At 49.3% G+C, this 71,255-nt stretch overlaps 2 protein-coding genes across 2 annotated transcripts in view; one reads left to right on the top strand and one right to left on the bottom strand.

Annotated features, from left to right (window-relative positions):
- Nucleotides 1-23,191: 23,191 nt before the first annotated feature.
- Nucleotides 23,192-40,202, bottom strand: DIPK1C (divergent protein kinase domain 1C; the record flags this gene model as incomplete). The annotated part of the gene is made up of 4 exons (XM_082853060.1): nt 23,192-23,392; nt 27,682-27,846; nt 30,573-31,247; nt 40,011-40,202. 4 exons carry the CDS (start codon nt 40,200-40,202, stop codon nt 23,192-23,194), a joined length of 1,233 nt encoding a protein of 410 aa, XP_082709186.1.
- A 30,064-nt stretch (nt 40,203-70,266) lies between these two features.
- The window catches only part of CNDP2 (carnosine dipeptidase 2), a 15,450-nt gene continuing 14,461 nt past the window's right edge, over nt 70,267-71,255 (top strand). The window contains exon 1 of the mRNA XM_082853599.1: nt 70,267-71,255. This exon is cut by the window's right edge and continues 120 nt beyond it. The gene's annotated coding sequence lies outside the window, so the exon portion shown is untranslated.

The following is a 71,255-nucleotide window of genomic DNA, read 5'->3' as shown; positions in this document are numbered from 1 at the left end:
TTGTCAGTTATTTTAGTTCCACCTTGTTTTTGCGTTTCTCAAAATTCATCATTTTTAACAAACTGGGTCTTGCATTGCCCATTGTATTTTAGGGGTTTCACTTTCTTCTCACTACCCCTTAGTAATTCTCTCAGAGAGGGTTTGGCCTGGCAAATGTCTTAGACTGAAAACGTTATTTTACCCTCATTCTTGAATGATAAGGTAGCTGAATGTAGAATTCTAGGCTGACAATCATTTTCTCTCAACATTATTTACTGGCATTTATAATTACTGAGTAAAAGTCTGTTTTTAGTCCAATTGTCATTCCTTTATAAGGGATGTGTGATTTTTCTCTGAAGGTTGTTTATCTTTAATATACCATAGTTTGTTTATGATGAGTCTAATGTGTAGTTGTTTTTATTTTTCCTGTTCAGGACATTGTGTGCTTCTTCAACTTGAAGACTTAGATCTCTCTTAAATTCTAAAAATCCTCAGTCTTTATTTCTTCAAATAATTTATCTTCCCTGTTCTCTGCATTTCTTTCTTCTGAAGGAAACCTTGTGGGATCCTTCCTTTCTGAGCCAGTTGATATATTCTGTAGATATGTTGAAAGTTTTCATTCTGTCTTCCATGTTGCTTCTCATATCTTCATTCTCTTTAACTCTCTGTTCTGTAAGGTGACTTCTTCAGATCTATTTTCCAATTCATTAGTGATCTCTTCAGTGACATCTACCTTGTTATGTTGCCCACTATTGAGTTTCCATTATAGTAATTGTATTTCTTATTCCTAGAGTTTCTACTCATTCCTTTCTAAATCTTCCTGCACTTGTTTCATTGCCTCCCCTCCCTTTTGAGATTTCAAGCATATTTATGATGACGTCTCTTCCAGATTGCTCTGTCATTGGTGCTTCCTGGGAGGTTCTTTATCCCAGTTGCTACATCTGATTACTCTCAAGTGGTAGTTTGTTTCTTCACATCATGTGTACTATTTGGCTGTGAAATCAGCTTCAGTATGAGCTCTCTCCACATGCAGCCCTGCACCTACCCTGGGATGTGGGAACATCCCTTGGGACTCCCTGGATTTCATCGTTTCTGGACCAGATTCACATGTTAATTTCTCAGCTGAGGGTTTCTGCACCTCATAGGTGGTGTGATTCAGACTCTCCACCTGCAAGCAGCCCAGAACTCTGCTGACTCTTTTTGCACACATGACCCAGAGTGAGTGGTGTGTCTCTGAGCCATGTCCTCAGTCAGATGAACAGAAGTTTCTTACCCCTGCTCACCCCCAACCTTCAAGGTGATTAGCTCTCTACTGTAGGGTCCTTCCCTGGCTCCCCCGTGAATGTCAAATCCCAGCTCTGTGCCGAGAGTGGAAGAAGGGCACCTGTGTCTCCTCTCCTTCCTTCTTGCAGGTGGAAGCAGAGGTCTGAGAGCCTCACTAAGTTTCCATCCTGGTGCTCAGCTATGGCTTTGAGTTCCCTTCTTTCTGGCACTGGGGAATTTTCAGCCTGGATCTGAGTTTCCAAATGTGTTGTTGTTTTATCAAGCACTTTTGTGTGTTTTTGGAGCGGGGCCATCATGGAGGGGGGTGGTGTCTCCCATATCAGCTCCATCCACCATGTGTGTGTTGACCAGAAGTCTGAGATCAGAGGGCAGAGTTGGAATTTTCAATTAATAAAATAACCAAGTCCAGCTTGATATGAAAATCCAAGGATGCTGTCCTAGTGCCAGCAGTTTGCTCTTTAAGCCTGAAAACTGCTCTGCTCCCCTGGGCTGTGAGGAAGGGGCAGTCTGTGCATCTCCCTTGAGTTCCGGGGTCCAACACTCTGTGCCCAGCCTACGTACTCAGACAGCAGCAGCTGCTGTCTGCTTATGCTTCACAGATGTCTCCTCTGTTGCTCCTAACTTTCTGAAGTCCGTGTGTTTATAAACCCCACTTAAAAATGCAGAGACTATGACCCAGTGAGATTAAGTCACTTGCCCAAGGTCATTCAGCCAGAAAACAGCAAAGCTGGGAATTCTATCTGAGGCTTGTCTGAGCCCCAAGTCCATGTTTTTGACCTCTACTGCTCTCTGGAATCTTCCAAATGTTTGCTGAACAAATGAGTGTAGAAGAGGAAGGGGACCTACTCTGCACAGCCTCAGTGATAAAATGAGGTTAATGGGCAGAAGAAGCTAAATGGAAACTTACTTCTATTCACATTAGAAATTTTTATACCAGTTAACACATCCAAATGGGCCTCCTTGGATGGTAATGAGCTCCTGGTCATTAGAAGAGCTCGGATACTGACTGGATAACCTGCAGAGATACTGCCAGAGGGAATTCCAGCCATCAGCTGAGCTGAGTGATTAGACTGGAAGGTTTCAGGTCCTCTGCAATCCCTGGATTCTGGGACTCTGGGACTCTAGCGAAAGCTGTTTTCACATCTATTCAGAGCCGGCCATTCACTGGACTATAATGCCTCTTTGATGTAATTGATGACCCAAATAGCTTTAAGCAGCTCTCAGCAGGTGGCCCAGCCATTGTGCAGGGTATCCAGTTCAGGGAGCTGCAGACACAGGGAGTGTTTTCTCTCTACCGTGGGCACAGCCTGGCAGCCCCCCAGTGTCAGGCTAAAGGAGATCTTTGGCTGGTAGGGCCCCAGCCTGTCCCCACGTGACGGTTCACGACCTCACCAGGGAGCAGAGGGGAGTAGAACTGAGAAGGAGAAAAAGAAGAAAAGAGAGAAGGGGGTAGGGAGGGAGAGCCTTTTGGAAGTGTTTCCCAGCAACTGATTTTGATTACCTTCCACCTTCACCCCTGCGGAAGGAAGCTCACTTTGCTTGTGCTGACTCAGGGGCTCAGGTGACAGTGTTGATGCCCAGTTAGTCCCCAGTCCAACGAGAGAGATTAGCTCCCCGCTCTGGGGTCCACAAGGCAGGACGTGCCTATCACCCAGGTTGAGGGGGTGAAGCCCCGAGCGAGCGTAACTGTTCAGCAGACTTGTTTATGAGCAGGGTTGCTAGATCCAGCCCCAGCACTTTCTCTCAGCCACACACACAGCTCAGTGCCCTGTATCTGAGCCCCGCGGGACAGGGCCTTAGTGGGAGCAGTTATGGTTCCTCCACCGTGTCCTCTTACGCTGGCTCAGCCTCAATGTGGCTCCATGTAGCGCCTTCACCATCAGCCTCCAGGGGCCCTGGCCTCCATCCCTCCCCTCCCCCCAGGGTCGTTGACCTTGGGAGTTCAAGAGGAGGGCCATAAATGTTGCCATGGCTCTTGTCTTAGGAAGGCTGTCCTTCCTGAAACCTGCACATGGACTGACATTCCAGAATTAACATTTTAAAGAGGATATTGCTATGGTCTGAATGTTTGTGTCCCCCCAAAATTCACAGGTTGAAACCTACCCTTTAAGGTGATGAGGAGGTGGGGGCTTTGGGAGGTGATAGGTCGTGAGGGTGGAGCCCGCATGGATGAGATTAGCATCCTTATAGACTCCAGAGAGCTGCCTTGCCCCTTCCGCCTTGTGAGGACACAGTGAGAAGACGGCTGTCTAAGAACCCGGAGGTGGGTCCTCACCAGACACCGAATCTGCCTGGCTCTTGGACTTCCTGCCTCCAGAGCTGTGAGCAGTGACTGTCTGTTGTTTATAAGCCCCCACTCCGGTCAGTGGAACGTGTTCTCTACAGCAGCCTGAACGGATGCAGACGGCTATAAAGTGCCGACGACTTTATCCTGATCAGTGCTCATCTTCAGATCCGGGCTTTACTCTAGACGACTGCCTACAGCTACTTAAATAGCGAACATCTCCTTCTGCTCATGGAGCCTAAGATCTCTGCACTAAAAGTCGGCTTTTCCGTGTCATCCTGATCCAAGTGCTGGGACAGACCAGGAAGGAAGAACCCTAGAGAGAAGTAGACCCACACAGTTCCAGAGATGGAGATTCCCATTCTCCTGCAGCGCTCCCCGCCCTGGGGGCCTGCTGGGTTTGTCCCTTGCAAAGTATACTTTTATTCCTTTCAGGTAGACATGGTCTTGTGAACCACTCACGAACCATTTAGGAGTGAATCCCTGTGTTTTTGTGGGTGAGATTCATTTGTAATCCGATAAGCTCTCCAGGCAGCAGCTAAAGGGCTGGTACTGACCGAACTCCTTAATGATGCAGGTGGGCCCCAGTCGGTTTCTCAATCGGCTCCTAATGGCCCTGTAGCATTGTTCGTCTTGACCCTGCAGCCTGGCCTCGGCTTTTCCCTGACTTCTGTCATTTGACTTGGACGAGAGCCAGCCCCCTGGGCCTCTCTCTGATGTTGTTGGTGTCCAACCACAGGGCCACTTTCTGGCTAAAACCTCCAGAGCACCAAGCCAGGACATGGAAGGACCCAGATCAAGTCACTGCACACGGAGGCACGAGTCCCCTGGCTACTTTAGCCCAGGAGCCACAGCCCCTTCAAGCGACTCTGCGGGCCAGACCTGAACCAGGACAACAGGCGGGAGTGGCAGCTAGAGAAGGGGCCCCGGAGCCCCGCTCCCCAGCTTCAGAGCCAGTGTCAATGGGGGTGTGTCCCCCACCATGACTGCGTTGCTCGGTTTGGGTAACAGTCCTTGCGTTACCATGTTGTGTGAAGAGAGTCGTCCATACAGCCGAGAGACAAGTTAGAGGGGCCATTCCCAGGAAAACCAAGTCCTGGGACGGGAACAGCCGTCCATGGAGTGCTCTGGTTTGGAAAACACTGTCACAGTCGTTTCAGCACCACCCCTGTGCCAGGCACTGTGTAGCGCTGGGGAGCAGACAGCCACTCGCTCAGGCCCTGGCAGCTTGGCAGGCACTGTGCCCAGTGCCCTTCAGAGGTCACAGCTTCCGATCCCAGACCAGGAAACTGAGGCGCACATCCACGAGTGGTGACGTGCACACTTCAGCACTATACCTTATTGACTTCAGACCCCTATGAAGTTTGGGGGCACTGGATTCTACCTTATAAAACAAAAACAAACCAATCAAGAAAAACAGAGCTCAAAAAGAGGCAGTGTTCATTCAAGGTGTTGGACGGCACCCTGCAGAACTGCAAGCCTTGTAGTTGCCCAGCCTTGAGACCGAAGAAAGAGCCGGGAGACAACAACAGAGACATCAATGGCTTAGTGGACAGGGGACCTAACACACCCAAAACAAAGGGTCCTGGAGCGACTCCCCACCGTGTACGGTAGACGGCAGGCAGGACATGGCAGCAATCTTCGCTACTCTGGGAGGAGGCTACGGTTTACAGGGGAATTGATGTCAGGTGGGCTCATCAGTTACCAGGGAAACCAGCAGCTGGGGCACGTCCCACACAGCCCTGCAGGTTAATGACCATCAGGGCAGATGTTTCCCTTTAATAAACTAGCTGGTTGGAGTCGTTCTGGCCTGGGGATTAGAACAGTCACTAGCTGGGGCAGGGGACAAGTGGTTCCTGTGAGTAGTGTCGGTGAGGCAGGGAGTGGTTGGGCAGGGGATGTACAGAGAGCAAGAGAACAGCCATCTTAAGTGGCCTGACCCCCAGGCCAACAGCAATCTGGGTGCGGGTCTTCAGCGCCCTAGGCGGCTCCCCACAGCCATCAGACCAGCACGCGGTGCTAACCCAGGCCGCTCCCGCGATGGGTACGCAGGAACCAGGGCCAGTCCCCACGAATCATCCCGGCATCCTCCTTAAGGACACAGACTTGAGAGGGTTCTTTGAGAGACTCCACCCCGCTCCCCAGGGGACCTGCTGGCGATAACCTACCCGGGTTCTCCTCTTGGCTTTGTGCTGGTCCCACAGCGCATGTGCCCTTTGGGACACTCTCGAGAGAAGAACACATTCCCACACACTCAGGGTCGGGGCACGGGCGCTCACGTCTAAGTCAGTTCCAAGCATTAGCAGCTCAGCTCGAAGGAGCTTCTCATCTTAAATGACTTTATTTGGTGTCAAAGACAAAAACATTATTATTCAAGTATTGCTTTAAGGAAAAGAATGTCTCTTTTTAAAATACAGTTATTTAAGTTCCGTGACCTTCTATTCATAGTCTTGAGGCACTTTTTAAAAATACTCCCTTCCCTCCGACCTCATCAGAAAGACTTGTGGACAGGCTCTTGATGATTTGTAACCTGCTGGTCTCCATTTCAGTATTTGCAGCTGCGACGCTTAGCAACTCCCCCCATCGTTTGCGTTAGTGAACTCTTGCTTCATAGAAGAATAAAGTTTCTCAGAGCAGTGTGATTTTAAGTTAAAAGGCCAAAAGAAAACAAGTGAAAATTGAGTAGCTCCTTTGGGAACTTGATAGCTCAGCCCAGAAACGATCTTCGGAACAGGTTGAAGCAATGATGATAATAACTACCATGTGGCCCAAGACGTTCACGACCGTCCTTTCCCACGAGCCTCACTGTCACACGCGGAGGTAAGCAGAGCAGGACCCTCAGGCACATCCCTGCAGAAGCTGGGGGGCCTTTGTCCCTGGGGCTTTCCTGCCCTTCCCCTCCCACTCCCAGCCCTGAGCTTTGCTTTCTAGCCCGGGAGTCCGGAGTCCACTAAACTCCTGGGGAACCCAGCATCCTCTGCCTTTGTTTGCACAGCCCAGGCCTCCTCTCAGCTCTACAGTTCTCCTTCTCATCAAACAAAATGCTCATCACTCCGTGCAGCTGGTTTCGCTTATATTTAGGAAGTCAGTGAATTTGCTAAATGCCTGCGTTTGGTCCTTCACTCAGACCAGTGTTGGGGTGTGCTGACTAGTGACCACCCCCCCCAGAGGCCCACATCCTAATTCCTGGAAGCTGCGAACGCTTCCTGATGTGACAAAAGGCAGATGTGATCAAATTAAGGACCTTGCAATGGAGAGATTATCCTGGATTACCTGGTGGCCCTAAATAATCATAGATGTCCTTAAAAGAGGGAGGCAGAGGCTTCCCTGGTGGCGCAGTGGTTGAGAGCCCGCCTGCCGATGCAGGGGACACGGGTCTGTGACCCGGTCTGGGAAGATTCCACATGCCGCGGAGCGGCTGGGCCCGTGAGCCATGGCCGCTGAGCATGCGCGTCCGGAGCCTGTGCTCCGCAGCGGGAGAGGCCACAGCAGTGAGAGGCCTGCGTACCGCCAAAAAAAAAAAAAAAAAAGAGGGAGGCAGAAGGAGATCAGACTATGGCAGAGAGGGAGGCGAGGTGATAAGGGGAGGTATGCGGCCACAAGCCGAGGGGAATCGGCAGCCACCAGAAGCTGGAGGAGGTGAGGAAAGGGATTCTCCCTGGGGGCTCAGGAGGAGCCAGCCCTGCCGACACCTTGACTCCAGCCCAGGGAGACTGATTTTGGACTTCTGGCCTCCAGAAGTTAAGGGAATAAACTTTTGTTGTTTTAAGCCACTAGATTCGTGGAAATTTGTTACAGCAGCTGCAGGAAACAAATGCAGGTGCATGATATGATAGTTTACACTCCCGGAAATGCCGTATTTGCTTCCGTACAAGCGAGTCCTTGCAATGGGGAATTCATCTACAGGTGGTGGAGTGTTCGGCAGAAGAAGGGCAGATTGGTGAGGCGCGTCCTTCAGCCAGCAGACCCTGCCTCAGCTCACTAGCATACGGCTGGCCCCCCGGCCTCCACAAAAGACTGCACCAAGATCACTTTGAACAGGCCAGCGCCAGCCAGTTTTTAAAGACATCCCACTTGATTGTTTTTCTGTACCAACATTTGGCAAACCAACCTAGCTGATCATCAGAATCACACGGGGAAGCTTTTGTAAAAGGTCGGGGGGGGGGGGGGGGAGGATTCCAGAGTCGCTGCCAGAGACTCTGGTTTAGAAGGTGTGGGATGGAGCCTGTACCTTTGCTGTGTTGGAGAGTCTTCACGCTCAGCCAGCTTGGGGAAACACTGCTGTGCGTGCACCAATATTCCTTCTTCTGAGAGCATTGCCTCACTCTATTTTTATAGCTAACTGCGCATCTACTGCTTTCCCGGATCAGATAATACTTAAGAAACCGTTTAGTCACGCTGAACACCCCACACTTCTGGCACTCAGGAAATGCGTGTTCAGTCACACCCTCCAGAGACTTGATTGCCTCCTGAGGCAGGATTTCACCATCAGTTCCAGAGGCTGGTAATGGGCGCGGCATGGAAACTCTTCATCTCGCTCAGCTAAGTTCCCTATTCTTTAGTTTGTCTGGATTATTCATCCAAGGTGTTTATTGAGCACCTGTTACGTGCCGGGAACTCGGAATATAAAAGTGAATTAACACATACAAATCCCCGCCCTTTAATCCACACGGGGGCATCCCATCCTCTCACCCACCAATCTGAAAGGCCCCCTAAAGGGGTTGACCACTGTGTCTGATTTCTCCTTTCAAGGATGAGGAAACCCAACCCATCCTTTTATTCTTTGACCATCTTCCAGTCCAGCCCTGACTGCAATCCACCCATCAACCTTATGGCTCTTTCCTGCATCCCCCTCCAGATTCCCCTTCTTCCTTCGTGAATAGGTGGAGCACAGAGGATCTTTAGGGCAGTGAAACTACTCTGTATGATACTGTGATAGTGGATACGTGTCCTTGCACATTTGTCAACACCCATAAAGTGAACCCTAATATAAACCGTGGACTTTGGTTATAATGATAAGTGGATGCTGGTTCATCAGTTATAACAAAAGCACCACTCTGGTGGTGGGGGGGTTGATAGTGGCAGAGTCTGTGCTTTTGTGGGACAGGGGGTATATGGGAACTCTCTGTACTTTCTGCTCAGTTTTACTGTGAACCTAAAACTGGTCCAAGAAATAAAGTCTTTTTTTTTTTTGGATGTCATGGCTTGGTGTAGAGCTAGCATGACTCAGTTCAATGCAGACTAGCTCCCGCAGCTCATACTAACCCATGTTATCCCAGCTGGCACCTGGACTTTTTCTAGAGGCAATGCAGATTTTAAAGCCGAAAAATGATGAGATTAGTGGGTTTTAGGAAGATGGTTGAATGGGGATTAGTTGAGCTAGCAAGGAATCCGGGGACCCATCAGGACTGTGTGGCAGGCCTCCTCCTGCCTCAGTGCTCCCAAATCATTTACCTTAGAAACATGCGGGACCAGCAGAATTCCTTCACAGGCCCAAGGAAAACTCCAATCTACTTTCTCTTATCCCTGAATTTTGCCATAATAGATTCTAGGCATCCTCCTTTTGAGAGAGGAGGAAGCACCTTACCTGTGCTGGGTTATTAACAGAGATGAGTTCCACCCATGAGTTAGTGAACTTGGTCAGGAAGCCTTCAGGGTAGAGCTGGCATGCATGGCAAAGCACCCATGTATGACTGGTAGATACTTGGCCATCCCCCTTAGGAATGAGGGATAAACTCCAATCATTTTATATTAGGCATCCAGAAAGGGTGTCATACGACTGTTGGTCTTTCTCTATGGCATGCTTCTCTTTTCCTGCTCAAATGTCTGTCTCCACCATTTTTCATTTACTTTTTTAGTTTCTCTTTTCCCAACCAATTTCTTTGTTTAGGTCTCACTGAGTCTTCTTTTATTGATTCCCATTTATTTCTTCCAAGGAATCAGAAAGCTTAATGTCAATTTCAATTTCCAACCCTGGGAGCAATTGAGAAAAGTGCTTTCTTCAGATCAATACTTCCTCCTGACTTGACATTGAGCTATTAATGATTACTTGGTGTATGATTTCACTGGGAAAAAAATAGGAGCCAATAAATCCATGCAATCAATGGATATAAAACTAGCTGGTTTTCCCTGAGATAGATAGGTTTATGGAGAGGCCACAAATGCTCAAAAGAAGCAGAAAGGTACTCTAGTTCACTGCACTCCCATTATCCACTAAGCTTGTTATCACATCCAGAAATTAGGTCTCTTTGGCAAGAGTCCCTTCACGACTTGTTCTGCCAGCTGTGTGTGGACATCTCTTTTCCTCCCTGTGATGTCAAATGGACGGCTTTGCCGGCCATGTCAGCAATTTACTCAGCAATTGTAAGTTATTTACAGTCGCTAATTGACTTGTTGGGGTCCTTTCTTATTGGACCAAAAAGGTTTCGATTGTTTCCACTCTAGGTGTGAAGTTCAGTTATTCCTCTAGGGGCGCCCCGGGGTCCTTCTGCAGCTGCTCCTCCGTGAGCACCCCTCCCCCCTCAGCTTTCTCCCCAGAACTGCCTTCCTAGACTTGGGGACACCACATGCTCCTCTCCCAGGCAAAGCAGAGGGAGATGCTGGCCTGCTCCCCTGCCTCTCTGCCCAGCCCCCATTCTGCATACCACCTCCTGTGAAGTTGAGGAAGATTCTCCTGAAGGGTTTAGAACAACTAAAGGGAATTACACGGTGGAAAAAGGAGTTTTGGGGGGGGTTTGTGGGGTTTTTTGCTGCTTTGGGTCTTCATTGCTACACTTTCTCTAGTTGTGGCGAGCGGGGGCTACTCTTGGTTGCGATGTGCAGTCTTCTCATTGCGGTGGCTTCTCTTGTTGTAGAGCACGGGTTCTAGGTACGCGGGCTTCAGTAGTTGTGGCTCGCGGGTGCTAGAGCGCAGGCTCAGTAGCTGTGGCTCACGGGCTTAGTTGCTCTGCAGCATGTGGGATCTTCCCAGACCAGGGCTCAAACCGGTGTACCCTGCACTGGCAGGCGGATTCTTAACCACTGCGCCACCAGGGAAGTCCCAAAGAAGGAGATTTTTAACAGTACGAGATGGCATCACCTCCATAGGTCCAAGGGGAAGAGCACCCAAAACAGGCTAAGACCTTCACAGGCTCACCCCTTCTCTAGGCCACAAAGCTGCCCCGGGCACAGAACCCGTCCTCAACCCAGGGCTGCCTGTCCCCTTGCTAGAGTTTGCCTTCAGAATATGCCCTGAGGGTGTTATCGATGGAAGAACAGGCTAAGCTGGCATGGGCTCCCTCAGTGGCCCCCTCAGGTCTCTTCATCCTTTCCTTCCAAACATCAAGCTGGTACCAACTGGTACAACATACGGACACACACACACGTACACCCATGCGCACGCACACAAACACGTGCACACCCGCTCCCAAATTCAACCTCAGTGAGGAGTAACGGAATCACATCCAAACAGAGGAATGCAAACATTCTCCTAAGAACCCCACAGTTTTCAAGGTCGTGATGCCGTCAGAGGGGTGGGTGCGTTACTGCCTCTTGTCTTAGTGTGTTTGCTCACCGCCCCATCCCCCCAGCACCTTTTCCGATTATGCTTCCTCGGGCTGGAGAAATGAGCCCATTTCTTACAAAGGCATAGGGGGCTGGGCCATCCTCTCCAGCTGGGGAAGAGGGGAGGGAAGTGGGAAATTGAAAGGGAGTGTGATTTGTTCTTTCACTTATACACGGAGGGTTTGCATTTTAAAAGGAAACTTTCAAGATGGGGAGAAGGGTCAGGGAGGACCTCGCTCCTGTTCCCCTGACTCTTCTCATCTCTCCTCTCAGGAACACTGAGTGCTCTGCAAGCATGTTGGCTGAAAGGCTCCACCAGTGCGTTTATGAGGACTTGGCACCCAACTGTGAAAGGTTTCCAATTCCCGTGCTGATCTGTCATTTCTACTTTCTGTACAAGCTATTTTTTAAGGAAAGACTATCTTAAATGCAGTACATAGATAGATAGATAGATAGATGATAGATATAGATACATGATGGATGGATCCATGGATCGATGCATAGCTAAGGTAATAAATTCTGTCTCCTAATCTAACACATTCCAGCCATTTCCTTAGAACAGGCGCCTAACCCTTCTGGCTGTTTATTAGCTGAAACTGGGCCTCCCATTTTAATCTTCAGACTCAGCTGAAGAGGAGCTTTAGTGAAGCTGGAGAGGAGACGGCTGCGTTGACAACTTCATCAGGGATCTCAGGCCTGCGTGTTCCCAGGAAAACCCACGTTAGAACTTATCCTGAGCCCACGTGGACCCTGGGAATTGGCAGCAGGAGCAGCTGTCTTCTGAGGCCCTTGCCGATGGGCCTGAAAATTAGTTGCACCGCTGGCCTCTTCACCCACCCTGCCGTGAACTTTCCAAGTCACCATGTGGCGCTTCCTGTCCTCCCGTGAGCCCCTCCCATAATGGTCCCCCTGTGGGGAGGTTCCAGTCCCTGGAAGCTTTGGAAAACAGAGTCACAAAGATGGATCCAAGGACAAAGATATGGCCAAGACACAGATGTGCTGGTGTTCATTTCCAGCACACTCCTGCACACCAGCTAATGCTGGACCCAAACAGATGTGCTTAGTCATCTCTCTCCTCTGTCCAAAAAGTGCTTCAGAGATCACTATGGTACAGCCTTTGGGTTTGAAAGGAAATACATTTTCTCAAGAATCCTTAAGCAGAAAAATCAAAAACCAAACCAAAGCAAAATAAGGTATCAAAGGCCCCAAATATACTTTTGGTGAATTACCTTCAAAGTTTTACAAACCTGCTTTCTTTGTCTGCCATGTCTGTTTTATTCTCCCTGTATCTTGAAGATTTTAAGAAAAGGCTTCACAACGCCAATGTCCTTGATCCATTATGTTGTAGCAGCAATCAGAAACTTGCCACATCCTTGTGGAGAGAGAGGGATTTGAAAGGCACGTCTTTTATCTCTACTTATATTTAGGTATATAGTCTACTTGTCCCCCCAAAATAAAATAGGTTAATTACTTCAGAAAACTGCAAAACAAAAGAAGGCAATATCAGAAGTAAAGTCAAATTCCATCCGGTCAACATAGTTGAGTAAATAGTGCCTTGAATTTGAAAGCATTTCAAGAATGAACAGTATATTCAAATAATGCAGTTTTCTCTCAAACTACAAGCATAGCCTATCATAGACGCTGTGTTTATGTAGGATCGTATTCATAAATATAAATTCTAAGTTTCAGAAAATATGAAACCAAGCCCCTTCCATGAAAAGAAATATCCATGTACCCCTTATGTTATTCAATAGGTAGCACGTATTTTGAGTGTAAGAGCAGAGTTGCTTTGCTTCCCAACTCACAGAACAGTTCCGTACTAAGGATCCGAACAAAAATAACCTTGATTTTTATAGACTTGTATTTTTTTCTAAGGCCTTGGCCCATAATCTTATTAAATTTAACAGTTTAAAATAAGTTTCCCTGGGAAACTTTGAAAACTGACTCTTGGAAAACTTTGAAAACCTTGACTTTTAAAATATGTATTTGTTATGAATTTTTAATTACCAAACATGATTATTACCAAAATATCAGAAATAATGCAGAAGGATATAATTTAAGAAGTGAATATCTATCCTTCCCACCCTCTCTAAGAGATAATCACAATTAGTAGTTTTGTGTGTATACTTTTAGAGTTCTAAATACATATATTTGTATATACATATATTCTCAAATATTCGTATATACAGACATGCACACAGAGGTGCTTTTTATTCTTTAACAAAAATTGAAATGTATGCTAAGAGATTAGATCTTAATTATTCCTGCCACAAAAAAGAAATGGTAATTATGTAACATAATAGAATTGTTAGCTAACATGATGGTGGTAATCATAATATAATATATATTATATGTTGAATCATATATATTATATTATCAACATGTTGTATACCTTAAACTTACACAATGTTATATGCCAATTATATTTCAACTTTAAAAAAAAATTGGATTGTAATATACCAACTGTTCTGCAGCTGGCTGTTGTCATGTCAGGATTTATCAAGGCCATCTCTCCTGGGTGCTGGAGGGCAGGCAGGGCGGGGGCAGTGAGCCCCGCAGGCTCCACCCCAGCGGGAACAGAGCAGTGGGGTCACCAGGTGTGCTACAGACGCTGGCCTGAGGACGCGCTTTACAGAGGCTGCTGGAAGTGCTCATGCCCCAGTCCGGCCTGAGCCCTGCTGTCCCCACCGCCTGCTCCCAGATGCCAGCGGAACCAAGCAAACAAGGGCACACCCCTGCCCTCAGCAAACTGGGTTGTGAATACCCCCAACGACCCAGATGACTCTACTTTTAAAGTTACGCATTGTTGTGCTATCAAAGAAGAGAATGTGGCCCTTTTCCCTCCCGGAGGCTGCATAAGTTACTTTATTATGGATAGCAGAGCACTGTAATTTGTTTTCCCTCCAGGAGGCTGCATAAGTTACTTTATTATGGAAAGCAGAGCTCTGTAATTTGTTTTCCAGGCTACAGCCTTTCTTGGTGGAGTTGCATTAGCTTCACGCCCCTGTCTTCTGGAGTGTCCGCAGCTCTCATCACTCAGGCCAGCCGCGCTTCAGGTCTTTACAGATAGCTTTGCCTCTTTGCCCTTTCACCGCTGTCTGTGGTAGCTAAAGCCTCCTGTTCTAAATGATTGGGATGCCCTCACTAATAAGTAGGAGGGAATCGATTGTTCTTTCAAAGAAGGCATCTCCTCTAGAATTAGACAGAACTCCACCTGCACTGGGCATCCCCTCCCCCGTTTCTCTCAGACTCTTCCAAACAGAGCCCAGGAGTGGGGGGCCCCTCATGTTGGGAGAGGGGCCTCATCGTGTACCCTGTGTTCACCACAGCACGGCTGCCCCTGGCCGTGGTCCTACTCCCACTGTCCATCTGTCAGTATCTTTCAAAACCCGCTTGGAGTGATGATGCTTCTCCACCCCAGCAGGACAAACTGGCACCCCCACCTCAATACACCACTTGGGGAGATCCGCTCTTAACCCTGGAACCTTCTGCTGCAGCTCCAGGCTATGTGCTTTGTCCTACACTCTGAGCTCCCGTGACCACAGTCCCATCTTAATGACCTGGTACCTGGATCACGACGCCTAATTGTGTCCTGTCCTCGGTGCTCTCCATCCCGGACAGAGGGGCAGGGCCGGAGGCAACTGAAGACGCAGTGGTGAGAGGGGCCGTGATGGGCAGAAGCAGCAAGAGAACGTCCCAGCCTTCAAAGAGAACGGGGAGGCCCCTAGAAGCCCAGATTCCATGGGAGAGGACTCAGAACCAAAATCACACGGTACGATCGCTACAGTTATCCATACCACCTGGTTTTCTTCCTGCCAACTGAGCCTGGGAAGGCAAGCATCGCACACGGTAGAGCTCTCAGTCCTTGATCATGGGCCAGTCACACTTGGGCCTGTCATTCCTTTGTTTTCGGATGAGAAGGTCGAACCCCATCATCTCAGGAGCAGCATCTGGCAATGATTGCTGCTCAGTCTGAAAGCCTTGGAGCCGGACAGCCTAGGGCCCAGGCATCAACCCCAATCGTGTACAAGCTGCGTGAACTCAGGCAAATTATTGGCCTTTCTACACCCTAGGCTGCAAGTCTGGGTTATGTGCATGTTAGTCATCCATCCCTGTTTAGAATCGAGATGATTAGACGACATAACACATGTGAGGTGTTTACTTAGTGCCTGACCCATAGTTAGTGCTGAAACAATGTCAGGCGCTGTTGCTGCTGTGACATTTTCTTCCCATGTAAGAAGCTATGGTGCTGTGAGTGAGTGCAGAGAACTTGGTGGATGCAAACGGGATAAAAGAGGCATGATTTTGCAAGGTCCTGCCTGGTCCTGCTAAGCATGCCAGCCCGAGGGAGCCTGCGTCCTGCAGACACAGACCTCCTCCGTGCATGCCACTGGGTGGTCCGTGCAGGACCACTCTGGGGTCTTCACTCTTTGCCAGCCCCGTCCTTCCAAGCCTGGTGGTTGGTCCAAGCCTGCATCCTAGACCTGCCCGGAGTTTGGGCTCAGCAACGGTGCTCCTAGCGCCCTGAGCGCCCTAAACGTCCTGGAGATGCAGACAGATTCTGCTGGTCCCCCTGCAAGAGCGGCCCCTGAGCGAAGCGTTTACTCGCAGTCGCCTCAGAGGCCCCTGGAGTTCCCTGAAGTACTGGAAGCCCCACGCATGACGCGTAGGTGGAGTTTGATGAAGCGTTTGATCTCTGTCCAGTGATGGCCAAGGTCAAAAGACTGAGGATTTTCTGCCTTGGACAGAATTCGGATTTGACCTCACATATTGTTCTCTCATCTCTAACACGAGCTCCTTCCAGCCTCAGTGTTGAGATGAGAATTAAATAAGCCCATGTTCACAGAGCACCCACATGGCGCGGGACCCTGCTCTACAGTGGGTGTCAGGGAGGGTCACAGGAGCCACTGCTGTGTGCAGAGTCCCCACCAAGCCAGGGTCCACACTGCCTCGGCCCAGCAGCCCCAGAGCAGGCACGAGTCTCAATTTGCAGACAGAAACGGTCATACAGCATCGTCAGTGTGCATAATGCCACTGAACGGTACACCTGAAAATGGTAAATTTTATGTTATGTATATTTACCACAAGAAAAGAACCTATGGAGTGCATCGATTTCACTTGTCAAGTCCGAGCTACACGTTCCTGCCTGCTCTCTGCCTCTTTCTTTCTCAAGCGTTGCTGTAGACATTGGCCTCCTTTAGGAAAACGTGTGGGTATGAGACGAGGTCCCAGGTGCACAGCACCGCACAGAACGTGTGGGAAAGAAACGCAATAAGTCAGAATTGCCTGTAAACGCTTTGTACTTTGCCCTCCTAGAACTGAAAGCCTACAGCGTTAACACCCGTGGAACAGGACTCTCTGCAAGGACGAGGGACCAGAGGGCCCCTCGGCCCCTCTGCTGCTGCAAGCGCCCTGACCCCGAGAAGCTGTGCTCGTGGGATGCGGTCTCCCCTCCCCTCCCGGGGACCCAGCCCCACCGCCCACAGAGAGGCTGCCCCTCACAGGGCAGCCCCCGAGTCCCCTGGTCTCTGCACAGCAGAGCACCCACAGGGCCCAGGGTCCCGGGGGGCTCTGGGGAAGGCCGGCTTGCAGGGGGTTCAGCCGAGTATTTTCAGAGGAAACAGCAAGATTAAAGATGTGGCGGGAGCAGAAGGTAAGCAGGAATTCTTTATAGTGAGTCAAAGTATTGATTCAAAAAGCACTAATTTGGAGACTTTTGTAGCTTTCTCAGAATGACATGCCTCCTTGTTAGACGTCTCCAGTTTCTTCTCCCTGCCTTCAAAGGCCTGTCAGGAGGCTGGAGAGGATAAAAGGAAAAGTGCTTAGAGAGAAGGAAAACAGTAGCAAAGAATGAAGTTTTGAAAGTGCCGAAGAGTCTGGAGAAAGGAGGTTTGGGGATGATACGCTGCCTTCCGTTCGGGGAAGCAGTATGATGATGCAATACGAAGCGCTGCTAACGAGCAGAGCCTAGCCCACTCTTTCCGGCTCTGAAACCCTGCGGTGCCTGCAAGACGTGGTTTGAAGGAAGGCGAGGATCCAGGTCAGCCAGGTCCTCTCCAGATAGGCAGATATTTCTAGAACACCCACAGGTACCCTGCGCAGGGAAGGAACAGGTGAGAAGGGATGAATGGCCCCGAGTTTCTCATCATCACCACTGGAAAACCAAATCAAAACGCCCACAGTCTTCAGAAATGTGAGGGAGGAAACGTGGTCCTGCTAAGAAGAAGGGGAACCAAAGCACCAGGGAGAACCCTTCCACAGCCATTGAAAACAGTCATGCAGTTTCTTGAGATGTGTTTTTAAATGTGACAGCTGGTGAGTGTCCTAGACTCTGCTCGTCCCAGGCCAGAGATTTCTTTCAGGGCACGTCAAGCTTCGGCAACAAAGGTGGAGTGCGAGAGAGTAAGTGAGTTAGCACGATCTCAGTGGAGGTGGGGGGAACCTTTCTCAGCTAGCAGTCACACCGCGCGTGCGTGGCTGCACATCTTCTGTCCTGGCCCTGAGCAAGGGGCATTCTCTTAGGGCTGTGAGAGGGAGGGAGCAAGGAGCGGTCAGAGGGGGCGCTTCCCAACGAAACGGGGACAGAGCGGCACCTCCTCGGCCCGGACAGGCAGCTGAAGGGCCAGGGCGCGGCGCTTCTGGACCACCAGTCGGGAGTTTGGTAAACGGGCTGGTGACAGTTGGTGTTAAGGAAGCGAAGCTGGAAGGACAGAAGTCGTACCTCCGCGTCTATTACGCAAAAGTGATTGGTCAGCAGGCCGTTATTTTATGTAAAGATGATCCTTTGTAGAAAAACTGACTCAACGCCCTGCAGCTCAGAGGAGCTTGCTGGAGGAAAGACCTTCTGTAGGCGTCACACTCCAACCAAGGCCCCTGGGAGCCAACTGGTAACGGCCTCCACAGCGATAGACTTAGAAGCTATCCTCAAGCTTTTGGGGTGCATCGGAAATCATGGGGGCTGGGGGCAGCCTCAGCCCCAGAGACCCTGATTCCAGACCCAGGAATTTTCACTTTGAAGAAGCCTCCAGATGATTCTGGGACGACTCCCAGAGAATCACTACTCCACAGTTTTCTGTCAACCCATCTTGTTCAGATGGAGCTGCCATGGTGGCAGAGGTTCCAATGTCTCTGTCAGCAGAATTTTGTGACTGAGACCCTGCTTTGCGCCAGACTGGGTCCAAAGTAGAATTCTTCCCTCCAGGATTGTCTGGGGCCAGTTCTCCTTCGTAGTTGCAGTACGAGTGGCTTTTGTAGAAGTTGTAATAGTGATCGAATCATACTCGTAACCAGCTACACTTTCAGCGTGACTTCTATGAGCCAGGCCTTACTCTTGACACGAGAGAAAGAGTTCTTTCAGTTGCAAACTGAAAAGATGAGAGAAAAACTGACTTTGGGGAGTTTAAAAAATAGCGGTAAGTAGAGATGCTTTCTATGCCTATCAAGGAATGAATGCCTTTTCCCAGCTCTGCTCCAGCCAGCCCCACAAAGGGCCACATCCAGCAGACCCCACCGGCCTCCACCCCCTTCTGCTCTGTCCTGCTCTTTGGGGAGCCCTCTTCAGCAGCATGGGCCAGAAAATGGATGAAAATGCAGGTATTTTTTACAGGGAAACATTTGCATCTGTGCATGAATCTACCCTGCCAAGTTCACAGACTCTTTCACCTACTTTATCTCATTCAGTTCCCTGAAGAACATTTATGTCCCATTTTGCAGGTGAGAAAATTGAGGCAGAAGGTAATCGCCTCACCTAAAGTTAGCATGAGAACCAGAACCTTAACCCCAGGCTTCTGGCTCCAAGTTCGGGAGCCTTCCAATAAGCACGTACTTACTTTCATTCAAATGCCAGGTCAATTTGTATATCCTGACACACAGCAATGAAATAAAGCTGGGCCTAAAGAGAGAAAATAATTTTAAGCGGCTAAGAGAACTCACTCCTCTCGCGAAAACCTATCCAGGTGACAAGCTGCTTTGGAGCAACATAAAAATGAAGAGTGGGGTGTTTCTCACAGTGCTTTTCTCCAGAAAGTTCTCCAAATGTGCTTTGTTTCCTTGTTCTCCAGAAATGTGCTGACCAATCACCTTGCAGTTGCCAAGGCAGTTGTGATTTCCATTAAGCATATCCCTTTCCATAAAACGACTCGGTAAATGCTTTAATTGTGTACTTTTCAAGTTAGTACATCTTGAACATCAGGACTGACCATCTGTCCTGACTCTTGCTTCGTAACTACAATGCATTCCATTCCTCCTCTCAGGTTTCTATTGGGGAAAATAAAGGACAAAGCAACCAAGTGAGCCCAAATACCCCAGTTTAGCTTCTTAACCACGAGGCTCCACAAGCACCTCCCTGATCCCTGCACACAGCGCTGGCTACAGTGTCCTTCTGAAGCATTGAGCTCAGGGCACTGAGAGCAAACGGACACTGCAGGAAAGCAGCTGCGCACGGAGGCCTTTGCAGGGTCAGAGCCTCCCAACACGCGGAGGCACAGATGCTAGCTGGGCGTCCGCGCTGTCTGCACTGGGAAGCGGGCCCTAGGAGGTGAGGGAGAGACCGTTCCCGCAGGCACCCCTCCCACCGGCTCAGACTTACTGGGGAGCAGCTGGCTCCCTTCTTCACGGCCAATGCCATTATCAGCAGCTCTGCCCAGGAGGCACCTTGGGCACTCACAGGTAAGTGGGAGTTGGAGACCCTGGCAGCTCCGGCATTGCTCCGCTCACACCCTAGCAGGCTCTCTGCCACGCACCCCGGCACTGCTGGGCCCACCGCTCTCAGGGAGGGTCAAGGACAGCGTCCAGGGCAGCGTGCAGGGCAGGGCAGTCTTCTTAGTCAGCCCAGGCTGCTATAACAAAATACCATAGACTCGTGGGAAATACAGGGGATGCTGGCAGTTTTAGAAGAGGAAAGGGAGAAAGGCTGAACCCAGAGACCACGAGGAAGAAGCAGAGAGAAGGGGGCTCATGGAGACTTCTCCCAAAGACAGGAAGAAAAACCGGAACTCCTCACCCATCAGGTGCCCCACCAAGGGACTCAAAGTGGGCCCAGCAAATGTATCTGCTCTTAACATTTTCCCATGGGATTTCTCATGACGCTTCACTTCAGCGATCCTTAAGAGGAATGAAATACAGTCCACTGGAAAAACACAAGGAGTAAGATTGAGGCCAAAGTCAAGAATCAACGTCTTCAACACAGATTTCAGGACCCAAAAGGTGGGAGAAATCACGTATGTTACAGAGCCAGAGTGGCGTTTTTCCCCTACACTGCAGTTACTAGCACAGTAAATGTTACAGTTTCTTTATGTTCCTTGGTTTCAGAAATTTCCAGCCTAACTCTCCCACCCCAGCTGCTCAAAAAACAGCTTCCAAATCAAGTTTTTAAAATAGCTGCTCTTCCAATAATTAAAGTTAAAATGCTAGGCGTTTGTCCTGGGTGTTCCCAGATGGCTGGTGCCGAACATGGGGGCAGACCCATGGGAGGCAAGCCTAGAGGACTTCTTGGAGGTGGCACATCTGTGAACTGCTTGCTACTCACTTCCTGTGAGGAGATAAGAACTGAGAGGAGGGTTAGAAACATTTGTGGCCACTTGACATCGTCCACGCTTCGTGGAACAGTTCAGGCATCATGCGGTCATAGCATGTGGCCTGAGCTGCCTACAATTTCTGTGCAGTTAAGGTTTGTCACCTGTAATCCAACAGGGCATAAAATCTGGAATCATTTCATCAAAAGATCATTTTAACTGTAATTTATTAAGATGAATTGTGAAAATTGACTTCTGATGAGGGTTTATAAATGAATAAAGCACTTACTTGCTTTAATTTGGATAAAACTTTAAAAGGAATAAACCGTGCTTGCTGAGCTCACTTTATAATCTCTTCGAGTCCCGTCCACACAGTACTGAGCGTGTTTTGTCTACTATGCATGTTATTAAAACAAAACATAGAAATATTTAGGGAGACATTTTCCCCTACAAATAAGGTGGTTGTTTAATCAGATGAGCAAGAAAGAATCTCACTTGTCACATTGAAAATATTAAATACAGATACAGTGTTTGTTTATTGTATTATATAGTATTATTTTGCAAGCGTTTGAAAATTGAAGAAAAAACAACAACTGAACTTCACCACAGTCTAAGAGATACTGCCATAGAGGGAATTCTCCAGGCGGGATGGGAAAGGGGCGTGGTGTGTGTCTGTGTGTGTTTGTGTGTGAGATGGGTGGTCAGACGCAGGGGAAGGAATAAACTGCAATTTTCAACAATAAAAACACTATTGTGTTGGGTAATTACATATTGCACAGCCTCCATGACAAACAGAAACATTTGTTTCCATTCTGGTTGAAGTGAAAAGGAACCTTTTCCCTCCGCTGCCTGGGCGGTTAGCTCAAAGGCCAAGGAAGGGCTGTAACCCCAGGGCAACCACAGGGGACCCATGTGCCCTCACGATGCAAAAGACGACTGTTTTGAGGGCACAGACCGCAAAGCCCCTGCGCCTCCCTCCCTGGCCGTCTATTTCTCACTGTCTTCGTGGGAACCTTTGGCTCAGAAAGAGAACCTGCCCCGAGGGCCCGGAGGCCCCTTAAGACCCTCACCACTGCAGACACAACTTCGAATAGCACAGCTCAGGTGCAACACGGCTCTGCTGGGAACACCGCAGCCAATTCTCTTTTTCTTTTAGAATCTACTCATCCAAGGCCTGTGCTCAAACTTTCGTTTTAGTTTACTTCTGCCACAAAAGTGACAGACGTGGATTTTTACTGCCTGCTAGGCAGAGTGGGTCGTTCATATATTTGATTAGAGGAGGCCGTTGATGAAATTCAGTCATGTGGAAAATGCCAGTGGTGATGGGGGAGGGGAGGGGTCCTTCCAACCAGAGTGTGGGGAGTCACAGAGTTAGAACTGGGGGGCCTTAGACTACACCCCCCACACGTCCTTCCTCTGGGCGAGTGGAGATGCAGCTGAACCAGCATACATAGGCAATTGCTCTTTGTCTACATCAGAAGGGGTTTGGGCAAGGAAAAAAGAAATACTTGGAATTTGTCAATTTGTGATATTTTAAAACTTCAGATTAATTTGTCTTCTCCTGTTTGTAAACCATCAACAGAATCCCTAATCCTCTCTTGGCGTCTTTCTGGGTTTACCTTGAGGGTGGCCTGTGGTGGTTTGCTGAGCTCTCACCCTCCCCAGATGTGGACTAGGGCTGTGTCCCCCCCAAGGTGGACAGACCTCTGGCCGGCTCCACGTGCCCGACCCGGGGAGTGACCAGCATGCGGTTTCCTCCCGTTTGCTCTCTTGCAGCAGAGCCACAGCATCGGGAACGCCTTGGAACCAATTCTGCCAACAGCTGACACGGGGCCTGCGGCCTGGTCTTCACTGGAGCGGCAGAGAGGCGCCGGGTCACAGACAGGCACTGAGCACAGGCCACCTGGCCCTGGCTCTGCCTTGAATTCACCAAGCCTGCAACCCCTGCTCCCAGGGAGGATGTACTGTGATAAGAGATGAAGTGCTTCCTAAAAGCGATGTTAAAATCCGTAAAATCCATTCATTCCTCAAAATGAAAAACACTGTAAACTGTGCTTTCACACCCTTGCCAGTACAAACTACAGCTCCCAGAGATGAGACTTGGGTTTTTTATTGTTTTCAATTCCAAAAGCAAGATGACTCTTCTCTGCTAGCGAGGCCCGCGGTGCCAGTGGCTACGCCAGAGAAGGCACCTTCCCCGCCCGGAGGCGCACAGGGCCCACACCCTCACCCGCTCACACACGTCCACACACCTGCGCAACTTTCACGGCCACGTGCGCACTCACCCTCGCGCATGCGCGTGTGTGCGCACGCAGGTGCGCTCTGTGACGTGGTGACGTATGCAGGGCGCCGGCGGGGCGCTTGCTCCAGCACAGCGGAGCCTCCTTCCGAGAACCCGGCGCCGGGACCCCCTCCCTTGTGTCACTTCGAAGGGGTGACGGGCGAGGCCCAGAGGGGTCCTCAAAGCAGAGCAGAGGAGGAGGTGGCTGAGGGACGAACAGCGCCGGGCGGCCCCCTCCGCACACAGTAAGCGTCCCCGAGGCCCTTATCCGCGCCGCAGACGCGCTCCCTCACCGCGCGGGGGCCGCGGCTACTCGTCCTCTCGCAGCTCCCGCAGCGCGGCCTGGAGGAGGCGCCGCAGCTTCGCGAGCACGCGGGGCGCCGCGCCCTGGGCCCGCGGGGCCGCGCACTCGAGCACCGCCGCCCGCAGCTGCCGCCGCAGCGGGGCCGAGACGGCGGGGCTGCCGCGGGGCGAGGAGAACCAGTGGCGGAGGATCTTGTCGCAGACGACCTGGGGGAGGGCGGGAGGGGGCGGTCAGCTCAGGCCCGGGGGCCTCCTGGAAGGGCCCTTCCTGGATCCTAACCCGCCCAGCGGGGAAAAGGCCACCCCGGCTGTGGTGGAAATGCCGAGGGGGAAGCTCCAGGTGACACTCAGAAAGGACTGAGGACACTGCAGCAGAAAGTCACAGGCGGAAGCTGCTGCATAAGGAGTGGGCCCTGGGCAGGCCCAAGGCTGCCGGCCCCGCCGTCACCGCACCCCTGAGGGCGCACTTTCTTATCCATAGGTTGGTCACGGTGACAGTCATCGCCGCCTGGCAGGGTTGTCCTGAGGGCCCCAGGACACGCTGGTGACGAGGGGTATGCAAACGTGATAGTACTTTGAGGCTCACTGAAAAAAAGGTATTTTAGAAGGGAAAGGCTGCAGACTCTTTCTGAGGAGGCTTTGAGAGTTTTATTTTAGGAGAAGTAAAAATTAAGCCACTATCTCACAGCCTTTAGTTCTCCTTGGGTATGAAATTCACTGAGGCTGAAGATCTCTTTAAATTCTCCATTTAAACACACTGTCTGTTTTACAGCCGTCATGGTTTCCTCCCTGTTGGATGGAGCGCTGCATAATTAATATTCTGCTCCATTTTTCTGTGTCACACTTTATCTTAGACTCAGTTAACAAATGCCTCAATTTTATAGAGCTACTGTTTCTATAATTTTGACTTGTGTTTCCCAACCTCTGCAAGACTGAGGATTCTGTTTAAAAACAAATTATCTTATTTCTCTTTTGAGTTGATAATACATTTTCAGGGGCAAACATGGAAAATGTCCCAAAAGATAGGCTGTAAGTCTCCATCCCACTCCTCATAACCAGACACTCGGCTCCTGGCTCTGAGAGGCAACCACTCCCTTGAATGTCCTTCTGGAGAGACTATAAATATAAATGCATTTCCTTTTTCTTTTACTTTACATGGATGGGAGTATATTGCACACACTGTTCTGTAGCTTCCGTTCCCATTTAACGAAATATAAGGGAGAGCCTTCCAAATCAGTCCTTATAAGGATATTCCATTTGTTTTAATGGCTGTACCTCAAATGCATATCATAAATTATTTAGCTAGTTCCCTATTGGTGGAAATTTAGGTTGTTCACTAACTTTTGCTATTATGAAAAATGCTTCAGTACATAACTTCCAGATATCTTTTTCACTTTGCATATGACTAAATTTCTGGAAATGAAATTTCTGGGCCAAGGGGTATGCATATTTGTTGTTTTGATAGATATTGCCAGATTGACCCCATAAAAGTTGTACCGAGTTACACTGTCATAGCAGCGTATGACAAAAATGCCCTCAACAACACGTGTCGTCTTTCTTTTTTGTTAACTGATGAATGAAAATGGTTTAATTTGTATTGCTCTTCTTATCGGTCAGGTTGAAAGTATCTGTGCTTCCTTTCCAGTGAGTGGTCAAGGTGATGTTCTTTGCCCACATTTCCATCAGATTGTTAACTTTTTTCATATTGATATGTAAATGCTCTTTATATATTAAGGACATTAACCCCCTGCTTAGATTGGTTTCCTGGGGAGCAGACTGTAAGGTGGAGGTTTGCATGCAGGGATTTATTGAGGGTCGTTCTCAGGAACCATCTTTCCATGGAACTAAGGGAGAAGGAAAACTTCTGGTACTGGAATGGCCTACAGAGTTTTCCTTATAGAGGCCAGGGGGCTGGGCTTGGCATTTCCCCCCTCCCCACTGACCAATCACTAGACGCTGCCCCTGGGATGTGGGGTTACCGTGAGCCAAGGACGATGCTGGGGGATGCCGTGAGTCTCAGCAGCTCTGAGTCTCAGACAGATAAGGGCTGTCTCTGTCCTCTATGCTCCTTGTCTGTAAGAGCAGTTGCAAATATTTTGCCAATTTTCTCATTTAACCTTTAAATTTGCTCATATTTTTGTAACTTTGTTTTGTTTTTGCCATGTGGATTTTTTTTTAAATGGTTAAATGTGTCAGTTGTTCCTCTTATAGCCTCTGAACTTTGTTCTGTACTCAGAAAGGCCTTCCGAACTCTAGGGTAGTACTTTAAATTCTCCCAGTTTTTTTCTGGAACATTCAGGATTCCACTTTTTAGGTGTAAGTATTTGAGCCGTCTGAAGTTTAGTTTGATATAAGGAGTGGACCAGGAGTTAATGTGATCATTTGTTGTTCCTGAATACCCACTTTACCAGCACCACTCACTGTATAACCCAGCTTCCCTCTCACTGGCCTGAGAGGCTGCCTTTATAACATACTGAATACCCATATGTCATTAGGTATACTTCTGCAATTTTTAAAAATTCTATTCCTTTGATCTGTCAATCAACTGATGCAGGGCAGGGATTTTTTTTTTTTTTGAGTCAAAGTGTAAGTTAGAAAAGTAATACATACCACCGTAGAAAATTTATAAAATATAGGGCAAAAGGAAGAAAATAAAAATTATCTGTAATCCTATCATCCGTAAGTAATTGCTTTTGATGTTTTCATATCTTCTTTCCCAATCACGTACTACTTAACGAAAATGAGATCATGGGTAAATACTGATTTGTAACCTGCATTTTTTCGCTTAATGAATGCTTCATATTTTCTCATATCCTTAAAGGAAGCGAAATTTCGTTTCTAGGTCTTTATTCAAAGGCAAGAATCAGAAAAGGTGCACAAATGAAATTGCTCAGCTAAAGAGAGTATTTCCAACAGTCATGCACCCTCCAGAGGGATGTAGAATTTTACAATCACGTTAACAATACAGACTCTTACCTCGATTTCTCTGAAGCCTCACCTGTTAATTAATAGCATTTTAACAACTATTCCCAATAGTTAAAGGTAAAAAATTATTATCGCTGGGTTTTAACTTGCATGTCTTTGAATAGTAAGATTAAATATTTTCCAGGTTCTCTGTCCGTCTGCGCTTCAGCTCCCGTGTATCTGTCATATGTTCTGCTCTTGCCAGTTTTGTGTGTGTGTACCTCTCACCGCTTAACGGCTCTGTAAGAGCCGTTTATATGTTAAGGATACAACCCTAGTCTCCAGTTATGCTGCAGAGGGCAGGTGTTAGTGTTTCCACTTTGTGGTTTGAGGTCACAGGGTGGCTGATGCTCTAGTGAAAGCATATTGTTCCCACATCTGGAGAAGAACGATTGCGCTGCAGACCCACTGAGGGTGTGAGTCCACGTTACGTTGTAGAGGCTGCCGACCCAGGGCCTTGTTCGGCCTGGTCCAGGACCGCCAGGTTAACTACACAGCTGTCCAGGTCTCCCCAGGTCAGTCCTCTGTGCCGGCGTGACTCAGCCTCAGGCTCTGGCCCCATCACCAGGTGTGCACCGGGGTTATATTGGCCTTATGGGCTGGAGGATTGTACACAGACTGCGGTGGAGGTGAGACTGCGGAGTGGACCGGCTAGGAGAATGGAACACTAGGAAGGCTGAGGCTAGAGCAGAGATCAGCGGTGGTGGAGGTGCGCCCAGCTTCCCTGCTATGACCTCTTCCTGGTTGTGGTCAACACCTGTGAGCCCAGCTCATCCACACCCACCTGAGGGCCTGGAGTGAGGGCCGGGAGCAGACAGCTTCTGCCGGAAGAGGGGAGATGTCTTCCCAGTGCAGGGTTCTCCAGCCCCACATCTGGGTCTCCCTCACTCTAGACTGGATCCTAGAGCTGGAAGCCAGGATGGGTTCCTACTTGTCACTGGTCTCCTGGATGTGGGACCCATGCACTTTCTCCTTCTATTAACCACCTGCTGGCCTAACCCCTTGCCTGTCGGATCTGTGGGGTCGCCCACCCTCTCTGGTTTGGCCAGTTTTCAGGACTGCTTTGCCCTTTTTCTAGATTTATCCTTGGTGAATCAGTCTCTGGGTGCTCATTCTGGGTGTGTGTGTGTGTGTGTGTGTGTGTGTAGATGCAGAAATTAGACCTAGAGAGAAGGGCTACCCAAGTCCCCGTGGCTCTGGGGGACCCAGTAAAGGCTGTGCTGGGAGCACCATCCATTAGCCCCATGGGGTCACTTGGCCGACAACCTCCGGGGTAGACGACTAAGACCAAATGATCCCCGTCTCCCACCATCCCTGCCCTTACTGGACACATCGAGCCCAGGTGACATGGCAAGGGTGATGACCTTCAGCTACATCACCGGGATGTCACAGTGTGGCAGGCAGAGGCACCCAGAGAGAACAGGGTCCCCCCTGAGAGAGGACAGGGTCCCCCCCGCAGAGAGGACAGGGTCTCCCCCCCCCCGGAGAGGACAGGGTCCCCCCCACCCAGAGAGGACAGCAGCATTGCTCACCTGCAGGTTGCTGTTGGTTCTCTGGGCTCCACACCTGTGCACTCGCAAATCACACTTTGAAAAACAGTCAAAGAAATTGCAGTCTTCATCTCCCGTGCAGTTCTGCTCAAGAATTTCCCTCATTTTAGGTTCAAAAAAGGCCATGTCCACATCAATAGCCACCACCTGTAATTGAAACAGCACACGCCTCTCAAGAGGACCCCCAAGGCCGCAGCACAGAGGGAGCCCTGCAGTATCACCCCAGCCCTGTTCCCCTTTGCAGGTGCAAGTGTCACAGACTTCAGGGGTCACAGAAATCTACCAGCAGGGAAGAGGGGCCAGGTTGTGCTGGGGACATACAAGCCACCGGCATAGATGGTATGGGCAAGGCTTTAACTGCAAAAAGGACCTTTGTGGTCACCAGTGAAAGCCTAGAATGTGGAACTAGTATCACTTTTCATCTTTAAAAGTTTTCTCAGATTTAAAAGTTGAATCTCTGAAATATCTTTAAAATGAATTGGTTTCCCCTTCTGTTGCTTTATCACTTTGGTTTCTGACATTCAAGGCTCAGGAACACAAAAGCTGTGAGACACATAATCTATCCCTATGAATATAAGCAACAAAAGAAAACTACATTCAAGGGACAGGTGGAGGGTGTGATGGTGAGAGTGGGGTGGGCAGTATGTAGGTCGTCTATGCTGTCTGTTACCTGAGGTGATTGGTTTCCAGCTGTGGGGAGCTGGGGGAGTGCAGGGAGTGGCAAAGCCAAAGTTCTTAAATTAGGGTCGATACATATGGACCCTGGTCCAGCAGCATCAAAACCTAAGTCCCACAATCAGCGTGAAAATGTGATGAGCCCCTGGAATTTCAGATTTATCTTCCTAGTGTCAACCCAAATAGACTGCAAAACCAGAAAAAGAATAATGTCTAAATTATGCAGATGTTCCTCCACCACCTGAATTTAAAAAAAAAAAAAAGATGAGCTCAAACCTGAGAAAACCTGGACTCTGCCCAAATCAAGCAGTGTATAGCTTCAAGGTATTAAAGAGCTATTAGAAGACTCGATGAGGTTAATGGAGTCTGTGGCATTTCACAAGCCTTCACAGATCAACCTCAAAATATCGGCCTTCTCCCTTTGGTAGCGTCTCAAAAAAGTGTTCATTTACATCTCCGTTCTCTGCAAAGTCAGGAGGCACATTCCCAGGTTGTTGTTTCTGTTTTTTCCTTCAAGATTGATGCCAGAATGCAGTAAAGCTTGGGGATTATTCAGTAAAACAGAGGAGGGAAAAATATTTCAAAATATGTGGAGATAATGAAAATAAAGAACAGGGAACTTTTCCCTATTTAACAGCCTTGTCTAATTACTAATCCAGGCTCTGCAAACAGAAATTATCATTTTAATCAATTTTTCCTATCTTATTATTCAGACAAAAGAAATAGCTCATTTCATTATTTATACTGGTTAATACACTAGAAATATATGAGGCTGTGCTAATGAGTCTGTTGTCTTTCATAATTTATTTGGGGGGCTACAAGACACTTCTTTTGATAGTTCCTGGCCATCTCCCCAGCTTCCCCTGGGCCTCGGTGGAATTTCAGCTCCCTGTTACTTCTGTCTTCTGGCTCTGATTGTTCCCTGTTCATCTCCCAGGAAGAGCCAGGTTTATTTTTTAATTTTAGTGTGTGCTGTAGAATGGATTACAGCTCCTGGAAGCATAACTCTATGCACCTAAAATAAGAACAGTAACAAAATGAACAGAAGAACCTGCCTGAGGTTTCTTAGATAACATCGGGAGAACCCTAAAATTTTTCCTGCACAAAATTACCTAACTTGCATCATCTTCAGACATCGTCCTAGCATCAGACTAGAACGGATTGACGAGGATTATTTTGTTCTCCACTGAAAAGTGTGCCTCTAGAGCAGGAAACATCATCTGTTTGAAAAGAGCACTTTCTGGCAACAGTTTGGGAGCAAGAAGTAAAGATGTTTTCCTAGTTCTTTTGCAACCGCTGGACAGATTCTCAAGACCTGCAAGGGGGGACCCGAGAAAGTGAATGACTGCGCGTCATCCATTCTTAACACGTTACCTGAAGGACAGCGCTCCTTCCCCACTGCAACACGGACCAAAGGGGGAACCCTCCTGCTGGTCCGACGGTTCGCTAGTTCTCACACTGAGTGTGCATCAGAATCACCTGGAGGGCTTGGTTTTAAAACAGAGGTCCGCATCCCACCCCGGAGCCCCGGGCCTCCTGCTGCTGCTTCTCCACCTCGGTCCCTTCTTTGTAGGCCTGCACTGCCTGGAGTGGGACATAAAATTCACCTGCCTTCTGCAGAGCCTGCAGAGGCTGACGTGTCCACCCGGGAAGGATTCTCCCTTGTGTGAGGCACCAAAACGCCAGTTGTCCCTCTAGAAGTCTCACCCACAGAAGGGAGACTAGAACGTCTCCAGAGGAAAGTATTAGAAAAAGTTGCCCATCATCCTAGAGCATGGACACCTTGAAAACAGTGTCCCCCTACGGAGCCTTTGTACAAAAGCCCCCAAAGGCCGTCCTCTCTCCTCATCCTCCGAGGCTCCTTGTCTCCTGAAGACTGTTTTCTGCACAATTTGCTTGCTTTCAAAATAGCCCTAAGAACACGCGAAGTCGCTTTGGAGAAAACAGAGCAGCCCTTAAGGACGACAGACCACGCCTCCCGCTGCGAGCGGCCGTCCTCCCAGTTCGGCACCGGGCAGGCGCCTCTGTTCTTTAAATTCTCTCATTCCCACTCGGAAGGTTTGGCAGGTCGGAGTTGTCCTGGCTAGAAGGTTGCATAACGCTGCAGGGTCTCCCCCGATTTCAGAAACCCCCTCGTTTAGGACCACCCAGACCCAAGTCTGCCCTCCACGGGCGAAACACACGGCGCAGCCACTCACCGTGAAGTCGCTCCTGATGGCAAAGTTCTCGGGCTTGACGTCGCAGAGGTGCAGGCGGTGCGAGAAGTCGTGCTCGAAGTGGCGGACCATGTCCAGGAAGCTGAGCGCCACGCCGCTGAGCGCGCGCGCCTGGGCCCGGCCGCCGCGGGCCGCGCCGTCCAGGGGGAAGAGGGCCCGGAGGCGGGGGCTGCCCGCGGCCAGGTGCTCCACGGCGTAGAAGTGGCCGCAGGAGCCCAGCACGGGCGGCGCGTGCGGGCTGCGGCCCCGCAGCAGGCTGAGCAGGACGAACTCCTCCTGCTGCAGCAGCGCCCACAGGCTGGCCAGCTGACCCCGCAGCCGGGGCCCCCGCCGCCCCAGGCCCAGCCGCCCCAGGCCGCCCTCGGCCAGCTCCAGGCCCAGCGCGCTCTTGACCTCCCCGGCCGCCAGCAGGAGGAGCTCTGCCTCCGGGAAGCCCTGGCCGCCGGCCTCGGGCTGGCCTTCCAGGAGGCCAAGCGGCGGGAAGCTGGAGAAGGCTTCCTCCTTGGACTTGAGGACCACAGGCCTGCCGCGCCAGTCAGCCTGCAGCACCTTCTTGCCCCGCTCGTAGTACAGGCAGCGCCGGTACCGTAGCTGCCCCGCCACGCACAGGTCCTCGCACAGGTCTCCGCCGAGCGCGCCGCCCCGGTAGTCCTGGCACTGGAAGGAAGGGGACAGTCGGTTACACCGCGGAGGGGCAGCGAATAGACACAAGGCTGGTCCCCGCACCCAGCACGCTCCTAACGGCTGTGCAGACCATCTTCACCAGAGTGAACCACGAGGCTACTCGGGTCAGAGAGGAATTATGAAGTCAAAGGTTTGAGAGCTTCCCTGGGGGCGCAGTGCTTAAGCGTCCGCCTGCCAATGCAGGGGACACGGGTTCAAGCCCTGGTCCGGGAAGATCCCACATGCAGCGGAGCAATTAAGCCCGTGTGCCACAACTACCAAGCCTGCACTCTAGAGTCCGCGAGCCACAACTACTGAAGCCCGTGTGCCACAACTACTGAGCCCGCTTGCTGCAACTAGAGAAAGCCCATGCGCAGCAGTGAAGACTCAACGCAGCCAAAATAAATAAATACATTTAAGTTAAAAAATTAAAAAAAAAGACTTGAAAGAGTGCCTCAAGTTTGTTCTCCATCAGGCCCAGGCCCAGGTCTTAGGAAGCAGGTCTCTGCCCTCCCCCACTTCCAGCTGAGGTGGGTGATGCTGGCAAAGGCCTTTGGCAGCTGCGTTCAGTTTCCTTGACTGTCAGCGAAAGGGCTGGGCCAGGCCCGTGGTTCCCAACTCTTGGCCTCACGTCAGGGTCACCCAGAGAGCTTTCAACCCCCGGTCAAGTACAGGTCAGCCAGACCTCGGGAGGTGGGTCCCCGGCGACCCCAGGAATGGCCCTTCCTCTAGAACCTCCCCTTGCACCCATTGTGGTCGCCGGGAAGTGGTATGGCTATAAGGCCAGCAGGCTCTGGGGGCCTGCGGGGTCTGGAGAGCCCACTGCAGGAAACAGGAGGCAGGAGAGGCCTCGTGGCTGGCAGGGCAGGCACTGGGCGCCTGCAGAAGAGGAGCCCTGCAGGGTAAATCCCAGAAGCGGGGGGTGTTCAGTTCCTGGGGGTGGTGAGGAAGGCACTCGGGGACCCTGAAATGGGGAACTTCTCCTAAACGTCAGGCTCTTAGGCCCTCCTGCCACATGGGGGACCTGGTGACCCCACCACGACACTGCAAGCATCCGTGCTAAGAATACAGTCCAGCCAGGCCCTGCCCTTCAGACCTGCTAGAGGGGGAGCAGGAGACGCCAGTGTGAAACCGATTGAAAGAGAGGATTATTATTCTGTTCTCTTTCTTTTTTATCTCTTTCAGGAAACCTAAACCTCTGGACCCACGTTTATTAGGGGTTGAGCCTATTTCCTGACTCCACCTGTTTCCCCCCAGACGCCTCTTCCTCCCACGTGGGCAGAGGCAGGTCAGGTATGTACTTATACGCTGGCCAGACTCTCTGGCTGTTCTGTGCTGCTCGGCTTTAGTAACCCCAAGGAGGTTGTATACAGCTGCTTCAAGTCGGAAAATACACCTCCAATGCTTGGATATGTGAGTAATCCCCAAATCCAAAAAGCTCTGAAAACTACAAGTTCTTCCGTGACTCGTTCGCCCTCATGGAGTGTCAAATCCGACTGAAAAGATGAGAGCCTATTTATGGTCTGAATGTATTTGACCTGTGACTTTGCATATACTTCGCTGCAGAGTTATTCATCAGCTGGATTTGTCTGATTACGGGTGCTGCCTCATATGCAAAATAGAAGGTATATATATGCTGCATATTATCTAACACCCCAAACAGTGTGAATTCTAACACAGGCCTGGCCGCAGAGCACTGGATAAGGGATGGTGGATCTTTATAAATACTCCCAGTGGCTTGTTGAAAGCACATAACCAAAACGCTTATTAAAAAGATATACTGGGCTTCCCTGGTGGCGCAGTGGTTGAGAGTCCGCCTGCCGATGCAGGGGACACGGGTTCGTGCCCCGGTCCGGGAAGATCCCACATGCCGCGGAGCGGCTGGGCCCGTGAGCCATGGCCGCTGAGCCTGCACGTCCGGAGCCTGTGCTCCGCAACGGGAGAGGCCACAACAGTGAGAGGCTGGTGTACCGCAAAAAAAAAAAAAAAAAAAAAAGATATACTCCCTGTTCTTAAAACAAGTATCTGGATTTCAGGGACCATTTCAGGCAGTAACTGGACAACAGCCCAAAAGGACCGAGACAAGCCATCAGACCTGACCCTCCAGCTTCCTGCTGAGGGGCTCCCACAAGCTGCTTCTCCTTTGCCGTGTTAGATCTCGGCACCGCACCGTGTTAGGTGGTGGGGATGTCATGCTTGCCAAACCCAAAGATGCACGCGATGGTCCCGATCCTGGAGTCTGGGAGCGCACCCTGTTTGCCTGGGGCTTGCTTTTTGTCTTTGGAAAACAGACAACCATAATGCAGCTGTATTAATAAACACCCATGAAACTGTTTTAAATACACCTGATGCTGTGTACATCTTGCAGTTTAACTTAACACCAGTTTGGTCAAATGCCATCCTTTTACTTTTCATCCTGGTACCTCTTTCCAAGGCGTGGGGTCATAAGAGGAGCATCAAAGGATCAGGACCCTCTGAGTGACTCACTCTGCTTGGAATTGCTTCCATATCACGGTGCCTCGGAAGAAAGCATCAGCGGATTCCGGTTCCTCTGAGACCTTTCAGGGTAATCTTAGAGGTAAGGTGGGAATGCAAGGTTTAAATGATTGAGACTCCCAGGAGTAAAAAAGGTGTGAGTGACGAAGTAATGTGGGCTGTTCATTTTACCTGCTGCAGCTCTGTTCTATTTTATCTGGTATTTACAGAGTTTCACATCTCTGTAACAAGCCTGACAAGAAAAGGCAACATTTCTTTCTTTCTTTTTTTTTATAAATTTATTTTTGGCTGTGTTGGGTCTTTGTTGCTGCACATGGGCTTTCTCTAGTTGCGGCGAATGGGGGCTACTCTTCGTGGCAGTGCGTGGGCTTCTCATTGCAGTGGCTTCTCTTGCTGCGGAGCACGGGCTCTAGGCGCGTGGGCTTCAGTAGTTGTGGCTCACGGGCTTCAGTAGCTGTGGCTCGCGGGTTTTAGAGCGCAGGCTCAGTAGTTGTGGCGCACGGGCTTAGTTGCTCCGCAGCATGTGGGATCTTCCCGGACCAGGGCTCGAACCCGTGTCCCCTGCACTGGCAGGCGGATTCTTAACCACTGCGCCACCAGGGAAGCCCAACATTTATTTCTTGATTGCCTTATAAAGCCCCTCAGCCCTTTGAGTATATCCAAAATGGTTTAATTCAATTCCATAATCCTTTTTAGAGTGTCATCAAATTTGTAGTTTAATCAAAGGTGTTTTTGTATGAAGGACAGAACAGAACTGGAAAAGAAAGAAAAGCAGATGATACAATCGAGTTTGGTAGGAGGAGGTGGGTCCTGAGCTGCGAGCTTCAGAATCCTGCTGTGCTGGGCCGAGGGAAGAGGCATGGGGAGGGCGAGATAGGGGTGTGGGCCCTGGCTGGGCCACTGCCGGAGAGCGGGGAGTGCCGAGGGTGTCAGCTGTGACTGCCCAGGGCCTTCACTCTCCTCATCTGGAACTGCGGCCGAAATTGTCACTGGCCATGAGAGACACCTGTGGGCCCAGAAGCCCACTTCACACCCCGGGGGCGGGGACTGGCCGTGGGCAAGCTGCCTCGGGCGCACCCAGCCACCTTCCAGGTAACAGTGCTGTGTGTGAGCTGAGCCATGATCCAGCTACAGGTGCCGGGCTCAGGCTCAGGCATCACAGAACGAGGTGGCTGCCTTTCAGACTCCTCAAATGACAGTGGAGTGTAAGCAAGAAAGGCACATGGCCAGGCTTGGCTTTGGGGACAGCTGGGTTTGCCTCTGGGCTCAGCCTCTTGCTGGCCTGTGGCTTGTTTCCAAGTCTGTAACATGGGATGATGACACTGTGTCGTGGGAGACCTGTAAAGGTCAGCCAAGGTCATGGGTGCGGAGGACCTGGTGGTCTCTGAATTCTAGTTCCCTCCAGCCCTGGTCATTAGAAGGCAGGGGGCTGGGGAGGCGTCTTTCTGGAGAGATGCCCCCGAGCTCAGTTTTGAAAGATGAATTGCGAGTCTGCCTAGCGGACCAGGAGGGGGAGAGCAGGGAATGACCTGCCGAGGAACCCACAGATGCGAAGTCGCTCGAGTGTTCAGAGAACCGGACAGTTCAGGGGAGCACAGGGCAGGGTTAGAGCAAGTGCCGTGTGTCAGGGACTGGGCGTCCTGCCAGAAACGCCACTTGCTCTGTCTCCACCTGACAGAATGCTGCCCCCTGCAAGGGTCGGACCCACCTTCCCTGGGAGGCTGCCCCACCTGCCAGTGGGAATTCTTGTCTCCTCTGCCCCAGGTTCCATTAAATAACCCTGTGAGCCTCCGTACCACCCCCTGCCCCCGCTGGCTCCCCACAGCGTGGTGTTTTCTACGAAACTGTACCGCGTCGATGAAGTCGAATTCAAATCGAACCCATATGAGATTTGCCCCTGCAAATTCAGAAGGCAGTTCCAAACAGGGGTTGCAAGGACATTTGGCATACAGTCTGCTGATTTTGGAGGGGAACGTTACCTTTGGCTGTTTTTTCTGAAGGTCAGCATGTTGAGGTATAGGCATACCTCCAGATGGCTGGCAGCTTGCAGGGAAGCTGCCGATCAGGAAGGGTGGGCAGTGGGGCTGGGCGTCCAGAGCCCTGCCGGGCCACCAGCTACTGGAGGTGTTGTCCTAGGTTTCTGACCTAACTTTCCGTGCCCCGGCTACCTCGTTTGTCACGGGAGATCGCAGGGGTAGGTAGTGCAGAGCTGCTCTTTGTCGTCACCCTTTGTGATGAAGCCTTTTTGGCACATCAGTCCCTGCTCTTCTGATACAGAATGTAAAATTCATCCACTGTGGCTCTTCTGGTTACCAGAGTTCCAGTGAGTTCTGTAGGATCTTTTTGCATGCCTGTGCTTGCTAAACTCAGAGAAAGACTTAGCTCGGCTTTTAAAAACCAGTAAATTTACAGATTACAAGTTTACAAGCTAGTTAAGCAGTGTCATCGTGTTAGAGACAAGAGTGAAATTATCTTATTAGCAGCATGTCCTATTGAGGTAGCTAATTTTTTTAAACTCAATAGAAGTAATGTACTTTTAACTCCATTTTAAAAAAAAATCATTTTCCTCTGGATATGAGGAGGCCCTGACTGCCATCTTGAACAGGTACATTTCTGTACCCAAATGTGTGTGCATACAAAATCCACAGGTATCAGATTTTAAGATAAGCTGGGAAAAAAAACAAGTTAATAAAGTCTCATTATAGTTAACTGGCATTTTTTAAAAATTAACGAAACTCACAGCGAATTCATATTTCTTATAGGTTGTGTGCAAACGCACACTCCCAGCCGCCCCAGTTCTTGTAGAAAGCGTTCTCAGTGGTGGTTACTTAGAACCTCCCTCTCTGGCTTGTATCTCGGTTCTCAGGCAAAAACAAAACCTGTCCTCTCTAGTCTGGGAAACCGGTGACAGGGTCTCAGAGGTCATGCCCAAGGGCTGGGTTTTCCTTTGTGTGTTTGTTTTTGTTTTTAAGGAGAATTAAGTTCCTATGCGGTTAGCAGCCCTCATATCTCACGGTGGAATTCCTTCATGGAGCAGCCACGCTGTGCGTTGCAGAACCTCAGAGCAATTAGCCAGGCCACTCTGCAAGCCTCCTCGACCCCTGGACAGCTTAGAGGACAGACATCACATACGTGGCCAAGGCACTCAGGAAAGCAGAGTCAGTCCCTGCATTAAAATCTCTCTGGGTATGTGCCCTGGATGCTGCAGTCCCACTGGGACCTTGGGTTTCTATCAGAGCAAAGAAAGATAAGCCTGCCCTGTTAAAAAGAAATCCCAGATGTAGGCAACCAAGTTAAGTCACATCAAGACCTAACCAGCCGGAAGGGACTTAAACCTTCTGAATAACAGAGAGTCTGTGGGAATCTTTTTGAGATGCTTTGAAAGTGATGTGCTATAGAAGGGTTAAATATGCCCAGTTGTTAGTTACTTATGGTTTTCAGTATTGGAGGAGCCAGTTCTGTCACGGGGTTTCTACTATCAGAGGCACATCCTGGCTCCACGACACAGTAACCGTGTGAATCGGGACAAGTTACTTCACCTCTCTGGGGCTCAGTTTCGCCATCTGTGAAATGGGAGGAGTAAAAGTACGTACCCCGCAGAGGCTGAGATTAAATGAATTAATACGTGTAAAACTACTTAGCACAGAGCCGGCCCCGAGTGAGCCTCAGCGGGCACCCGCAGCATACGTCCCCGCCGCCCTGGGAGGCGCTCTGCCTGCAGAACCGGAAGCCGGGCCTGTGAACGGTCAGACCCAACGCTAGTCAGCCTGGCACAGCCTGCTGACACGGTTCCCTGGGAAAGTGGGGCTCTGGAAACCTCACAGAGATGTCTTGATTACGGAATGAGCTGAAAAGCCGCAGGAAGAAGGGGGGCTGCCGTCTGCCCAGAAAATTCTGAAGCTGGAAGACCTGGGCTCGACTCTGGAACCAATCCAGTTGGCTCTTCCAACACTCACTCTTGAGACTGGAGTGTGCGGGGCCCCCTCCAGAGGTGGGGTGAGGCTCGGGGGGGCCCCAGCGCCCGTGACTCCCCGCTCCTAACCAGCCCCTCAGCTTCATCCTCAGATTCTCCACCTGCCTGGCGTGAGGGCCCGGGAACGTGCTCAGAGGTTCACAACTCCCTTGGCTTTGCCCAAGGGAAAGGGGTTCCCTCTGGCTCAGCTGCGGCTATTCCTTTGGTGCTCTGGGATTCAGAGTGAAAGCTAATGAGAGTCTGGAGGCCAGTCAGAAAAATAACAGCCAGTTTTATTATTAAGGATAAAAGCCAGGCAGAATGAATTGAAAGGACCGGCGGAGCTGAGAGACAGAGGCTCGATTCAGTCCTGGGAGGCCACAGTGCCACAATGCCAGCCTCTGCGTGGCCGCCAGGGCCCGGCAGAGTCTAGGATGTGGAGACTGGGGTCCTATTCAAACCTCAGTCTAGTTCACAGTGTCCTGGGTGAAAGGGAGCCACGGTGCTGTGTGGGGTTCCCGCCAGCAAATCCAGAATGGAGAGGGTAGAAAGGGAAAGTCAGGTCCTGAGCAGAGCGTGAGAAATGGCGGCCTCAAAGGGGGCCTCCAAATGACGCTCCCCCCAAAAGCAGGTCATCGAGAACTGGTCAGGTGAACTTCAGGCAGACAGACAGACATGGTATTTCAGAGTGTTCTTTTGGCAACAGAAAAGATTGGCTGCCACAGGAGACATGTTGGTTCAGCCTCCAAACAGAATTGGTTTTAATTTATGAGCTGGAATGCTGGGAAAGTTATGATGAGCCATGACTTAAGTTATACTAGGCTATTTAATCTCCATTAGGCTTTCTCTCACTTAACCAAAGGTAAAGAAATGAAAAAATAGTGTTTGTTTTTTATTTTAATCTAAAAGACTATTATATTATTTTTGGTACATGGGTAGTCATCCTGGCCAAGCTATTCATTTTATACTATAATTAGTCAATCAGTCTCCCCAAAACAGAGGGAAAAAAATCTTTTTCAGTGAAAGGAATTTTTAGAGGAGTTATTGAGGAAAATCAATGAGCTCTTGTAACTTAAAGAAAACTTGATAGAACGTCAGTGTAACAACGAACAGATAAATGGATAGATTATTGATAGATAGGATGGAGGGAATCGATGAGTATCTCACCAACGTTATGATCAATTCATGAGGACACGTCAGACTCAATTAGGGAAAATGATTTGGTCTAGCTTGTCCATTTCACCTCATTCCTTTAGTTTTTCCAAGCTCACTTTTTAAAAAAATCATTTACTTGAAAGCCTTTATGCTACCACGTTTTGAAAACCTACAATCTCAGAAGGCTCACCCAGATGTAAGCAATTGGACTGAAAACTTCCCATGAGTTTCTTGAAGATCTCTTAGAAAATAGATCATTTTTCACACCAAATACTGAGATGGTCAGTATTTTAGGAAGTGAGTAATCACTCAATCAATGTAACAATAGTTGCCGTTACCTTCACCTTGGCCTTCCTTTTAGGGATTCCTGCCTTTATCCAAGTCTCCTAATGCGCCTCATCTTCCGAACCAAACAGAGAGACCAAAGAGCAGCCGGCGTTCGGAATCAACTAATGCGCCTCTGGGGCCCAGGGCGCGCAGCAGCAGCCTGCAAGCCCAGGTGTTTCTTTCTCTCCCTAATTGCCGGGCTCAGCTATGGAGCGCCCAGGCCCTCCCCTGTCCGGAGACCCCGCTCGGACCCCAGGGTCCGACCGCCTCCCTCACGCTCCGCTCGCCTGAACGCGCTCTGTCTTGGGTCCCGCAGACCGCGCCGGGGAGAGCAGCGGCTCTGGGGCGCAGCGAGGCGGGGGCCGGGCCCTACGAGCCGTCTGCATGGGGCTCGGCGAGGTGCAGCCCAGGCTGGACTCGCCGAACAGCGGCTGAGCGACCGAACGGCGAGTCCAGGGGCAGGGGCGTGGGCTCCCCGACCCGAGCCCTCAGCGGCCCGCGCCCCGAGCCCCGCTGTCCGAGTCGGGAGACTGGGAACAGACCCGAACACTTGCTTTAGGAGCGCGGGCTGGGGGCGGCGGGAGAGCAGTCGGGCAGGAAGACTCTCTTGGGACAAAGGACCAATTTGGGCAAAACGGGGGGAGACATCCCCGCCCGCGCACAGAGGACTCCCGGGATGGAGACCGCATCCCACGCACCGTGTCCGGGTCACCTCTCCTCGGTCCACGGCCGTGCCCAAGTCCCCGGCTCCCGGGGCCCGCGGAGGGTGTCCCAGCCCTGCCCCCGGGGCGCGCGGCGCGGGGCAGTGCGGCGGCGGCGACACCTACCAGCGCGGCCAGGATGCGCCGGCTCTTCTCGTCGGTGCAGCGCTCGGAGAGGACGCCCGGGTGCGCGCGGAGCAGCAGCGCGGCCGCCAGCACCCAACCCGCGGTCCACGCGACGCAGACCAGCAGCGCGCCCCGCCCGCACCACCCGGGCCGGCCCCGCGAGCCTGCCGCCCGCGCCCGCGCCCGCGCCATGGCCCGCCCGCCCCGCGCCCAGCGCCCCGCGCCCTGCGCCCCGCGCTCGCGTCTGGGCTCGGCGGCCCGGCGCGGGAGGGGCGCGGGGGAGAGGCAGAGCGGGCGGAGGGGAGGGGGCGCGGGGGAGAGGCAGCGCGGGCGCCCGTTCCGTCCTGGGGGGCGGGGATGAGGGGGGGTGTCCCGCGGCAACAACCCGCGCCCGCCCGAGCAGCCGGGGTTCAGTGGGTGTCCGCGCGCGGGACGCCCTGCTCCGCCCGTCGCACCCCGCCACCGTTTGCACTTTTTTTTGCACCTCTTCCCCGAGAAGACCAGCTCCTTCCTGGTACCGACTCTGCGTAGATTCAGGCTCGTCCCGGTTCAGACTCCCGGCTCCCCTGAAGACAAGCTCTCGCCCCTTCTCCGGGCGGCTGCTCGGCGCCCTGCACTCTCTTTTACAGACCCCCGCCCCTCGGACCCCTGGGCGCCCTCGGCTGCAGCCCTGACCCCCCATACCCCCACTTGGGTCTCCTCCGAGCGCTTCCCGGGGTGAGATCCTGAGTCGGGGGTCCGGGACAGTCTGGGAATGTCGTGGCGGCCCCCGCCCGCCCTTCCCAGGCAGCTCCTGAATCCCACCGCCGTCTCCCAGGCTGCCAAAAACTCCAGGGTGTCCTTGCCAGGGGTGAAAAAGCGCCGCACTCTTTAAACGTTTCCCTTCCCCCTGGCGAGGAGGAGTCGTTCACTGAATGTATCTAAACCTGTGTTTCTGTGTATCTGCAACGTCCTCTGGGGAGCAGGCTTCCACGTTCCGTCGCAGTCGTCGTATGAGGTAGGCAGGAGCCCCGGCCTTCAGAGCTGCCCCTGGTTCTTTCCAGCCCTCCTTGACCCCACCCCAGCTGCCCTCCGCTCCCTAAAAGCGTTTCTCCCCTAAACGGAGAGCCAGGGTGGGGGAACTGTCACAGCCAAGGCCTCTGAAAGCTGCCCCCCCCCCCCCCCCCCCCCCCCCCCCGCTCCTGCATTCACTCAACAAAAGCTTATTCAAGGCCTGTTGTACAGCCAGCCCATCCCGGGAGGTCAGGCCCTACCTGACCGCCCTGCACCTAAATTTCACATATTCCCACCCTCGACCCGCAGTGAGGGGCTAACAGGAATTCCTCTCACCCTGATGGAGCATCCTGTAATCATCCCTGAGGAACTGGCTTCTTAACCTTGTCTGTTCTGCAACTTGCTGGTTTAGCTTTCAGTTTCGTGGCCCACTGGTGAAGTTCTCCAGGAATTATGAAGCATCCAATTAACAAACGCTCAGCCCTCAGGAACACTTTGGGTACCCCGCAGCTATTCCCTAATGCAACAGACACTTGGGATTTGGGGAGCACTTGGCTGGTAACAGTAGTGCCTGTTCGAGTTCCTTCTGTGTGACCGTTTCTCCCACCTTCACCCTACCAGCCCCCCCCCCCGCCCAGGGCACACCCCACCAAGAAGAACCACGTGGGAATATTTCCCTAGGCTGGCTCTATGAAAACTTGGTCTGTTCTTTTAAAATATTGCAGTTGTGGAGTAAAGGAGGCATCCTAGGACGCTGCTTTAAAATCTTGGCTTGGGGCTTCCCTGGTGGCGCAGTGGTTGAGAGTCCGCCTGCTGATGCAGGGGACACGGGTTCGTGCCCCTGTCCGGGAAGATCCCACATGCGGCGGAGCGGCTGGGCCTGTGAGCCATGGCTGCTGGGCCTGCGCATCCGGAGTCTGTGCTCCGCAATAGGAGAGGCCACAGCAGTGAGAGGCCCGCGTACCGCAAAAAAAAAAAAATCTTGGCTTGAGGGGTAAAGCTGATTCCCTGTCCCAAGAATTTTATTGGGAGGGGGCAGGAATAGGAAGAAGAATAAGATACAAAAGTGTTAACACTTCTCCTTTAAAACCTAGGCGTGCAAACCACAGGGGAAAAGCAGAACATGAAAGCAAAATTAATATTAGGATTTGCAAGGTAAGTTCTACTTTCTTAAGTTTTAAAAATACATTATTAATAATACTTCTTTTGGCATTTTTATAAAGAAAAGTATACCAAAGAAAATGATAATCCCACAGTAAAGAGATCCTTTAAGCATTCAGCATATTTTAAATTGAAATATAGTTGACATACATGAGCATCGTTTTAAAACAGAAGATATCGTACTCTCTAGAGCCAAAACAAAACGCTTAGAATGCAGAACTTACACCGGCTGCCACCCTCTAGTGCGGTTTGTACGCTGCACAAAGCCGCGGAGGGGTGGATGGGGCTGAAGTCCACCAGAGCCCACGCCACCAGGCCCTTTTCCTGGGCGCCCCATCCGACCAGAGGGGATGCCTTTTTAAATGACCTGTGCAAAGGGGGCTTTTTTGGGGATTCACATGACAGTGCCTTACAGGCCAGCTGTACCCTGGGTACTAGATATTCCCCTAGAGCAGCAAACAACTAAACAAATAATTACATTAGCAATAAAACGTGAAGCTCTGGCTTAACAAGCAAGGTAAGACGAGTCTGGTCTCATCTCCCAGGAGCCAGCGTGCTGGGAGCACCAGCCGTAATTCCCAGGCAGCCTTGGCGGGGCCGGCAGGGAGCCTGCAGGTCAGGATGAGGGGACAGGCAGAGCTGGGGGAGCGGCTTGGCTCAGTGCAGGCTTCACATGGAGTTGATCTGAAGAGTCTTTGACTCCTTCAAAAATCTGTATGAAATCCAAGAACCACTCTTCCCCACTCCCTTACCCAGACTGTGAAAACTGAAGTCATACACTAGAAATGGCTTGAGTGCAGTGACCCTGCCAATCATACTCTGGTCACACAGATATTCACGAGGTGGTTTTCCTTTGTCTTGAAGGAGATGGAGACGTGTCTCTTTATAACCACACGAGGCAAAAAGTCTTCTGAGCCGGTGATAGGGGCCCGGGGGTCCAGGGCCCTGTGCCCACACTCAGGCACCACCACAGCCAAGCAGAGGGAGTGTACTAACCAGGGTGCATCTGCTTTAACTAAGCACTTAGACTAAACTGTATTTGTTCACTTACTTCTTCCATCAGACCAGAGGCTACTTGAGGGTAAGGACTGCGTCTCCCAGCACCTAATCTGGTACCTGAATCAAAGGAGGTCCTTAAAGACCTGCTAAAGAAATGAGTGGAATATGTATCCTAGCTTTTCCTCTGAAAGGTCAGAAAACTTCGAGCACTCTGGAATTTTTCTTGAGAAAGTGCTTTTAACACATAAATATTTCTCTCTGATTTCCTGAGGCTAAATGGAGCAATCCAGACACGTCACAGGGTTAGGAATATGTTTGAACGTACGCTTTGGATTCTGAACTCATCTATTGGCAGTTGAACTTGTCACTGAGAACAGGATATGAATATTTTGATTATAGGCCTTTCTTGGAAGAAAAGGTAAAACTCTATAGTTTCGGCTCTGATTATATTAGACAAATAGGTTTATTAGTGCTCAATTCTACTACATTTCTATGAGCTCATAAAAGTATTTTTCTTCCTGAAAGGACTTTGACAACAACAAATATCTCTGTGTTTGTATAGTACTTGGTATATTCCCAGACATTAGCTCATACAATTGGCCTAGCAACCTGGTAGGGTGGATTGAGTGAATGTTGTTATCTAATATTTCACAGAAAAGGGTAATGGCCTTTTTTTTTTTTTTTTTTTACTATCATCTGTTAGTGGGAGTGACAGGGTTAGAGGCTGACTCACCTGCTTCTAGGTGTTATATTCTAACGCCTGTTTCCATGTCGGAATTGCCCACCTTAGAAGTGAGGGGGTGAAGTGTTCTATGCATCTCACAATCATTTATTGACATATCCTGCCTCAGGCCAAGAAAGTTTCAAACATTTATCAGCTTTACCAGTCATTTGCAAAATTACAGTTGGAATAGGATTCTAGCTCATGCCCAGCTTTGCCATGGTCTCTGTGGCCCTCTCCCAGCAGTGGCGACCACATTTGCACAAGGGTCAAAGTGCAGGAAAGGGGAGGCCACCTTTCGGAAGGGGGCGAGTTTCCGATCACCTGCGGGGTTGCGGGGTGAGGGAGGATAAGCCTGAAGAAAATGAGAGCCAGACAACCTTGCCTCCCCACTCAAGAACATCTCCCCTCAAACTCATCCCACACTTCAGCAAGTTCAGCTGCTCCGTGGTTGGGGTTTTACTTTTTCCAGATGCTTACCTTGCTTTCCTCCGAAGCGAGACCAGCCTGTTTTAAAGTGAGAGTTTTGTTTGGAAAGGAAGAAGTTACTTCGTTGTCTGGGACCAGCCTCGGGGTGGGGATGGGAGATCTGGGTGTCGGTCTCTCTGGGAGCCCTTTATAACCAGAAGCCTGGGTTCCAAGAGCCGAGGAGAGAAGAACTTAGAACGGTTGGCAGAAAAGTGGGGCTTCTCCCGCACTTTTGCCTGGACTCCCCAAATCATCTAGTTCATAAAGATCAGTAACTGTTTCCCCGTGATTCGGGAGAATTAAGAAGAGGTGAAGGATGCGGGCACAGATGTAGTGTTGGGATTTCCTTTCCCGCATGGTTGCTAACAGCAACAGCTGGAAGTTACCTCAGCGTGTGTCCTAGGGGTTGGGTTGATAAACGGTGGTCATCCACCGGTGGAACCATGTGTACTGTCACCAGAGGTTGGACATGAAGGCTGTGTTGATAGGAAAGGTGTTACTGGAGAAATGGTCCTTTTTCCTGGCCCTGCACCTTCCCTTCTCAGTGCACACCCCACGTCGTCTTAGGGAACCACACCTCTCACGCTCAGTCCTATGGTTTGTTCCGAAATGCAGCGGCGGTGAGGGCTTGTGAGAAAGCCCACTGAGGAGAACAGAGACACAAGCTCCCAACCGCAGGGCTGGTCCGGGGCTCCCAGCAGGCCAGCGGGACGGAAGGGACTCACTTCTCAGCGTTGTTGGAACCGTAGGGAAAGGGGAGGCTTCTTCCCCCTGAGGATGCCAGTGCCGGGCTCTAAGGATGCGGGGGCTAGAGGGCCATCGCACGAGGATCTGCTGGAGGATGAGGCCAGCCTCGAGGAAGGAGGGCATGGGTTGCAGGATTCCTCAGGACTTCATGTGAGCGCCTGACTTTTCAGTTACCCAGTGGATAGATTCCCTTTGTGGCTGAAGCCAATTTGGGCTGGGTTTCTGATATTTACAATGGACAGAGTCTTGGTCAATAGACATTCATGATACGTCACGGAGTGAAAAGGCAGGTTTCAAAACATTGTGTTCCATCTTAGTTTTTAAAAGCATACCATATACTTATTTATAGACACAAAAAGTCTTGGAAAGAGACATCACAACGTATGTTATCTCTAGCTGGAGGAATGACAAGTGATTTTTCTTTTCTTCTGTTAATTTTCTAATTTTAAGTAAGACAGGCATGCCTTATTTGTGTAATGAAAAAGCGTTTTTATTTAAGGAGATGAATTACAGGAAGAGAAGCAGACATCAGGGCTCTGGGATCAGTAGCTTCTAGTCTCAAGAGCTGCTGTGATGCTGGACGTCTGAGAGGTGCAGCCCTTGGCCATCCTGAACCACTTTGTAAGGGCTAGTTCGTCTTCTGTGACCTCTCAGCCTTGTTCCTTTTCCTGTAATAATGCTTACCGTGGTGGGAGTTCATTCATTCATTCATTCATTCACTCTGTAAGCGCCGCTACTCTAGTGTTAAAGATGTCAAGATGAATGACACAGGGTCTCAGTCCTCCTTTGCTGGGAGCAGATGCTCTACAGCATGGAATTCTTTGCAGAAGGATCTGCTGCATCTCTGCTCCTCTCTGTTCCTTCCTGACCCCCCAGGCCCTCTGAGGGACCCTGCCAAAGGACAGGTCTGGGGCTGATGTTGCCAAACCTCTGCTGGACCCAGGACCACCTGCTAGGCCTTGCGCTGCACGCGCACACGGCGATCCCGCCAGGACTGGAGTGGGAGCCCCGGGGGGGAGGGGCTGTGGGCCAGGCCACGGGGTGATAGAGGTTCTTTTCTCTTTCATCCTTGTCATCTACCAGGAGCCAGAGAAAGCCTCTCACCATCTGCCCGAAACTCAGGAACGGCTCCTGCCCTTCCCAACTCCTGCCTGGAAGATGAGGGGACACAATTTCCTCCTTCCTGAGGGCAGGTAGCCTCCTAGATCAGAGACCCTCCACACCTTAGGTTTTCAGATTGCTGGGCTGTAGTCGTCATCATTATTTTTTAACAGATTTATTGAGGCACATTTTACATACATGAAATTTCCTCCATTTTAGGTGTACATACAGTTCAGTGATTTTCAGTAAATTTACAGGGGCTGTGCAACCACTCACACCATCCGGTTTGGGAACATTGCTGTCACCCCAGAAAGATCTGTCTCGGGCACCCATTTGCATTTGCTGCCTGTTCCCGCCCCCAGCCCCAGGCAGCCACTGATCTGTCTCTGTAGGATTGCTTCTCTCTGGACGTGTCATCTAAATAGAATCGTACAACAGGTGTCTTTTGCTTCCGGCTTCTTTCACTCAATTTCCTGTTTCTGAGGTTCATCCGTGCGGTAAGAGCATCAATCCTCCATTTCCTTTTGTATTACTGTATGGTGTTCTATTGTATGGACAAGTCACGTTGTTTATCCATTCATCAGTTGCTGGACATTTGGGTTGTTCCCACTTTTTGGTGTTGCGAATAATGCCGTTATGAACTTTTACGTACACGTCTTCATGTGAACACACGTTTTTATTTTTCTTGAATTCGTAGGGATGAAATTGCTGGGTCTTATGTAAATTGACCTCTAGCTTAAGGAACTGTCAAGCTGTTCCAAAGTGGTTGTACCGTTTTACATTCCCCTCAGAAATTACAAGGATTCCAGTTTCTCCACGTCCTTGCCAACACACATTATATTGGTTCTAGTGGCTGTAAAGTGGCATTTCATTGTGATCTTAAAGTGCATTTTCCTCACGAAGAGTCATCGTATTATTTTCCGTGGCCAGAAGTGACCCCACGATTTGTGTGATCACTCTTTCCTTGTCCTGCAGTTCGGTCCGGTGATGCTGGTTAAAGGGATGGGAGCTAAAGGCCGGCAGGCACTCAGCATGGTTTCCTGAGCTGTCTTGAACCTGAGACTCTGGAACCACCCACTGCAGTCTTTGCTGTGCTGTTTTGCTGGTGCCTTTGCTGTGTGTTAAGGTTGGCCCGAAATCTTTGCACAGAACAAATCACTGTGTTCCTTGCAGGGTTCGCCTTGGTCGTATAAGCCTTGGAGTTTCCTAACCCCCCACACAGTTGCACTACATTGTTTGGGACAAACTTTAGGAAATCTCTGCCCTTCTTTTGGCCTCCTTTCTTGCATTTTCATTTCAACTCAAGACACAGCTGCTGGTTGGGATTTCCCTCCAGTACAAGGGGAGCGATGGGACTGATCACACTCCTCCCTCCCACCCGGAGCGCCTGCTCCAGCGCACATCGTGTGTGCGGTGCTGTCTTCGAGCACGCGAGTGAGAAAGACCGGTATCACGCCCATTACGTTCCCGTGAAAGCACCTCGCGGGGAAAACATGCAGCCTGCGATTTGGCCTCGAAACTCCTACACAAGGGCTCTTAGGAAAGGGTGACATTCCAGAATTTATTTCCCTTTTGGCGAATGACATGCCGCTCTGCAGGGAGCGTGCCTGAAATAGTCTGCAGCTGGAACTGCTCACCTAGCTCAGAGCTGGGTCCTGTTAAGGGGGTCTCCTTCACCAGCAGCTGAAAGCAGAAGGCCCTCAGCTCTGGTGGGTCCAGGTTGCTGAAGTCGGGAGAGCCTAATGCCTTTGCCAGATATGCGTCCTGAAAATACCGATAGTTCTGGGATGAGATTCTTCTCACCAGGTTATCGGATGTCAGCCTATGAGAAGACACAGTGTCAAGTCACCCCCATTTCCCCTCCCCTCCCATTAACCTTGGCTCTCCAAGTGCTGTTGAGAGACAGCGGTGGCCTCGTGAGTGAAAAAGATCGCACTATTACATCCAAGAGGTTGTGCCGCCTGAGCCCCACTCCCCAGGAAGCATCTCCCAGCTTTCACTTCCTCAGGGTAGCGGGCTAGACGCCGAGGAATTCAAGACGAAGAGACACTGCTTTTCCCAGTTGGTGGGAGAACCAGGTTTGTCAAACACACACACACACACACACACACACCCAGGTGTTCAGACAGTGGCGGGTGGAGCGAGGGGAGGGGAGTCAGGTGAGACCCTAAGGAGGTGGCCCTGGTGCTGACTCTTGAGGTTGGAGCAGGGGCCACCAGTAATGAAGGAGGACCCGGGCCTCCACGGTGAAGACACAGAGGTGCAGACAGAGGGCCTGGGGCGGGGCCCATGCAGCGGGGGACGGAACGGCCCAGCAGGCAGTGCATCACACAGCAATCAGGACCCTGGGTCTGGAACATGGCAGTCGGCTTCCTGGTCCAAGAAGGTAACTCATAGCTCTATTGAGGTGGGACTGGAGGCTGCCTTTGGGGAGAGGAAGGGCCCTCATCCTGGATGGAAACCTGGATGTGAGGCCTCAGAGGACCAGCTGAGACCTTTAGTGGCCCCCAAAGCGCTGAAGGGGTGGTGGTACCCCACCCCCCAACTAAGTCAGCATAAAAATAACCCTCAGCATAAATTAACTGCATGGAAGTCTAACAAATTTAGCTTTCCCCGTGATGATTATTCCATTGCTTCTCATGAAAAATCCAAAATAAAATGAAATACTTTCCACACATATTTTGAGTTTTCGTGCCATCCATGTGTCCTAAGCCTGTGCTCACGATCCCCACTGAAAAATGCACTCAACGTCGTATGTGCTCAGCAGATTGCAAAGTAAAACAGCAGTGAGCTATCACTACACGTCTATTAGAATGGCCCAAATCCCAACACCGACAAAACCGTCCTTCTAGTGAGGATGTGGGGCAATAGGAACTCTTTGTGTTTTGCGGGTGGGGACGCAAAAGGACTCCGTCCACTCGGCAAGACAGCGTGGCAGTTTCTTACAAAAGTGAACATATTCTGACCATATGATCCAGCAATTACACTCCTTGGTATTTACCCAAAGGGTTTGTGTCCACACAAAAATCTGCACCTAGATGTTTATAGCAGCTTTATTCATGATTGCCGACACCTAGAAGCAACCAAGATGTCCTTCAGGGCTTCCCTGGTGGCGCAGTGGTTGGGAGTCCACCTGCTGATGCAGGGGACGCGCATTCGTGCCCCGGTCCGGGAGGATCCCACATGCCGTGGAGCGGCTGGGCCCGTGAGCCATGGCCGCTGAGCCTGCGCATCCGGAGCCTGTGCTCCACAACGGGAGAGGCCACAACGGTGAGAGGCCCACGTGCCGCAAAAAAAAAAAAAAAAAAAGATGTCCTTCAGTATGTGAATGGATAAACTGAAAGGTATATAATTCCCTATTGGGAAGCATTTTTTTATTGTGGTAAAATATATATAACATAAAATCTACCATTTTAGCCATTTCTAAGTGTATAGTTCAGTGGCGTTAAGTACATTCATTTTGTTGTGCAAATAATACCATCTCCAGAACTTTTGATCTCCCTAAACTGAAACTCTGTCCCATTAAACAATAACCCCCGTTCCTCCCTCTCCCCAGCCCCTGGCAACCACTATTCTACATTCTGTCTCTATGAGTTTGACTACTCCAGGTACCCCGTAAACTGCAATCCTACAGCATTTGTCCTTTTGTGTCTGGCTTATTTCACTGAGCATAATGTCCTCAAGGTTCATCCATGTTGTAGCCTGTGTCGGAATTTCCTCCCTTTTCATGGCTGAATCATACTCTGTTGTATGGATAGACCACATTTTGCTTATCTATTCATCTGTCCATAGACACATGGATTGATTCCACCTTTTGGCTATTGCGAACAATGCTGCCATGAACATGGGCGTACGTACGTCTGCATGAGTCCCTGCTAGAATGCATGATTGTTAATAAAGGAAAATAACAAGCGATAACGAAAGTGCGCCTTCTGATAAAGCACGGCTGCTTCTGTGAAATCAGAAAACGGATTCTCTAGAAAGCACAGATTATGGCCGTTCTGATTGCAACTAACATATACCAGCAATTTTTTTTTTTTAAGTTACAAAAACTATATTTTACGTGCTTGCCAAGGTACAGGATTACTCAGGAAGAAAATCTCGTACAACCAATGCCAGTCAATGCAAATAATTAAATAACTCTAGCCTCAGGGGTGGGGGGAAGTTGTCTTTTCATCGTGCAGACCCGATTACCTCACCTAATTCCCTCACTAGCAGCTTCTGCCAGCGTCCCGGCCCCCTTTCCAGTCTCATTGCCAAGGTCTTCTCATTCTATCATGTAAGTTTTTCCCTTACCCACTTGCTCCTTCCGCCAAGTGCACTTACCCTTTTGCTTCCACAGATTGCCGTTTTCATGGGGGAATTTCTGCTTACTCGTCCCTGAGCCTTGCCTGCCCCTCACATCCCAGTCGTCTTAGACTGTGAATTCCAAGAAGGCAGGCAAGGTACTGGTTTCATGTACTTGGAGCTGGGAAGTTGCCTGCGCTCCCCGCCTCTCCAGCAGCCCTGGATGGTAGATGCACTGAAGGGAACCAGGGTGGGGAAGTCTCAGAGCAGGTCCTGGCCCCAGGGCTCCGTCCCCTCCTCACATCAGAGACTGAACATCTCACCAGCACAATGAATGAGCTGATCTGGTTCAGAGCAATCAGGAAGCAGATTTCTGGGTGTTTCTTTTCCATAACATGTAGTGTTTTCAATGCTCCTGGCTGCTGACGTCACTTTCGGCGCTAAACAATAGCCTATTTTCTAAGTAGTGAAGAGCCTCATCCTGTGGAACAGAAGTGCTCCAGGGTTCACTTGCAAATCCCCTCCTTTCTTGGCTCAGGTCAGCCTCGGACCAGAACATCTGTGCTGAGGAGGGGGTGTGATCTCTTTTCTTTGTATTTCTTAGCCTCCCTTCTTCCCTACTTGCAAGTAATGATGGTGTGATTTCGTCCCTTCCAATCCTTCTGTCTTTAATTTTTTTGAACCTCCTGGCAGTCTTGTTTAGAAGTAGTAGTAATAAGCATCCGTGTCTTACTACTACATTACTTTTCCCTGTGACTGAGTCACATATTTTATTTGTATAACTGAAGAAAATGGGCAACTGGTATTGGGCGCTTGAAGGAATTTTGCTATAATGAGGGCCTTTCTGATGCTGATCATTGAAAGTACATGGGAATAACCTGTGCAAGTTCTAACTGATCTTAGCTTCTACTGTTTGATTTGTAAACCAACATACAGTGGAATTGACTTCTGTGTGAACGTGTGTACCATTCTATGAATTTTCACACGTGTATATATAGAATCAAGTAACCGTATATACAGAACAATTCCACCATCCAAAACACCCCCTCATGCTGCCCTCCCCCTCCACCACATCCCCTGGTAATCACTGAGTTTTGTCCTTTTGAGACCGTCATGGAAATGGAACTGATCTCGGGTGGCCTCGGCCTGCAGCGGCTTGAAGCAGGGTTTCGGTTCCCGGCCAGTGACTGAGGTCGGGTCGCAGCAGTGAGAATACCGAATCCTAGCCACTAGACCAGTGGTTAGTGACAAGGCCCTGCCTCTACGGCTTTGCAGAAAAAAGAATTCCCACAAAGATGGAAAATAGTGAAACAAGTAAAGTATTTATTTAAGAGAAAAAAAGAGTATGTGTGGATAGACACACGGGTGGACTCAGAGAGAGTCGTGCCCTTGCAACAGTTTAAATCACTTCCATGGGGCATTTCTTCCGTGTGTCCTTTGTCCAGTCATTTTGCTTTGCCTGGTTCAGACTCCATATTCGGTGTATCTCAGGATTTTCCCATGTGTGTGCGCGCATCTCTTAGCCAAGATGGATTCCACGGAAGAGGCCTATGGGTAAGTGAGCGTCAGTTGGCATCACTCCCCTTTTGACCACCAAGGAGCCTTTCTGTGCATGCAGTTGGGAAGGTCTCCTGACTTCAAGAATGAGGAATATGTGGTATCTTATCTTCTACCTGGGCAGGGCCCAGCCTCCTCTCTCAATTGTCCTGTTATTCCCGTCTAGGAGTATTGGTCCACAAGGAATGAACTCAAACTGTTTGCCCTGGGGGCCCATCTGTCTCCTGCCCCAGAACCATACATTTTTGAGACTAGCTTCTTTCACGCAGCGTCATGCTTTTGAGATTCATGCAAGTAGTTGCATGTATCAGTAATTTATTCCTTTTCATTATTGGGTCGTATTCCATTGTATGAATGTTATTAGTTTACCCATCCACCTGTTGAAGAACACTTGAGTTGTTTCCAGTTTGGGGTGAATATGAATTGACCTGCTATGAATAGTCATGTCCAGGTTTTTGTGTGAACATACATTTTTATTTCTCTAGGAATCTCATACCTAGGAATGGGATTGCTTAACTTTACAAGAAGCTGTCAAATTGTCTTCCAGAGCAGCTCTGCCACTTCACATCGCTACCAGCAGTGCTGAGAGCTCCAGGGGCTCTGCATCCTCACTAGGACTTGCTACTGTAAGTATTCTTTTATTCCAGCCACTGTAACAGGGAACAAGTCCCCGGGCCTCTTGGAATTTACAGTCTGAGACGACATTGTTGCGAAGGGGCCTGTAAGGCTTGCAGACAACATGCTGTGGCGTTAGTCTGCATGTCCCTAACATCTAATGGTGTCGAACATCTCTTTATGGCTTATTTGCTGTCTGTAGATCCTCCTTAGTAAAGTGTCTGCTCAAGCCTTTTCCCAATTTTTAACTGAGTTTTCTGACTGTTGAAGTTGAGGGTTCTTTCTGTATTCTGGATAAATGTCCTTTAATGGCTACATGGTGTGTAAGTATATTCTCCCAGTGAGGAGCTTGTCTTTTCATTCTCCTAACAGCTGATTGCAGTCTTTGAGTTAATTTTTGAATAAAGCCAAAGGATGTCGGGGTCCCTTTTCTGCGTATGGGAGTCCCATTGTTCTAACACCATTTTTGAAAAAGTCTATCCTGGTTCCACTGAACTACTTTGCCATTGTCAGAAATTCACTTGGCCATATTTATGTGGGTCTGAGTCTAGACTCTGTTCTCTTCCACTGATCTATGTGCTTATCCCTTTGCCAATATACACTGTTGTGATTACTGTTGTCTCTATAGTAAGTCATAAAGTAGGGAGAAGTGTGATTCCTCCAACTTTCTGCTTCTTTTCCAAAGTTGACTTGACTCTTCTAATTCTTTTGCCTTTCCATATGAATTTTAAAATTAGGTTGTCTTTATCTGCAAAATAATCCTGCTGGGATCTTGCTCTGAATTGCATTAAATCTGCAGCTGTTTTGAGAAGATTTGACACCTTTACTATTATGAGTCTTCCAATCCATGCACACAATATATTTCACCATTGATTTGGCATGCTTGGATTTCTTTCATCACATTTTTAGTTTGCAGCATACAGATTCTGTATTTTCAGCCCACAGATCCTGTTGTTTCCAGAGTGTTGTTTCTAGCTTTAAAAGAAATAATTCTGTTTCTCATTTATGATGACTTACGTTGCAAGTGTTTTACAGATATTCTTTATCAAGTTAAGGTACCTTCATGAATGGATGTTGAATTTTATCATATGCTTTTCTCTGCGTCTATTGAGATGTTCATATATGGTTGTATATAACCGTATATGATCATCTGATCTCTTAATGTAGTAAATCAAATGTACAGACATGAAAATATTAAAGAACCTCTGAATTCCTATGAATCCAACTTGATCATAGCATGTTATCTTTTTTAATGTGCCGTTAGATTCAGTTAATATTTTATTAGAACTCTTCATCTATATCATGAGTAAAATAAGGCTCTAATTTCCCTTTTACATACTGTTTTTATCTGGCGTTGGTATCAGAATGATACTGGCCTCATAGAATGATTTGGAGAGCATTTCTTCTGGGAGAGTTTGCATAAGATTGGAATGAGCTGGTCCTTGAAAAGTTGGCAGAAGTTTTTGGATATGGTTCTCTTGTGGGAAGAGTTTTAATTACTCCTATTTTTCTTAATAGTTACAGGATTATTGGGGCTTTCTATTTTTTCTTGCCGCATGTAGTAAATTATTATACCTTCTAATAGCTCCTCTGTCTAGTCCCGTCCTCTTTTTCATTTATAACATTATTTATTTATAACCGCTCTTCTTTTTCTTTAATGAATCTACCAGAAGTTTTAAAGGACCACATTTGGCTTGATCAGCCTTCTTAGAGCGTTGTTTTCTGTCTGGCAATATACGGTCTTTTGTTTATTATCTCCCTTCTTAGATTTTTTTGGAGTTCTTTTGTTCTTTTCCTAATGTCCTTTTTTAAAAATTGAACTATAGTTTGCTTTCCCTAAGTTCTTAAGTTTGAAACTTGGCTCACTGAGTTTTTACTTTCTTCTCTTTAAAAGATACAAGTATTTAAGGCTATTAATATATAAATATTTATATAAACATACAGCATACCCATACAGGCTCTGAAACATCTCGTTCACTCTACTGACAACCTTGCTGGGATCAATCCCACTTGGTCATGTTATATAATTCTTTTTACATATTGCTACATTTGGCTGGCCAGTATTTTCAGGGTTCTTGTGTTAATATGCCATAAAGGATATGGCATATAGTTTTCGTTTCTTGTGATCTTTGTCTGGTTTTGGTGTCAGGGTAATACTGGCTTCATAAAATAATATTGGAAGTATTTCCCCCTCTTCTATTTTTTTGGAAGAGCTATGAAGGATTGTTTTTCATTTTTCTTTTAACATATGGTTGAAATCACCAGTGAAGCCAACTTGGGCTTTTCTTTGTGGGAGGTTTGAAAATTACTAAGTTAATCTCTTTACTTGTTATAGGCATATTCAGATCTATTTCTTTCTTTTTAAGATTTATTTTTATTATTTATTATTTTTTTAAATTTATTTTTGGCTGCGTCAGGTCTTATTTGCGACATGCGGGATCTTCATTGAGTCATGCAGGATCTTTCGTTGCGGCACGCGGGCCTCTCTCTAGTTGTGGTGTGCGGGTTTTCTCTTCTCTAGTTGTGGCACGCAGGCTCCAGGACGCGTGGCAGGCTCTAGCTGAGGCACGTGAGCTCAGTAGTTGTGGCGCGTGGGCTTAGTTGCCCCGTTGCATGTGGGATCTTAGTTCCCTGACCAGGGATCGAACCCGAGTCCCCTGCATTGTAAGGCGGATTCTTTACCACTGGACCACCAGGGAAGTCCCAGATCTTCTATTTATTCTAGAGTCATTTTTACTGGTTTCTGCCTACCTTGGAATTTATCCATTTAATTGAGGTTTTCTAATTTGTTGCTATTCAGTTGTTCATAGGATTCCCTTACTGTGCTTTTTATTTCTGTAGAGTTGGTAGTGGTGTCCCCTCTTTTATTCATGATTTTAGTAGCTTACATCACCTCTCTTTTTATCTTGGTCAGTCTAGCTAGAGATTGTCGATTGTACTGGTCTTTCCCAAGAGCCAGCTTTGGGTTCTGTTGATTTTCTGTGTTGTCATTCTGTTCCTTATTTTATTTATTATGCTGGAATCTCTAATCGTTTCCTTTCTTCAGCGTGATGTGGATTTTGTTTACTTTTCTTTTTCTTCTTAAGATAGAAGATTAGGTTGTTGATGACGATCTTTGTTCTCTTTAATACAGGCGTTTACAGCTATATTACATTTCTCTCCTTTACCTGCTTTATTTCACTGCTTTAGCTGCAGCCCCTAAGTTTTGGCATGTTGTAGTTTTGTTTTCATTCATCTCAGCGTGTTTTATAACTCTCATCTTATGATTTCTTCTTTGACCTGTAAGAAGTGTGTTGTTTCATTTCCACATATTTGTGACTTTCCCAAATTGTCTTCATTTATTGGTTTCTTATTTCCTTCCATTGTGGTGAGAAATCGTGCCTCAGACTGTGCACTACACAACTCCACAGGGCGACTTTCACACGTATATGGCAGCCTCGGGAGGAAGAGGCCCTAGTGGATGAGGACGGCTGTCATTTGACACTGGGGCCCTCGAGAGATGGCATATTTCAAATGCTGATTTCTTTCCTCGAGATGCTTTATCTTCAGAGATAACATGCTGCTGGGGCTGGGAGTCTCTGACCCACAGTTTCCTTGGTGGTCTAAGACTCCCTCTGGTGCTTACACTCCATGTTCTGCCCTGTTTTAGGGGCCCCTCCTCCAGACGTTCTACCCAATCTACCCAATTGGGTAGATTCTCTCTCCACATGGGTAGATTCTCTCTCCACATAATCCAGACGGTTCCCTTCTGCAGGGTCCACATCTGGCCCACAGGAAGCTCTGGAAACAGACCACTCCTGCCCCAGCCACTTCCTCTGGTTTTTCCACGGATGTGAGTAGAGTAAAAAGGAAGCAGCTAGTGGCTAAGCCGAACTCCCTGGGCAGGAACGTGACCCTGCGTGGTTGTCTGGACACTGCAATGTTGGACTTTCAAGATGGATTTTTTTTTTTTTAAGATTTTTTTGTTGTGGACCATTTTTAAGTCTTTATTGAATTTGTTACAACATTGCTTCTGTTTTATGTTTTGTGTTTTTTTTTTTTGGCCGTGGGGCATGTGGGATCTTAGCTCCCCGACCAGGAATGGAACCTGCACCCACTGTGTCGGAAGGCAAAGTCTTAACTACTGGACCACCAGGGTCCCTCGAGTTGGGTCTTTGATCTGAGCTTGTTCATCTCCCAGGAGACTTTTCCACTAATACCTCACACGTGGCGGGAGGCTGAGTAATAACCCCCACCACACACACATGAGGATGTCCACGTTCTTATCTCTGGACCCTGTGACGTGACTCTCTCCATGGAAAAGGGGACTTTGCAGGTGTGACTAAGGGAAGGATCTCAAGATGGGGAGATTATCCCGAACTACCCTGGGGCCCGATGCACTCGCAAGAATCCTTGTGAAAGGAGGTAAGACGGTCAGAGTCAGAAAAGGAGATGTGATGGACCAGGTGCTGGCGTGATGCACTTGAATAAGGAGGAAGGGGCCACAGGTCAAGGGTGGCCTCTGCAAGCCGGAAAAGGCAAGGATGTGTATTCTCCCCTGAAGCCCCCAGAGGAGCCAGCCCTGTTGACGCCTTGATTTTAGACTTCTGACCTAAAGACCTGTGAGAGAATGAATTACTGTTGTTTAAGTCACTAGGTCTGTATTGGTTACAATAGCCACGGGAAACTAATGCACACGTCTTTTACTTGGAGAACTGTCTCTTATAAACTCTCAACAGACGTAGAGGGAAAACTGGAGCACTTCAACATTTAGCAGAAATTCCATCTTGGGTTAATTTAAGGATGAGTTCCTCACATCCATAAAACCAAGTTCCAATTCCTTTTTTTTTTTTTTTTTTTTTGAACCACAGTGAATAGTGGCACTTGAATTGTGAGTGACAGCAACTGTTTACAGTTTGAAAACTTGCAAAATCATCCATGAGCAGATGGTGCCTTTGAACCCAGCACTTCATTTACCTTGCCCATGTTTGCCCAACGGGAAACAAATGCTTTAAAAAGAAATAAAACTTCGTTCAGGGTTCCCGGCAGCATTCAACAATGGAGCCCCATCTATTCAAATAAAAACTTCAGTTGGAAACTTGTCATCTTGGATCGCATCGACAAAATTCTTTAACCCACCAAATTGAAAAAGAAGTTCCTGTTACTGCTGGCCTTATGTCCCGGGTCTGAGCAGACCCTGATGACAGACCAAGGATGCACTTCCTCTCTCTCTCTCTCTCTCTATGTTACAGCTGCACAACTCCCCAGACTGCTCGGTGCCATAAACACCCACCTCGTGGCGCCCCCGTTACTTCTCAGTGTCCCCAGTGGGGTGACCTAGGGTCCCACACTGTCCTCAGGTTGCAGGCAGTCCCCGCGTACCCTGGCTCTTCCTCAGCTCCAATACCTGCTGCCACATGGGCGGCCCTGCCTGCCGAATCCCTCAGCCAAGCCTCCCCCACCACCAGGACAACAAGGGGCCCTGTGGGAGCTGCCGTCGGGGGGCTCAGGAGCCAGGCGTCTGCTGGCCTGGGGTGCAGGCTTGAGAATGGCTCCTTCCGCAGCCCTGCAGCAGCCCCTGCCCATGAAAAAGCAGGTCCACCTGGTCTGGTCCTGGGGCCCCTCCCCACAGGTGCTCAGAACCCATCCACACGCGGCATCCTCCCTCCCCTGCTCTCCCCACATGCTCAGAATCCTCGCTGGACCCACAGCGCCTGAGGCAGGAGGGCCTTCGCTAGGAATCTCAGCAACCGGTCCTGAAGGAAGTGTAGCCGAGGGAAGAAACCATCCACGCTCATCTCCCCCCGCATCACCCTCCCCAGGTGGAGAGAAATCCCCCCACTTCTCCCCTAACGGCCTCTCCTGATGACACAACCATGCCAGGCAAACAAACTTGGATCCTATGGGCAGCTCCCAACCTGGGAGCCTGCGAGCTTTGGGAATCTTGGCTCCCAGCCCCGCTGGCTGCACGAGAACCGCCGTGAGCCCACAGGGAGACACCATGTTTCGTAAATCTTCCCGGGGGATGTTCCATAGGCTGAGATAGTTCTCGAAGATAATGAAGAGGCCAAGCTAAAAGTAACAGCAGAAATGCCAGTACACGTGGCTTCTTCCATTTTATTTTCTGTAAGATTAAGTACAGTGAAAAGCTAAACGGGTGTTTTAAAAATAGCACAACTTAGATCACGAGGAGATGGCAGAAACCTCTGGGATGAAGCCCACATGTCGTCCAAATGGGGATTCCAGGCAGCAGCCTGGATGCAGGCTGGGGGGCCTTGCACATCTTGCCTGGAGGTCTGGGCAGCTCTGTCCTCCCTCGTCAGCCCAGCCTGGACTCAAGTTCGTGGGACCTGACATCTTAGAATTTAGGGGATCTCTTTAAGAAAAAGAACACAGAACTGTGACTAAAACTTAGGCACAAAACTGGTTACTTATTTATTTAGAAGGGGCCTGCGGGAGAGGAGCCCTGAATCTTGAACGTCACTGATTTCAAGGTAAATGACTTCTCCGATTAGTCCAAATATTCCATCACGTTCTGGCTCTACTGGTACTGATCAACCAAGCGCGTGCCGACGTGTCCAGCCTTGGCTGCCTCCTCGTTGTGATGACCTGCGTGGTGTCCTTAGCCCCCTGGGGAGGGACAGCAGGCGGCGAGAGCCTTGTTATCTTCCAGGAGCGCCTGACACACATGGGGGTGCGGTGGGGTGGTGACGCACCATGGGCCCTACTAACAAATACCCGAGTTGAGTAACAACTCCACCTCTGCCATCATCCCACCTGCACTATTAGGCCCCAAAGGTGCGCTCAGGACCCGGGGGTGGGCAGGTCTCACCACCGGGACACGTGTGGCCGCTGTGAGCCTGACCGCCCGGCTTGCTCTGTCCCCTCCTTGCCTCGGGACCTCCTCTCCACTAGGTATTCCTTTCCCCCATTTTCTGCCTATTTTTCTTCCTCTTTCTGTTTCTCTTCTTCCTTCTGGAGTTCGAATAGGAGTCAGAAGCTGCTCTGGACACTGATTAGCAGGGTGTCTCTTGGGCTCACTCAGTGGATAGAGACCCAGCAGAGTGGCATGAGGGCAGCTGCGGCTTCCACGAGGATGGGGACCCGCGGAGCGGGGTGTGTACTGTGCGCACGTGATGGTGAAATACATGTTCACTGGCTTGAGTAGTGTGCCCCCGAGTTCTTGTCCGCCCGGAACCTCAGAGCAGGGCCTTATTTGGAAATCTGTCTTTTGCAGGTGTAATTAATTAAGATGAGGTCTGACTGAATTGGGGGGGCACCCTAAATCCAATGACTGGTGTCCTTTTGAGAAGAGGAGAGGCCACACATGTACACTCAGGGAAGAGGCCATGGCAAGACAGAGGCAGAGACTGGAGGGCTGCAGCTGCAAGCCTGGGAAACCAGGGGCCACCAGAAGCTGGAAGGGGCAGGGAAGGAGCCTCCCCAGAGCCTTGGGCCTTGATTTCCGACTTCTAGCCTCCAGAACCCGGAGACAATACAATTCTGCTGTTTGTCAGCAGCCCAGTTTGCTGCAGGAGCCCCGGGAACCTAACATGCATGTAATAAGTCACTTTGAGAAACAGTCCCAGGGTGGCAGTAGTAGGAGAGGAAAGCCCTACCTGTGTTGATGGCTGAAGCTTTTTGACTCGGCCTTTGTTTCACAGTCAGAGGTAAGACCTAAGTGCAAACGCATCCAGGAGAGGCAACGTACTGACGTAACTGAGGCCGAAAACGACGCTCTGGGCCAAGCAGCCTTCTGAAACCTTCCTGTGGACACCAAAGGTGGCAAATATCTGAATGTGAGCAGACGTTTTTGTCGCATAACTGGACATTTCTCTGTACATTTGGTTATTTTGCTTTTCCCAAAGAAGAAAATGAAAATTTCAGTCTGGGTTTGCAGATTTGGGGGCAGTAAATAAAGAGAATTGTTTAGCAGGCCTCACCTACCCCCCATCCACCTATTCCTCCAGCTTTGGACAGATTGTTGTCACTCAGAACACACGGAATTCTTGATATTTGCTGGGACAGTAGAGCACTTCAATTTCCCTCTGCTTATCTGGGGGTCTTTAAACTGTTTATATTCAGGATAGGTTTTATTGGGTATTTTTCTTCCTCTCACTTAAAAAACAAACTGGGAAATAGCCTCCAACTGGCAATGACATGTAAACAAATCATGAATTTTTAAACATCCTCAAGTACATGCTTTGCTTCTCAGATAAGAAATTGAAAGATAACTGGAGAGTCGGCCAATCAAAAAAAAAAGGAAAATGGAAACCCTTATCACCTAATTGCACTGGCTTAGAAATAGGTGAAGATGGAACAAATCATGGAGCACAAAATAGAACATGTATTTCGAGAACTGTTTTGGCAGAAATCTACTGTGAGTTATTGCTAAATGGGTATAATCTCTGGTGAGCAAACATGTTTCCATTATGTTTCATAATTTTTAGTTTAAATCTGAAGTAAGTTGCAACAAGTGGTGTATGCTTTTAATTAGACTCAGCATTTGGACCCTTTCTAAATAATCAGTGCAAGATGGGGAGTGTGGGAATAGACTGAAACGTTAAAAAGTTTCTTCTTGATTAATTAGTAAATATAACCCTTAAATATTTGGAAATTTTAAAAATATAATTGAGAAATGAATAATAGTATTCTTGCAGCCAAGAGAGATGATATAAACCCAGAAGAGTTATCACCAGCTCACAGGTGAGTCCTGAAAATTTGTCACGTTATAAAAGATGACAAATCTCAATTAATATTATTAATGGCAAAGCTCCAAGATCAGTCTGAAATTCTCATGATGATGTGGAAATTGGCACACATTATTAGAGTGGAATAGATGCAAAAGACTAAAATGAAAAATCATTTTTATTGAAGTTAGTGTCATAATAAAGGTAGACGTGTAAACAGAAGCCTAACAGGTAAACTTGCTAAGCAGTCCTCTTCATCCCTGCTTCCAGACCTTTGCACCCTGGTATGCTGTGACCGGGAGACATGGGGTCTCAAAACTAACTCCCTGTGCTGGCACGTGGGGTGGGCTGGCCCTGCGTTCCTTTCAGATCATGGGCCACCATGACTTCGGTTCTCTTTTTCCTTGGTCAGATACCTACTTACAGATGCTGTGCCACTGTTTCCCTTTATGGGACAAGAAGCTAATGTTTTTCTCTGAAGTCTAAAAAAATGAAAGACTTTGTGAAGTCTGTACTTAAAAATGCCAAATGGTAATTAAAATACTTTTTGAATTGTTTCCACGTCTTGGCTATTGGAATAAGGCTGCAGTGAACATGTGAGTGCAAATATCTCTTCAAGCTCCTGATTTCAGTTCTTTTGGATAAATACCCAGAAGTGGGATTGCTGGATCGTATGGTAGTTCTACTTTTAAATTTTTGAAATAAGCTAAATGTTCATTGACAGATGAATGGATAAAGAAAATGTGGTATGTACGTATAGCAGAATATTATTCAGCCATAATAAAGAAGGCAGTTCTATCATATACAACAAAAGGATGAACCTTGAGGACATTGTACTAAGGGAAAGAAGCCAGACACAGAAGGACAAATACTGCGTGATTCCACTTATGAGGCATCTATCGATAAAATAGTCACGCTCACAAACAGAGAGTAGATTGGTGCTTGCCAGGGGCTGGGGAGGGAGAAATGGGGAGATGAAATTCAATGGGTATAAGGTTTCAGTTATGCAAGGTGAATAAGCCCAAGAGATCAACATGGTACCTATTTGTGCACTTACAAATCTGTCCAGAGGTTAGATTTCATGTTATTGTTCTTACTACAGTAAAAAAGAAACTTTTTGGAAATTCTGCCAAAGTTAACTTTTTTGTATATTGAGAGTCATAACTTTTTTTTTTAAGGCAAATTCATGGATTCCATGAATCCATGAATTTTAGGGTTTTTGTAAGAATCAAGGTGATGCTGTCACGCCTGTAGACGGAAGACATCCAACACAGGAAGACTGGGGGAAGGGAGAGCATTGTAACTTTCCTTCCTGGTCACTACACCTATAAGATACACCTGTTCATCCCAGGCAGGGGAGGAGAGAATGATAGAAAGAACAGCTTTATCCGTCCATTCATTTGTCCACTCACTCTCCACATTTAGTGAGCACCTACTGTGTGTCAGGCACTAGACTAATTCAGGACTTGCGACCCACATTCAACGTTCTCAGTTCCTACAGCTTCTTGTTGATATGACACAACCGTGATTTTCAGAACACTCTTTCCAAAAGTGTTACATTGTGAAGATCTGTGTGGCAATTGAGATCATCAACAAAAACATATCTCTGAAAAGGCAAACATGAAAAAAGAAAATTCAGCGCTAACCTGACAACAAAGCCCCTTTTCAGATACACAACAGCCGAACTCTATCTCTAGTAAAAAATACATGGCTAAGAACACTTGTCGTAAAACAGAGAGCAGACTGTCCTGGATGCCTGGACGTGACAGCACAAGGCATAGAGCCAGAACTATGGAGTCTAAATGTTAACCGTGGCACGTGGATACTTATTCCAGTTTCACGGTGCTTTCATTGACCTTTGTAAAAAGCTCATAAATATTAGGGGAAACAGCAAAGTCTTATATCTTGAAGCTCTTTCAGGCTCTTTGAACTTGAAAATCTTTGGCATAGTCAACATAGACTTCACTGAATTAGAGAAAATTGCAGGGGGGTTTATGAATTCACTCAACTGACGTTCTTAAATATACTCAGAGTTAAGGTGTCACATAATTGTTCCAGGTCAGAGAGCAGGAAACGCTGATTTCAAAGGTGAAGACCAGGCTCCGCTGCAGCTGCTGCTGTTCTAGTTGTTTTTTAGTTTGGGGGGTGGGGAGGGGGGAGTCGTCAGAATAATTGGAGTTTTCTTCAAAGTAGTGACTTAAAAGCTCTGGTTTCCGTCTCTTACCTGCCTACTCACATTTCTCTGCCCAGGGTGGCACCTCCAGGCTCTTGGATGAAAGTGCTGTCCTGGAAACCATTAAGTCAAGAAGTCGGTACTGAGTCGGCGGTAGCTTTTGTCTTGAGGATAAAAGCAGTCCTGTTTCTTCAAGTGCTGGGATGGCGTCCTGACCTGACCCCAAATTGGAATGGAAGCTTCTGTCACTTCTGCCCGAATCCCCAGAGAGCCAGGGCCAACTGCCCCCAGAGTCCCACCTGCTAGAAGACTCTCCTGTTCCGTGTCCTGTACGCTGGGGAACGGGCCAGGCCAGGCAGGGGCCTCAGTCATGCCACCCTGTCCACCGTCAACTGCAGACCACGCCTGTCTTGGGCTCCTGCAGCACAGAGTGCCGCGCTGAGCTGGGACGTTGCCCCCTCGGCCAGATTGGGGTTGCACCAGCTGGGGAGACCGACCCAGAGGCAGCTGTCATCATGCAGGCTGCTGGCCTGGTTAGAACCTGGCCAGACCTTCTGGCAGGGGAATTGACTCCTAATGGTGACTTGCTAAACCAGTCATATGCTCTCTTTTGAGAAATGTCAACTTGAAGCAAAGGAAATGAATTCTCAGTGTCTGAATAGAAAGTGGAAGCAGACTCATGGGGAGCAGGAACCAAAGGCAAGGGTGCCGTGGACTCCTCGGGTGACTGCTGGGCCATCAGAGTGGTCGTTGGCCATCCAGTGGCCATGGCCGTGTGTGGCACCCAACGGTCTGTGGGCATCTCTCTCTAGGAAGCCCCTTCCGTCTTAGCACCTGTGTGCTTCTCTCTCCCCTGGGAACGAAGGGCCTAAACCCGGGCCTCAGAAGACACGCTGGGCATGGGCCTTACCCTGGAGTGATGTGTAACCGATGAGGAATCAGAACAAAGGAAGAGTGTCCTCAGTAGAAGCTGCCCTACCTTTCCCAACTCATTTTCTATCTTATTTTTGAAATATCCTCCTGGGTCAGGAATAGGAAGACATGAAGGTATTTGTTAAGTAAAAAACTATTGCCCACAAAGACTGCTGCATGCCCTGCCTGTGAGAGCCTTTGCTCTGGAGAGAGGGGTTCTGGGCGGAGACCTAATCCCCAGCTCATAGGGAGGATAGAGGACACCAACCGTGGCTCCTGGATGCTCTACTTGGGGATGTGGGGGGGTGCGTAAGGCGGGTGAAGTATGAAACGCGAATCCTGGTTACGTGGAGCCTGCGGCCGCTACATCTATGCTGCTGCTTCCGCTCTGGATCAGACCTTCCATCTCCCTGGGATGGGGACGGTGAGACCACTAGACGGTTCAGTCTCAGCCTTTGAGTTTCCAAGGGCTGCCTGGTCCCTGTCATAAAGAATGAGGAGCGGTGGGCTTCCCTGCTAGCGCAGTGGTTAAGAATCTGCCTACCAATGTAGGGGACACGGGTTCGAGCCCAGGGCCGGGAAGATCCTACATGCTGTGGAGCAACTGAGCCTGTGCGCCACAGCTACTGAGCCTGCGCTCCAGAGCCCGCGAGCCACGACTACTGAAGCCCACGTGCCTAGAGCCCGTGCTCTGCAACAAGAAGCCACGACGATGAGAAGCCTGCGCACCGCAACGGAGAGTAGCCCCCGCTCGCTGCAACTAAAGAAAGCCCACACGCAGCAACGAAGACCCAACACAGCCAAAAGTAAATAAATAAAATAAAGTTATTTATATATTAAAAAAAAGAATGGGGGGTGGTGTGTGACAGACATACTGAGGGAGACCCACAGAGACCACTGTGGGGGGACTGGAGTTCCGCAGCCCCTTTGGGGCTGAGGCGTGTGAAGCAAGGCTGGCGTCTGCTGTCCCCTCCTAGCCTCCTCCCCCGCTGTTCTCTGTTTGTGCCATCCAACGTCGCAGGCATCTAACGTGGTGACCTACCACTTCTCTGCATCTGGGTTTCTGAGAACAATTAGGCTTTCCAAAGTGGCCCCTGTGCTCAGGAAAATTCTCAAACTTCCAGGGTGATGGGTGCTCCCATGGTCTGTGTGCTTAGTTAAGCTTGGTTAAACAGAGCTGCCTGGGAGTCTGGAGACTAAGCTCAGTGACCGTGCTGGGAACTGAAAATCGTGGTGATTGGAAGGACGATCTAATGTATCAATGGATCTGTAATCAATAGTAACTTCCGTGATGGTGGTATTCCCTACGTTCTCAGAATAAGTCATGTCATTTCTCTTTCTGAAGCACCCAACCTCTGGTCACCCGACCACATAACTCTTTCTTTGTCTTCTCTCATAGTGTCCCTGTTCCCCAAAAAAATCCAGCAAAGAAGTGAAACCTATTTACTTAGCTCTTTAAACTAAGATGAGATTTGTCAATACCGAACAATCTGCAAAGCATCCTTTACCCAAGGACTGGATTGCATCGCCACCTGCTGGAGATTTCCAGCTGTGTACCCTTAGGTTTAAATATTAGCTCATTTACTTAATCACTGGGTAAGGCAGTGATCTTCAGACTGAAATACCCATGGGCACAAGAAGACTTTTGAAGAAGGGTTCAGAAAGTTTTAAGGGCACCAATTTCCAGCTGCCCCAGTTCCATGTTTTCTCTCTCCTACAGCAGATAAACCTGAGAACCTGCTGGCAGTGGAGCCACCTGCTGTCCTTATTGCCTTCCTGCATTCCTTTACAAGACAGAGCTACACAGACTGCAGGTTTGTGTCCTCCCGAAATTCATATGTTGAGACCTAATCCCCAAGGGGATGGTATTTGGAGGTATTTGGTATTAGACCTTTTGGGAGGTGATAAGGTCATGAGGGCAGAACCTTCATTAATGGGATTAGCGTCCTTAGAAAAGAGACCCCAGAGAGCTTTCTGCCATGTGAGGTTGCATGGAAAAAGACAGCGTCCATGAACCAGGAAGCGGGCTCTCACCAGACACTGAACCTGGTAGCACTTTGATCTTAGACTTCCAGCCTCCAGAACTGTTCGAAATATATTTCTGTTATCTATAAGCTATCCAGTCTTTGATATTCTGTTATAGCAGCCTGAGCAGACCCAGACACTCAACCCCGGGCATCGTTCTAAGTGCTGTACATTTATTACCTCTTTAAAAGCCAAAATGCTCCAAACAAAGGGACAATTTGAAATACAGTTTGAAAGTATGTTATTGGAGAACGCCTCCTCACTCAAGACCACCTGTCTGTTGCATGTTTTGCTTTATTTCAGGGGGTAGGAGATAGAAAGTTCCACCTTCTGACAATTAACATTATATTTCCAAGTAAAAGAGTTTTGTATCAAGATTAAATTGTGCGTTTTCTTAACTTTTATTCAGATTTGCAGGAGAAACATTTTCATTAACTTTTGTCAAATGATTATTAGCTACTGTAAATGCACATTCACTTTTTACTTGGACCCAAGCTTCCTCTTTGCTCTTATTTATTTCTACCACATGTCCATAAAATTTTAATATATGAGTAATATATTATGGATTTTATTCTAAATCAGTTTTTGGCTGTGTTTTTCACTGAATCCTGTCTCATTCGAGCAATAATCTCATTTATAGATAACTGAACTAATTTTTTTAAAGCCTAATAGATATGAGTAAAGGATATATTTCCAATAAATTACTTTAAATAGCTAAAAATTCTTTACCAAAGCGTATAATATATGTAGGTGGTTTTTTAAATCAATCATGTACTACTAATAATTGTAATGAGAATTTAGCCCAGAGGAAAGATTTAACACTTAGAACTTTCTAGCTATAGTAAATACTAATTTAAATTTTTATACATATTCTGTTGCAGAGAAGTATGATAGTATCATCAATAAAAGACTCTCAAGTATAAACGTGTTATAATTTGACAAAATTCTGTGAGGGATATGGATGGAAATAGAATTTCGAAGGAAAAACAAACCATGTAAAAATTTATTTCAAAATAGTTTCTTTCAAAATATTTACAGGGTGTGGGAAACTACATCCCTTGCAACTATTAAACTTGTTATTAAAACAACAAAGAATGTGGGAGGGGTAAAAGTTTTGCCAAATTTTGGGGGACTACTCCAACGGAGATAATCGTACCCCCAAGGATCCTTGTAAGGGTTAAAAAGAGAAGTAGTAGATGCTGAATAAGTAAATGGTGGGTCTACTTTCTTCATTAATTCCTAGGATTATTGGAAGACTAAATACTAAAATATTTCCCCCTCTCAGCAATGGTACTGGTGAAGGCTTGGCGAGCGAAGTGCCAAAGGTATGTGAAATTGCAACGCGCGCCCCTCAGGAGCCTGCGGGGACGGGAGCTTTCGGCGGGAGGGTTCGGGGTGTGTGTGGGCGCCCCCACTTCGGACCACCTTGCACTAAAGACCTCTTCTCGGACCTCACCGTGAAAGCACTAGGTGATGGACGGAAGGATGTCGCCGCCCAGGCAGGTGCTTAGGACCCCGCCTCCCTGGGTCTCAGTCCGCGCGCCCCCGCGCGCCCCCGCGCGCCCCGCCCCCGTACCTCTCAGTGGAGGGGCGGGGCGACCGTGGGGGCGGGGCGGCGCCGTCTCCAGAAAGGCCCTCGATTGGTGGACGGCACGGCGGCGGGGGCGGGGCGACGCCAGCTCTCCGGACAAGGGCGGGGATTGGTGGGCGGGGATTGGTGGGCGGGGCGGGCCCGCGCCGGGGGCGTGACCGGGGCACGTGGTACGGAAGCGGCGAGGCGGCAGCGGCGAGCTTGTGAGGTGCTGTTATGGACCGCTAGGCGGGGAGGCTTCTGAGGGCGGCGGCTGCGAGGCGGAGGCCGGGAGCGTGGGGCCCCGGGCCGCCTCCGGGGGAGCAGGGGAGGCTGGGCGCGGCTGTGGGGCTGAGGACACAGGCCCGCTCCGCGTGTGGCCGGCCTGACGAGAGAAGAGGGTGTCGGGTCAAAAGGCCCGCTCGGGGGTCCGGGCTCTGGGGCGGCGGGGAGGACGCGCGCGTGCCGGTCTTTCGACCCTCCCTCGGCGAGGACCGCAGAAAACTAAAGCCTGTCTTTTTCAGCAGAGCCCTTGGCGGAAGCCTGAGTTTGGTGTCGCGGGACGGCCAGCGCCCGGGGGGTCAGAGGCCCGGGGTCAGGGGTCTCTAGACCCCGCCCACATTTAAGGCTGGGCGTTTGCAGCTGGCAGCTCTCAGGCAGCCTCCGTTTTCTCACCTGTCAAGTGGAGTGATGCCTGGTCCCGGTTCGGCCTGCACCGAGCCCTTGAGACCCTGGGCCTCGCGGGCAGGGCCTGCGAGCCGCCCGCGCCGCCGACACGGGATCCTAGTGCTGGCTCAGTGATCTGGTGCAGGTTTTATTCATGCTTTTGTCGTCCCTGGAGTTTGCAGGGAGGGGTGGCGAGAAGTAATTCTGTAGAACTGTACGTTTGGATTGAAGGTCTAGATTGGGCAAACCAGACGTCTCCACAGCTGTTTCAGTGGTTTTACACAGATTTGAAGCCATGATTCAGGCGTTTGTTTAGGGTACCATGTGCCTTGAATCAGGGCGGGACAGGATGGGGGCACTCAGAACTGGGAGAGTCATTCATAGGCATTGCTGGGTGGTTCCAGGTGCTACCGTATCACTTCTTCCTCTCACACTAGTTTCACTGTTGGAGTTATGTTACTCCCCAGAACCTTAGATTCCAAGAGGAGAGTGAGGCTGGCATTTCCTTCGAGAGGGTAAATATTTGCGTTTGCTCACTCCAGCTCAGTGCTTTCACCCTAATAAATGGAGTTCACCAGGGCATATAAAAGAAGTGGTGGTGGGCTTCCCTGGTGGCGCAGTGGTTGAGAGTCCGCCTGCCCATGCAGGGGACACAGGTTCGTGCCCTGGTCCGGGAAGATCCCACATGCCGCGGAGCGGCTGGGCCCGTGAGCCATGGCCGCTGAGCCTGCGCGTCCGGAGCCTGTGCTCCGCAACCGGAGAGGCCACAACAGTGAGAGGCCCGCGTACAGCAAAAAAAAAAAAAAAAAAAAAGAAGAAGTGGTGGTGAAACGGGAATAACCAGAACTGTGAGTGGGAAGGAGAAATGGACCTGGCCTGACCTCTCTTACTGGGTTAGCAGTTCAGAGGAGCAGGTGCTTTTTCTCCAGCCTTGGTGAGGTGGCCTGCAGAGCTGAACAGTTGGTCTCAGTCTCTGTTTACTCTCCTTTGATAAAAGGTGCAGCTTAGATAGTTGAATCTTTGACTTTTGCTGGAAGGCCATTGGTTAATTGGGCCTCAAAGAACATAATATTAATGAGAATATATCACAGTGAGTGTGGGATTTGTGGCATTTAATGACCAGAAACTCAAATGAAAAGTACCTGATGTAGCATATTGTCCTGCTAAATAGGGTTTCTTTTGTGACTGAAAACTTTGACTTGTATGCTGTGCCTCTGCATTCAGGGATCCCTGTCTTTGAGGTAAGAGCCTCAGCTGAAACCCTCTGAGTTGGCTGGAAGGTTTGTATGCTCTTTTATGGGTGTGGGAAGAGGATTGACCTTACTGAACTCACACTGCACTTCCTCGATCTGTTGCCAGGCTTCATGTCTCAGTGGATAGTCTCTCCTGTCTTTAGAAGTCACTTCAGAATCCTATACCAAGAAAAAGATGCTCTTCAACTCCAGTGTATCCACACGCAGGCGCTTTTCTGGCGTCCTGCTCTGTAACTACAGAGATGTAGTAGGGTCTTGTGACTCTGCAGCTGCAGTTCTGAAATACTTCCTGTCACTGTGGTGCTGAGTTTGCTCCCTGTCCCTGAGCACTTTCTTCCTGTCACTGCGGTGCTGAGTTTGCTCCCTGTCCCTGAGCACTTTCTTCCTGTCACTGCTGAGGTTTGAGTCTTGCCACGTGATGGAACCTGAGTTGTCAGTTGGAGGAAGGGGGGAGAACCAATTTTGAAGGTGCCAATTCCAGGATTTTCTGTGCTTCATATTGATGCCAGGTTTTAAAGATGAGTCAGGACTTCCCTGGCGGTCCAGTGGTTGGGACTCCGAGCTTCCACTGCAGTGGGCACGGGTTCAGTCCCTAGTTGAGGAACTATCAATAGGATCCTGCATGTCTTGAGACACGGCCAAACAAACAAAACAGATGATGGGTCACATGATTTCTTTTCCCCTGTATTTGTAAGGTGGAGCAGGACGTGTTGGGTCGCACAGCGCAGAAACTGGATGTTAGAAAATGCACCTGGGAGGCTGGAAGTTTCTTTAATCTTAATCGGGCCCTAGTGGAGTTTCGTACGTTGTCTTGGCTGTTTCTGGGCCCAGGTTGTCAGTTTCCTTAAACTGAATTACGATCCTCTCCTCAGGCTTTGTTTGCTGTGTTGTTGGTTTGTGGCAGGGAGACAAGATGTGACATTTTTGCTGGGAGCCTTGGAGTGATTATTTTCTCTGTGGTAATAGTAAGGGGAAGTTGTGGGCTTTAAGAGAGTAAAATTAAATTTTAAGAAACGTTTTAAAATGCCGGTATGTCAGTGCTCCTGGGGAGTACCTGCTTTTAATTTATATCAGCTTGTCTTCAACTCAGGCCCTTCCTTCGATTACCTTCCATTTGGACACACAATTCTGTGTACCTTTTCCTTCTGAAAAAAGAATGGAGATCAACCTGAGCCTCTGACTGCTTTCCAGAACCACTGTATCTGCCGAGGTCACTTGCGGGAGTCCTCGTGACAACTGCATCCGGTGCTGGTCGGGGGGTGGAGTACAGTTTATGATCCTGTACAAGTGCCTCCAGGCCTGTTGATCAATTGGACCCTGTCTCGAGG

The sequence above is a fragment of the Leucopleurus acutus genome, assembly GCF_964270905.1.
Source record: "Leucopleurus acutus genome assembly, chromosome: 13".
Lineage (NCBI taxonomy): Eukaryota > Metazoa > Chordata > Mammalia > Artiodactyla > Delphinidae > Leucopleurus > Leucopleurus acutus.
This window is presented reverse-complemented; position numbering and strand designations above follow the sequence as displayed.